At 38.9% G+C, this 72,089-nt stretch overlaps 1 protein-coding gene and 2 long non-coding RNA genes across 3 annotated transcripts; all 3 read left to right on the forward strand.

Moving 5' to 3' along the window:
- The first annotated feature begins 12,918 nt into the window (after positions 1-12,918).
- Positions 12,919-38,297, forward strand: LOC128650248 (toll-like receptor 6). Its single transcript, XM_053704060.1, has 2 exons — positions 12,919-13,125; positions 34,727-38,297. The coding sequence occupies exon 2, from the start codon at positions 34,815-34,817 to the stop codon at positions 37,221-37,223; it is 2,409 nt and encodes an 802-aa protein (XP_053560035.1). The 5' UTR covers positions 12,919-13,125; positions 34,727-34,814; the 3' UTR covers positions 37,224-38,297.
- Positions 38,298-62,008: 23,711 nt separating this feature from the next.
- LOC128648240 (uncharacterized) lies at positions 62,009-62,335 on the forward strand. The gene is made up of 2 exons (XR_008400546.1): positions 62,009-62,145; positions 62,226-62,335. It is a non-coding gene; the product is annotated as an uncharacterized LOC128648240 (long non-coding RNA).
- Positions 62,336-67,152: 4,817 nt separating this feature from the next.
- On the forward strand, positions 67,153-67,479 carry LOC128648241 (uncharacterized). The gene is made up of 2 exons (XR_008400547.1): positions 67,153-67,289; positions 67,370-67,479. It is a non-coding gene; the product is annotated as an uncharacterized LOC128648241 (long non-coding RNA).
- Positions 67,480-72,089: the final 4,610 nt, after the last annotated feature.

The following is a 72,089-nucleotide window of genomic DNA, read 5'->3' on the forward strand; positions in this document are numbered from 1 at the left end:
TAAAATTTTTAACCCCTAATCTGCCGACCGCCACCTACGTTATATTTATGTACCCCTAATCTGCTGCCCCTAACCCCGCCGACCCCTATATTATATTTATTCACCCCTAACCTGCCCCCCACAACGTCGCCGCCAGCTACTTACAATAATTAACCCCTAATCTTCCGACCGCAAATCGCCGCCACCTACGTTATCCCTATGTACCCCTAATCTGCTGCCCCTAACACCGCCGACCCCTATATTATATTTATTAACCCCTAATCTGCCCCCCTCAACGTCGCCGACACCTGCCTACACTTATTAACCCCTAATCTGCCGAGCGGACCTGAGCGCTACTATAATAAAGTTATTAACCCCTAATCCGCCTCACTAACCCTATCATAAATAGTATTAACCCCTAATCTGCCCTCCCTAACATCGCCGACACCTACCTTCAATTATTAACCCCTAAACTTCCGATCGGAGCTCACCGCTATTCTAATAAATGGATTAACCCCTAAAGCTAAGTCTAACCCTAACACTAACACCCCCCTAAGTTAAATATAATTTTTATCTAACAAAATAAATTAACTCTTATTAAATAACTTATTCCTATTTAAAGCTAAATACTTACCTGTAAAATAAATCCTAATATAGCTACAATATAAATTATAATTATATTATAGCTATTTTAGGATTAATATTTATTTTACAGGCAACTTTGTAATTATTTTAACCAGGTACAATAGCTATTAAATAGTTAAGAACTATTTAATAGTTAACTAGTTAAAATAATAACAAATTTACCTGTAAAATAAATCCTAACCTAAGTTATAATTAAACCTAACACTACCCTATCAATAAAATAATTAAATAAACTACCTACAATTACCTACAATTAACCTAACACTACACTATCAATAAATTAATTAAACACAATTGCTACAAATAAATACAATTAAATAAACTAGCTAAAGTACAAAAAATAAAAAAGAACTAAGTTACAGAAAATAAAAAAATATTTACAAACATAAGAAAAATATTACAACAATTTTAAACTAATTACACCTACTCTAAGCCCCCTAATAAAATAACAAAGCCCCCCAAAATAAAAAATTCCCTACCCTATTCTAAATTAAAAAGGTTACAAGCTCTTTTACCTTACCAGCCCTGAACAGGGCCCTTTGCGGGGCATGCCCCAAGAATTTCAGCTCTTTTGCCTGTAAAAGAATAAATACAATACCCCCCCCCCCCCCAACATTACAACCCACCACCCACATACCCCTAATCTAACCCAAACCCCCCTTAAATAAACCTAACACTAAGCCCCTGAAGATCTTCCTACCTTGTCTTCACCATCCAGGTATCACCGATCCGTCCTGGCTCCAAGATCTTCATCCAACCCAAGCGGGGGTTGGCGATCCATAATCCGGTGCTCCAAAGTCTTCCTCCTATCCGGCAAGAAGAGGACATCCGGACCGGCAAACATCTTCTCCAAGCGGCATCTTCGATCTTCTTCCATCCGGTGCGGAGCGGGTCCATCTTGAAGCAGGCGACGCGGATCCATCCTCTTCTTCCGATGTCTCCCGACTAATGACGGTTCCTTTTTAGGGACGTCATCCAAGATGGCGTCCCTCGAATTCCGATTGGCTGATAGGATTCTATCAGCCAATCGGAATTAAGGTAGGAATTTTCTGATTGGCTGATGGAATCAGCCAATCAGAATCAAGTTCAATCCGATTGGCTGATCCAATCAGCCAATCAGATTGAGCTCGCATTCTATTGGCTGTTCCGATCAGCCAATAGAATGCGAGCTCAATCTGATTGGCTGATGGGATCGGCCAATCGGATTGAACTTGATTCTGATTGGCTGATTCCATCAGCCAATCAGAAAATTCCTACCTTAATTCCGATTGGCTGATAGAATCCTATCAGCCAATCGGAATTCGAGGGACGCCATCTTGGATGACGTCCCTTAAAGGAACCGTCATTAGTCGGGAGACATCGGAAGAAGAGGATGGATCCGCGTCGCCTGCTTCAAGATGGACCCGCTCCGCACCGGATGGAAGAAGATCGAAGATGCCGCTTGGAGAAGATGTTTGCCGGTCCGGATGTCCTCTTCTTGCCGGATAGGAGGAAGACTTTGGAGCACCGGATTATGGATCGCCAACCCCCGCTTGGGTTGGATTAAGATCTTGGAGCCAGGACGGATCGGTGATACCTGGATGGTGAAGACAAGGTAGGAAGATCTTCAGGGGCTTAGTGTTAGGTTTATTTAAGGGGGGTTTGGGTTAGATTAGGGGTATGTGGGTGGTGGGTTGTAATGTTGGGGGGGGGGGTATTGTATTTATTGTTTTACAGGCAAAAGAGCTGAAATTCTTGGGGCATGCCCCGCAAAGGGCCCTGTTCAGGGCTGGTAAGGTAAAAGAGCTTGTAACTTTTTTAATTTAGAATAGGGTAGGGAATTTTTTATTTTGGGGGGCTTTGTTATTTTATTAGGGGGCTTAGAGTAGGTGTAATTAGTTTAAAATTGTTGTAATATTTTTCTTATGTTTGTAAATATTTTTTTATTTTCTGTAACTTAGTTCTTTTTTATTTTTTGTACTTTAGCTAGTTTATTTAATTGTATTTATTTGTAGCAATTGTGTTTAATTAATTTATTGATAGTGTAGTGTTAGGTTAATTGTAGGTAATTGTAGGTAGTTTATTTAATTATTTTATTGATAGGGTAGTGTTAGGTTTAATTATAACTTAGGTTAGGATTTATTTTACAGGTAAATTTGTTATTATTTTAACTAGGTAACTATTAAATAGTTCTTAACTATTTAATAGCTATTGTACCTGGTTAAAATAAGTTGCCTGTAAAATAAATATTAATCCTAAAATAGCTATAATATAATTATAATTTATATTGTAGCTATATTAGGATTTATTTTACAGGTAAGTATTTAGCTTTAAATAGGAATAAGTTATTTAATAAGAGTTAATTTATTTCGTTAGATAAAAATTATATTTAACTTAGGGGGGTGTTAGTGTTAGGGTTAGACTTAGCTTTAGGGGTTAATCCATTTATTAGAATAGCGGTGAGCTCCGATCGGAAGTTTAGGGGTTAATAATTGAAGGTAGGTGTCGGCGATGTTAGGGAGGGCAGATTAGGGGTTAATACTATTTATTATAGGGTTAGTGAGGCGGATTAGGGGTTAATAACTTTATTATAGTAGCGCTCAGGTCCGCTCGGCAGATTAGGGGTTAATAAGTGTAGGTAGGTGTCGGCGACGTTGTGGGGGGCAGATTAGGGGTTAATAAATATAACATAGGGGTCGGCGATGTTAGGGCAGCAGATTAGGGGTACATAGGGATAACGTAGGTGGCGGCGTTTTACGGAGCGGCAGATTAGGGGTTAAAAGTGTAATGCAGGGGTCAGCGATAGCGTGGGCGGCAGATTAGGGGTTAATAAGTGTAAGGCTAGGGGTGTTTAGACTCGGGGTACATGTTAGAGTGTTAGGTGCAGACGTAGGAAGTGTTTCCCCATAGGAAACAATGGGGCTGCGTTAGGAGCTGAACGCTGCTTTTTTGCAGGTGTTAGGTTTTTTTTCAGCCCAAACAGCCCCATTGTTTCCTATGGGAGAATCGTGCACGAGCACGTTTTTGATGCCGGCCGCGTCCGTAAGCAGCTCTGGTATCGAGAGTTGCATTTGCGGTAAAAATGCTCTACGCTCCTTTTTTGGAGCCTAACGCAGCATTTGTTTGAACTCTCGATACCAGAGTTAAATTTATGGTGCGGCCAGAAAAAAACCCGCGGAGCGTTAACAGCCCTTTTACCGCCGAACTCTAAATCTAGGCCATAGTAAGTTATGTTACTAAAAGCAAAAACTGCAGAGCCTTTATTTGCTGCTATGCATTTTATGGCACAATGATTACTACGTAAATCTGACCTCCTGACACAGTCAGTGCAAGGTCCAGAGTCGGTAGAGCATATTTTACTTTCTGACAGGCTGTGAAAACATACATAGAAGCAGGATTACCCTTCTCTCCCGCTCACACACCCGTACTATTCCCTCTGCAACAGATGTCACATGATCAAACATAAATCAAGTTGTGCAGCGTAGCAGGGAGAGAAGAATCTCAGCTACAGTTTTAAGTGTAGTGCACTGCAGGAGCCTCTCAGGGACACCTTACCCCCTCAGATTTCTACGTGCACATAGCTATCAGGCTCCCCAGGCAAGAAATAAACTGTTTTTCTTTCACTACGCTCTTTCTGCATTGCAATTGAATTAGGAGGATGCTTGGAGGAATGGTATAGCGTGATGATGCGGTGAGTCACAAATCTGGAGCCGCTGTCATGCTGCTGCCCCCTGCTGTGTCAAGTTGCAAGTACTTCCTCCTCAAGAGGCTACAGAGTGTAGGAGCGGTATGTCTGGATCTTACAGAAGTGTCGCCCCCTGCCGAGTGCCGCCTGGGCCATTGGACCCACTTGGTCCCATGGTTGAGCCGGCCCTGGATATACTGTATGTATGTATCTCAATGTTAAATCCCTTTGCCTGCCTTTTTTTCCTAATACCTGAGACCTCATATGTTTGAGCCCTTATAACGTTTGTGTGCAATATTTTATTTTAATATTTTTTATTAGATAGTGTTATTATGAGTGTAACTATACTTTGTAACGTATTTTTTTTTTTATATATATATATATTTTTATTGTGGTTTTAAGTCAGGCATACAGATTTGAATATCATTATGATTCTAGTTACAAAATAAATTGCAAGAACAAAAGGATATTCAAAGCTAACATCATAACTAAGATAAAAAGAAGAGATATGTATATAAAACTCCTTTACATGACATAAAATAAGAGAAGTAAAAGACAGTGATTGCCAGATATTATGGTATACCTACCCCATAGGCTCATGAGGCCTCTCTTGGACCTCCCAACTTGGTGAAAACTCTAGTGTTATAGTAGGTATATCTGAAACAAGGTAGACCGCTCTTGGGTCTCCCAGGAAACCACATTTTTTGTTGTTGTTTTTTATGCACATTGAATTGTGTAAACAAGGTAACATAATACGTATAGAATATCAATATCAAGGTAGAATAGTATATTATAATATGTTCTAAACTCCCTTAATAATAATTAGAATCCAAACAAGGTAACATAATATATGTAAAATATCAAAATCAAGGTAAAATAGTGTATCATAATATGTTCTGGACTCCCTTAATAGTAAGTAGGATCCACAGTGGAGCCTACCCCCCACTACCTCAAGGCATTCACTGCTGTTGGTCTGGACTCATAAAAGCCCCTAAAATATGTTGTGGGGAGAGAGAGACTTAGTAGGAACTATTTAAGCAGACCTGCTGGTCTGAATGAAATAGATGGGACCCTTGTTGTGATGTTATATAGATATGTTGTGATGTTATGTGGAGAGGGAGAAAATACTAGTGAAGTAGTGGAAGGTGCGATATGGATAAGAAAAACCGCGTATTTAGTTCTCCTAAAACTAGGGGATACATTATAGAGAGTGGGGGGTAGGAGGTGGTATTTTGTAGATGGTAAGCAGATTTGTAGTCAGAACGCCCTGTCTATTTGAAAAGTTCTAAGGGCTCCTGGATGATCTGGAAATATATTGGAACAAGTTCTTGTAATGTATTTTGAATGTGTTTTGTGCAATATTTTTGTTTCGCAAAACATTTAACCACAGCTCTGAAGTAGCTGTAATTATTCTAGGGTAAATCGTGATTGCGTTCAAGCAATCACATTTACTTTCAACTTGTAATACTAGCACTAAGGTCGATAGACACAAACACCCGCAATAAACCCATTATCGCTTGCATGCAAATGTTTGTGCTCCACTTGTAATCTGGCCTAAGTATTGTATCTATATTTTGTTAGCATGGAAAACAAAAATATATAAAATTAAAATAATATCTAGGGTGGCATGTCTGGGCAACTGTTATGGCTGGCAACAAAATTAAAGGCAAAATAATAAATGGATGTAACTCACTTCTAACCATTGCTTCAAAATTTAGCTGCTTAATTTTGTAACCTTGAGTAACAAAGTTACTTCAGTAGTATTGACTGTGCTGAGTTAAAGTGATTGTAATGTCTGGCACTTTAAGACATAGGGGCCGATTTTTCACGGCCCGAATGGGGCCGTATATCCCTGTTTCCACCCGGAAACAGGAGTTAAGAAGCAGCGGTCTTAAGACCGCTGCTCCTTAACTTGTACGCCTCCTCTAAAGGCTGCGGACATCTATCCCCCCGATTGAATACGATCGAGTTGATTGACACCCCCTGCTAGCGGCCAATTGGCCGCAAATTTGCAGGGGGGCATTGCACAATCAGTTCACCAGAACTGCTTGTGCAATGTTAAATGCCTACATCGTATGCTGTCGGCATTCAGCGATGTCGGGCGGACATGATCCGCTACAGCAGATCATGTCCATGTGACAAATGACAAATTGGCCCCATAGTATATAAAAATCTTAAAAACAGGGGCAGTTTCATTCATTAACATTTTAAAAGATCGTTCCTTTGTAAAATAATTATGGTTTAGTTATGGCAAACATCCCACTGTTCCTTTGCCCGCATATCATACTGTATTTAGTTGATTGATGATGAATCCAGCTTCATCCAATCGTTGTGTGCCCCCTTTGGCGTCCAGCTCATGGTAATTATTTTACAAAGAAACGGTCTTTAAAAATTTTAATGTGGAAAATTGCCTTTTTCTAAGATTAATTTTTTATACTATGGGGTAGATTTATCAAGCAGCAGATGCTGCAATTTACCCCCAAAGTTTCCGGCTTGCTGGAAACTTAAGTTAAGAAACAGCGGTTGCCCTTAACTCATCCGTCACCTCTAAGGTGGCGGAAAGCAATCATCCCGATCAGATGCGATCAGGATGATTGACACATCCTGCTAGCGGCCGATTGGCCGCAAATGTGCAGAAGGGGGCATTGCACAAGCATTTCACCAGAAATGCTTCTGCAATGTTAAATGCAGACAGCGTATGCTGTCTGCATTTAGCGATGTCAGGCAGACATGATTCGCCACAGCAAATAATAATCCGTGAAAGAATGAAAAAAAGGAGAAGCGCTAATAAAAGCTAAAGGTGTTAAATTGAGAACAGATTAGAAATAATTGCTATGCAAACGAATTGAGATAAAATAAGATAAATTTACTTGCTTTGCAAATATAATTAAAACAAACAATCATAGAAATACATATCCTGCAAAAAAATGTAAAAAATGAGAAAACATAGAGAATTTAAGAATCGGACGTCTCCGATGTATAAAAAACACAGAATTAAAATAAATACTACTGTTGCCAATATAAACCTTGTCTCAGTATTATGTAGAGGAAGTCGGCATAAAAACTAAAGTCCTCAGATGATTTCAAAAGAGAACCAGAGCCGGGTAAATGCAAACCCGTTTTTACCTTCAGGTGTACCGTCCGTGTATTAAGAATCACCTCCTTCTTAATACACGGACGGTACACCTGAAGGTAAAAAAAATTCTGTGTTTTTTATACATCGGAGACGTCCGATTCTTAAATTCTCTATGTTTTCTCATTTTTTACATTTTTTTGCAGGATATATATTTCTATGATTGTTTGTTTTAATTATATTTGCAAAGCAAGTAAATTTATCTTATTTTATCTCAATTCGTTTGCATAGCAATTATTTCTAATCTGTTCTCAATTTAGCACCTTTAGCTTTTATTAGCGCTTCTCCTTTTTTTCATTCTTTCACATATCTTTTTTCCCTAATTTGAGGGACTTTAGGGTTGGAGTAGCTTGGTGCCTCTTGTGCACACTTTAACACACTTGTACACACAAATAATAATCCGGCCCCTATGTCTTAAAGTGGCAGACATTACAATCACTTTAATATAATTTATTCCAGTGTTTTCATCGTTCATATAACTTTACTGGATCAGTCTGATTGATTTCTGCAAACTAAAATGTTCTTTTTAACAAACAACCTGTTTGTTGGCTCTTGCCATTTTCCATAATGCCACAAGTAACTAAATTCTTTATGTTTTTAACCAACATTAAAAGCTTGTCGGTTTTCCTTTAAATCCCAATATAGCGATTGAGACAAAACACAAATAGCATTCAGATGGTTATGCAGTGGTGAGGATGGAAGCGGATTGCAATAGGTTCCTTTTATATTCCTTTTATATTCATGATTGCAGCAATTCCCATTTGAAAGTCAAGTCATCAAGACACCAGTAACTGTTAGTGACATTCACAATACTGCAAGTGTGACTTTGAATCAAACATTAAGAGAAAGAGATTGCTCCATGCCACTTATAGATGTTGGGATCCCGATGTGACTTTTCCTGCAGATGCTCTTAGCTGCATAGGATTTCACGTACTCATCACATATACATTTGTATATGAATCTATACAAATGTCAATGTGTGCCCTGTGCACTGTATACAACCTATTCAATAGGGATTAATGGAGGTTTAATGAATCAATACCATGTGTGCTAATACACCTCTCCAATGTCTCCTGTAGTCATTTCAGAGTGATTTGCAAATGTGCAAGACAATAGAGGGTTGCTAACTAGTCTAGGAATACTTGCAAATGTCCTAAATGCTATTTTTTATCAAGTACCTTAAAGTGAAAGTAAAGTTTGCTGTATTACTATGCAAATATCAGCAATACAGCACAAATCAATGGCACTTTCATTCATGAAAATTTAAATTTTTACCTTTATTCGTAGTTTTATCAGGTTTTAGTCGCAATCTAACAAGCTTACGATTCAACCCGTGATATATATTTTTTTTTATCCTGCTGGTCACGTTTTCAGAACAGCCAATTGACTTGCTGGCCGTTAGGCGGCCGTCATTTGACGTCACCGCTATCTTCTAAGCTCTGCGCATGCGTAAGATTCCTTCCTCTCCCTGGCGCGGCCCCGTTTAGCGCAAGTTTACTAACAAAACCATCAATACGTAGCAAGCGTGTTTATAACAAGCATTAACGCATGCGCATTGTGCACCGTCGTCGAGGATTGCCGCATGCGCACTGGTTAACTTGTCCGGGCACGAGCATTGTAGGCACGCTCTATACAAACAGACAGGAAATGGATAGTGGGCGGAGCTTTAACGGAACGGTAGGGGAGAATCAAATACATTTACTAACAAAATATGTAAGGTTAAAAAAAAAATAAGTTAGCGACAGTTTATTTTACAAGGTGATAGATTAAATAATCCTTGCAGAAAGTCAAAACTTTACCTTCACTTTAAGGTGTTGAATTTGCAAAGTCAAAACTGACCTCAAAAAAGTGTTGAAAAGTCTCTTAAAAAAAGTTTGTGATCACTGAAAAATTTTAGGGAAAAAAAGGTATTTCAGAGAGAATCTAAAAACAAGATTGTGCAGAAAATGTGCTATTATGATTCCACTGATATGAGTGAGCTTTATAAATATATAGTGCAGATGCTTTTTCCTGGTCATAACATAGATCGTCTTGCAGTGGATGTGCGAAGCATTTTTAAAAGACTATCTGCTACTAGTCCAAGGTAAAAATAAAAATCAATAGCTTTCTTTAATTACCTCCTTCAATGGTGGCTCTAAATAGCAGCACTTAAAATGTATCTTCCATGTATATGAAAGAGCAGGGGCTAAATATTTTTAACCCCTGGTTGTTTAACCCTTAAGAACCAGCAACGTACCCTGTACGGCACTGATGTCCTGGACTGTCGGCATGCCCACGCTATTTCGGCATGCTTCAGGAGCGAGGAGTAATCGCAGGGACAGTATGTGTCTGTGGTCCCATACCTGTGAGTGGGGTTCCTCCATTCATGAGATTCACGCTATGATCAGCATGTAACTTATGCTGCTGCTGAAAGCCTGCATGTGAGGATAGCCAGCAACACTAAGGTAACTGTCAAAATAAGTTACTTTATATACAGTCACTGCGACAGCTAATCAAACTGATTGTATACTTTTTAAATGGAAACAGAACCCGACCTGTAAGAAATCTCAAATACACCCCAACCAAAGTGTAACTTTTAGACTTTCTATCCATACCAATGCAATCCCACCTCATGCAAGAAAAAAAATGTGTTGAATGGAAATGTTTGAAAATAATAAAAAGGCAATTGTACTGAATATTTACTTTTTATGTAAGTAAAGATATTAAGCTTTTTAAGTTTACTTGACTTTCTTTTCTATTTTTACTGAAGTTGGTTTAGGAAAAAGAATATGTAAGATTAGTGTTAGGTATATAATTAGTTAGGGTTGCCACTTTTTTTGGAAAAACAATAACTGGTTGAGCTAATTAGCATAGCTTTGCATATATAATTATACAGTATAACTTAAAAACTAAAGCTGATACAGCTGGTTTTAAATAATCATTTGTATAAAATTAGATACTTCAACACTCCTTAGTCCGACTACAACAAAACCATGAGAGACAGCCTAGAAAGCATTGCACCAACTCACATACGCACTGTCAAAACCCACAACAATGCACCATGGTTTGATAGCTCCATCAGAGAAATGAAAAGAACATGACGAAAACTTGAGAGAAAGTGGCGCAGAACACATGATCCAGAGGATAAAGCCGCTCTTACCAAACATCTAAATAAATATCAAGCCAAAATAACTATGAAAAATCTTCATTTTTATCACGCGAAATTGCACTCTCCTACAATAAACCCAGGCAACTGTTTCGCGCAGTAGAAAGGCTCTGCAAACCAGCATGCATGCTTAGCCCCACCAACTTTTCTCAGGATAAATGTGAAGCATTTGCGAACTTCTTCAGAGACAAGATTTCTTCAATCCGAAACGCTATCACAGCAGGCCAAACAGTTACACACCAGAACCACTACAATGGAATGCCAGATTGCCCCAGTTTATGGTTCACTTTTACAAATGTGGATATAAAAGGAGTTAAAAACACTATACAAAAGTTACACCCTACTACGTGTGACTAAGACCCTGCTCCAGCTCAGCTCATATCTGGTTGCATTGAAACACTCGCCCCAGCCCTCACAAAAATAGTGCAGTGTTCACTAAAAACAGGAGACTTTCCAGATCCTCCTAAAGAAACCTTTATTTAGACCCAGACTGCATGACTAATTACACACCAGTATCCAACCTCCCATTTCTGGGGGAAATAATTGAAAAAGTAGTGGCAACTCAACTGGAAGCCCATCTATCACGCCTGAACATATTCGATCCTTTCCATTTAGGATTCAGATGCCGCCACAGCAATGAAACAGCGCTAGTCCGAGTGCTAAATGATCTTAATGGCAAGAGACAAAGGTGATTACTCCATCCTAATCCTCCTGGATCTCTCAGCTGCATTTGACACCATTGACCATAGGATTCTAATACAGCACTTGCAGCACATCTGTGGTCTAGGAGGCATAGTCCTTAACTGGTTTAAATCTTTCCTTGCTGGTAGATCAAAGAGAGTAATATCAGGATCAAGCTCATCAGCACTGACAGAAATGGCCTGCGGAGTTCAACAAGGATCCATCCTGTCTCCCATGCTATTCACTATTTACTTACTACCACTGAGGGACATGATTAACTGATATGGCCTAAGGTATTATTGTTACGCTGATGACACACAACTCTACTTCTCCTTTGCTCCAGATACTACAGACCCAGCATGCCGCATAAACAGTTGCTTAACATACCTCATAGAATGGATGAATGCTAGCTGTCTCAAAGTGAACCCGGACAAAACAGAGTTACTCTTGGTGAGGGGACCTCAAGCATCATAAATATCCCATGATCATCCAACTGGCCTAGAACTTTGAGGCTCTGAACTCGTTAGTTCAGCAAAGGTACGAAATCTTGGAGTGCTGATTGATGCTGGACTATCTTTTAAACAGCAGATTTCCTTTGTAATAAAATCTGCCTACTTTCATCTGAAAAACATAGCCACCGGATGATATGCCAACATTAATCTATGCATTTATATCCTCTAGGCTAGATTACTACAATGCACTTTACTTGGGCCTTCCAAAGAAAATACTCCATCGCCTTCAGACGGTACAAATCGCAGCAGCCAGACTATTGACCAATCAAACTCCCTCCTGCCACATAACATGTGTTCTCCACTCCCTGCATTGGCTTCCAATTAAATGGCAAACATATTTTAAAATTGGCCTGCTGACCTTCAAAGCCTTAAACAACCAAGGCTCACAGTACCTGAAAGAGCTCCTGACACCCTACATCCCATCCCGCTCACTTAGGTCAGCCAACACACCCCTCCTCTCAGTGCCAAGAATAAGGACAAACTCAGGCTCCAGAGCAACGGCCACGCTGCCCCTACTTTCTGGAACTCTTTACCGTTCCCAATCAGAGAGGCACCGTCCTTACAGACTTTTAAAAAAAGCTAAAGACCCACCTCTTCCATCAGGCATTCAGTCCGCTTATCTGACCTTCAGAAACTCCTAACTTTTATGTCTTTATGTTGGTATGTTTGTAAAGTGCTTTGAGTCTCACAGGGAGAAAAGCGCTCTATAAATAGCAAATTATTATTATAATTATTATAACACATCATTTGTATCTTGTTAGGAAATAGCGATGCCACCTCAGCCTTGTTTTCCTGGACACTTATAAGTTACACATACTGCAGGGTGTGCACGGAGGAATATGAATAGTGCTGTCTAGAAACATAATAAAGGATCCTCCCTGCACACCCCTGCAACATGTGTAACTCATAAGTGTCCAGGAAAACATGGCTGAGGTAAAAACCCTATTAGGAAATTCCAGATTTTACCTAATAATAAAAGCCCCCTTTTCACTGATTTCCTACTCACTGGTAATTTTGTGTTTATTCTGTCTCCTATCAATTAAATCATCAACAAAAAATACAAATGTACTGAGCTGCAAATATGTGTTGTGTGGTTAATGAATAGGCTTCACGTTAACAAAATATACTTCAACTTTTTTTTACAGCTTATTCCTTTGTACACTACAAGCAGGCAGATGCACGAAAGCCACAGAGACTGTAAAAGCTGAAGCATGGAATGTTTTACTTTCGTTCAGACTATTCAAGCATGAAACTGTAGACTGTATGAACCGCTCCTGTTCTTCCTGTTTTTACAAGAGTTTTACAAGAACCTACAAAATATTTGCAGGAAAAAGTTTTGTACCAGAAGGGTTTTTAGCTGTGAAGTGTAAGTATTTATTTAGTTTGTATTTTCTATGTGACAAGTGATTTGCATCTGAATAGCATTAAGTTATTAGTTTCATTTTCAAATGCTGCGTAGTAACAGCTTGTTTTTTTTCACTACGCACTTCTCATTAGAACTCTTTTTCCTTTAGTATCTAGACAAGTGGTTCCTGTTATTCATTAGTTTGTTTTTCTTTTTCCTTTTGCCACTGGGTGTCCTTTTTTTTCCATTCATGTGACACCCCTAATTTATTTTAACTAGTATTTCTAACCGACAGTGGGTACATACATGTAATATACAGTTTACCTCACAGGGCCAGTAATAGGATTTAGCCGCACAACGCCCTCCCCTCCTTGGTGCAATGTCCTATTGCTTTACTTTTGTTTTGTTTGTAATGTGTAGTTTTATCATCCTAATAAATGTACAGACAGACTGGGTGCTGTAACAGAGGAGTAGTACTATTAACAATTTGTCAGTCACGCTCCTCAGACACACTCACAGATCAGAGCTTTACCTTAGGAAGAGAAAACAGTGACTGGCATTAACAGGGTAGGGTTTAAGAATAAATGTGAGCACAAACCTGTACTAAATCTGAAGTGAGGCAGGTAGTTTGATATGGAATAATGTGCCAGAAATTAAATCACCAGCCTATAGTGTTTTCCACAGGTCAATACACTGAGGGCCATGCAAATAGTCAGAGAGCTGGAACACATGCAGCATAATTACTGCCCTACAGTCAGTAAGAATTCTCGGAACCTTCAAGTTAGACACCTCTCCAGTTCCCACAGATTAGTGAGTTGGTAGCAATGACATTGTATTTGCAACGGACACTTTGGCCCTGCTCAATTGTTAATGGGGTTTTATAAATGATATGGGATTATGTGAGGTTAGTACACTCACCTGCTGCCACCACCAGCCCTCCCCTAGATGCCAGCTCCAGAGGACAACATAAGAGGACTGTCTGTCCTGTGAGTTCCCTTGTAGACTCTGCACGTGCATCATATAATCAGTTAGGTTTATGGGCTGCGAGTGCTGATAGCAGAGGCTCACTGTCAAATGACACAAACGCTGATTGGATGTTCACTAGAATTATCATTAAAAAAAAAGAGTTCATCCAAGTGGGCCGGCATAACATTGCAATAGTAGCATTACTATATGCACTAATTTAACCCTTTAACAGTTGGATTAAAAACAGAAAAGGTACAGATATATACTTTTTTAATGGCAAAGTTTAAATATATGGTTAGTTAAGGTTTACCATCACTTTAATTCGCTCAACCTAGCTCATCTAATAGCCTCATCATATGTATAAAACATACATGCCGGATCTTATACCTTAGTGGAGACGAAAAGTTATGTTACGGAAGTGGTCGCCAAGTATTTAATAATAATTTATATTAAATATTAAAGAATTTGCTTGTAAGAAAGTCAGCTCAGTTTAACAACTTTATTAGCCACAGCACCCAAAAGCTTAGATCACACGATACAAATTATATGCTTCTTTATATGGTACCATTACAATGAATTACATGTAAAACATTACATAAAACACAATAACCTAACACCAAACCCACATAAAAGCCTTATAGCTATAAAGTAAATAAGTGCATATTAATAAAGTGTATTCACCTGAGATCTCAGATCTTTTTATCTTTATGCTGTTTGTCTTGTGCTTCTCCCCTCCTAATTCTTTCCTATTCTGGTGGTCTTAGTGACTGGCCACTACTTCCCAAAATCAATAATGGTGGATTCTTGTTACTATTTGAGGGCTAAGATTGTGATTTGTAATTATGATGACTTAGAGATCTGGGATATATATTTGTCCCTAAAGTAATTTTGAAATTCGGCACTTATTCACCATCTATTTCTGACTACTATATGTTTGTGACAGCTGCTAGTTCCAAAGGTTCTAAAATAGTATGCGTTCATTGAAATTTATGGTTTTATTTCTGTACATAGGGAACATTAGCATAAGCAGGTGAATTATTGGGGAGTAGTTAACTTACTCTATATGACTTTATATCTCATACAGACTAATGTATATAAAAAATTAATGATAAGACAAAAAAGAAAAAAAATAAGTCCCTGGTTGAATCTGTTGTCTCTATAAACAGCGTGATGTAGAGGCCTAATTAACGGATTATGCAGCCCCAGAATAATTCACATAGGTGTGTAGCGTATATCCAAAACTGGGAGTAAAATGTTATAGATGTGTACTTTTTCTTCCCCCCTTAAGTAAGTACTTCCGCTTCTGCCTATGTAGTTCAATGGTTTGAGGTAGCGGACATTCCCGGTACCTGTGGAATGAGAGTTCATCGCCGTTCTGCTTTCACTTGATGCTGAGTTGTGAGTGGTAGATGGGATGCCTGGACACATGCAGAACTTCTCTTCCACACGAGCGATAAACCCCTCTGGAGCAGGTCCGGTAAGAACGTCCTGTAGCAGGCCAGCGGTCAGCGTATCTAGTGAATGCTTCCTGGTGCGTCACCAGTGAAACTCGATGGTGATAGGCTATCGGTAGCAGGGAGGGGGAAGTTTCCTTGCGTAAGGAAAAAGAGTCCCAGTAACAAATCAGTAGATAACCAAGCAGTATTTCCAACCGCCGTAGATGCAAATAGGGTTAAAACAAAGGAAAGCACACTGGAACAGCAGAGTCTAGAAGCAAAGGTGATTTATTCGTATAATCGTAAAAGGGTCACAGTCAGAAGAGTCTGACACGTTTTGCACATGTGCTTCACCCTATTTATATAAAAACATACACACACAGATATGTCCATATTGTGGCAGGGTCAGAGATCATATAAATATATGTTTGCAGGAGAATAGAATTCTCTGTGTTTCTAGAATGAGAACAGTTAATTGCACTAGCTGAGAGCACCTGAAATTTAACTAGCTAACAAAAGGCTGCTGTAAGAGCAAAGTTTTGTCTTGTGAGGAGGAATCACCTGACAAGACTGCCTGTAAGCACAGAGACAAAGCAGGTACTGTACTTTAAAACTATTGTTTCTTTTCTAAAAAGCAGTTGTTTACTGGGGACAGTTTAGATGCTCCAGTAAAATAGTTAGGAAGTTTAGTTAGCCTCCTGAGTAGGTGTTTTTGTTTTGTGAATCAAAGACTAATTATGTGAAACCTGCTGTGTAACAAATAGTTTGTTTTGAATCAAATGAACTATTGCTTCTTGTTAAAGCCAAAAGCTTGGCCACCTTGTCACAATATATACATACAATTTGAAGATATTTAGCAGGCAATTACTCATATTGTATCATTCGTCCCTTGTGGCCATGATACATTTTTGGATTGGCCTCATAAAAAACAATTGTTTGCATAATCAGTGGAGTCCCTCCGGGATCAGTACTGGGCCCTGTTCTTTTTAATATTTTTTAATTTTTTAATCTTTCTCATGGTTGGCAGCAACAACTAAACTTCTGTAGCCCTTCTCACAAATCATAAAATGACACTTTGAAAATGGAAATGTTGTCTTTCTTTTCACAAAACTTTCCTGCTTTATTTCTGTAGTGACCCAGGTCACAGAGGCTCTCGGTGATGCAGCAGCTAGATTTGAGACGTCTCTCACCTACAGTTGTTTCTGTGCTTTTCGTCTAAATCTTTTCCCAGCTAATGTGCTTCCCTCTTGGGCAGATGGTGAGAGCATTGGCTTGCAGGTAGCATCGTTTTGTAACACTCTGTTACTTTGGGCTTTGCAGTCATCCTTTTAGCAGGGCCGGATTTACATCTCAGGCGCCTGTAGGCACAAAATCTGAGGATTTTTTTTTAATTATTATTTAGGACAACTAAAAATAAATGTTATATGTAAAACATTAAAGCTTAGGGTAACGAGGTAAGCACAGTATTACTGTTCAATCTGTGCAAAATCACAATAAATAAAATAAATATGTAAGCTTACAAACATAAATTAACAGGTCATTGTAAATGACATAACCACTACAGTGTGCTTTGGTGGGCTAAATAGGTATGAGTACACCTGAGGAAAGTGCTGTAATACTTTGAAATCAGTGCAAAATCAAACTAAATCACATACCTTTAAATACAAATAAAACACAGAACTAAATAAATAAATGCAGTGTCTTGTAAGTTTTAAAACATCTACAATAATATTATGTAAACTTAAAACATAAATTAAAGGGTCATTCTAAGCAGTGTGCTGTAGCAGTTTTGATGCCAGAAGTGTCCAGTTCTCAGCCAATGAATACAGTCTATGGGCTTGATTTAATTCTTTTTTTGATATGCTTTTCAACTGATTAAAAGCTGTTACAAAAATCCCGACAACAGTGGCGTATTTAGGTTTTGTGCTGCCCTAGGCACTCAGAATTCAGCTATATATTTTTTTTTGTCAGGGTGTAACGTGATTTTTATTTTAATTTTATTTTTTCTGTGGCATTTCTAAAGTATTTTTTTGGGGGGAAAATCTACTTTTTAAGCTATTAGTCCAGGGTGCAGCTCACTTAGATATGGTAACACCATCCCTTCCTCCACACACACACATACATACCAGTGACGTGCAGTGATGTCAGAGGCTGGTGAGGCAGTGGCAGGATATGCCTTCATTCTTTAGATATCCTTTGTTGAAGAAATAGCAATGCACATGGGTGAGCCAATCACATGAGGTATCTATGTGCAGCCACCAATCAGCAGCTACTGAGCATATGTAGATATGATTTTTAACAAAGGACATCAAAAGAATGAAGAAAATTAGATATTAGATGTAAATTGGAAAGTTATTTAAATTTGCATATGGGTTTCATATGGGTTTCATGTCCCTTTAAATGGTGTCTTGGAAAACTGGTCAACTTAGTAAACATTTTATTTTAGTCTAAAAGGATTGTAACAGAAACTCTTGCCAGATAACAAAATGCTTGCTCTGATTATGAGATCTAGAAATCCATGCCCATTAAAATATGTTTAAAACATACTTTTTACTTTAATGCTGCAAATTATGCTTATAGATTCCTTCATTACATAAGGGATGAGAGTCAGAGGGGGAGGAAGAGAGACAGAGAGAGAAAGAGACCATGGGGGAGAACAACACATAAGGAGAGAGATGGCTATATATATCGAGAGAGACACACACACAAGGGGGGGACCACTGCATTTTAAGTAATAAAACAGCAGAGCTACAGAGACTATAACTAAGTGAGACTATAATTTAGTGTGAAGTACAGAGGCAAGCTGCTAAGTTAGTGGGTGTAAAGTTTGAGTAAACAAAATACAAAAACGACCTTGCTGTAAAAGAGTAAAGAAACACTAAACCACATTCATTAAATTATCATTTTCACTAACAGAATCCCTTTCTGTAAAATCTTACTTTAATAAGATGTGGGTGAAACACTGCTCTCTGTGCCTCTTTTCCTGCTCTGTAAGGATTCAGGAAGTGACAGTGGCACATTCCACTGCACTTAGAGGGGAAGAACAGAACTCTCTTTTTCACTTTAGCAAAGCTAGCAGGATCACAGGACAGCAACAAAATATATGAAAGTTGTTTTTTTCCTTTTTTGTTTTGTTTTATATGATTTAACATCCAGCCCCAACCCTATGTTCCACTTACTAATGCCTCTCGCTGGATTGGTTCAGCCCAAATAGGACTGCCTCAAATAAGCAGTTAATGGGCCATGCAATGATCTTAACCACTTGCATCCAGTAGATGGCGCAGCATGTTGTGTAATGGTGGGCAGACCTGCTTGTGCCTCTTCATTGCACAACATATAGCTGTGAGAAAAAAAAATGCTGGGGAAAAAAATTACAATTTTTTTTTAAAGCCAATAAAAAAATATATATTTTTGCCCATATGAGAGGTGAAGCACTGCCTCACCTGCCTCTAGTGACTGCACATCACTGATACATACAGACATACACACACACACACACATACATACAGACATACACACACACACATACATACAGACATGCACACACACACATATACGTACAGATACACACACACACACACACACACATATACATACACTGTACAGTTAGACATGCACACACACACATATACGTACAGATATACACACACACACACACACACACACACATATACATACACTGTACAGTTAGACATACACACACGCACATATACATATAGACATACATACAGACACATATACTTACGCACACACATATATATACATACACATGCACACATATATACATACATACATACATACACGCATATATACATAGTTATACACACACATATACTTAAACACACATACTCAGGCAAAATATATGGAAATTAGAGTTTTAGGTATAAAAATGTTTAAAAACTAGGAGAAAACAGCACACACCTTCTGAGCAATGAAAGCCCACAAAAAAAAAAATACTTGCTGCTTATTTGGCTGCAGATCTGCAAGATAGGTCTCTCATTACTTCCATATGCCTCATCGCCTCCTCAAGTTTCCCTTACATCCCCAGCATTTGTAAGGCTCCCAGCAAAGCCGTTTTTAGTTTGAGTGACCGCGCATCCCATCCTCCCCCCAAGCACTGGGCCGTGGGCTGCTGCGATGTACAGGAGAAGCAGGTCTGCTCTAAGCAGTTGGTTTTTCTGACTCGTAGGGGCGGGACGTTTTTTTACACAGTGTGAGTGCGGCAACAGAGAATGCTTTGACTGCCTGTGCGTAGCTGTAGCGTTTCCCACTCACAAAGACTCAGACAGTAAAAAAAAAATTCCCTTAGATAACACCATGTATAAATTCTAAGGGGCATTCTAAGCGGATTTTTTTTTCTGTATGAGTAGAAGCCTGAGCTAGTGGATAATCACTGGGCTTTGCCAGGGAAGCAGCACCAGCGAGACTGCACATACTGAGCCATTGAATAGTGGCAAGCTAATCTATTCCCTCAGCTGCAGCGGTCCACCGGGCACTAATAAAGGGACAGACCATGTAGACACACAAGTAAAGTGAATGCCGCCGTGCCTCCAAGCAACCCCAGCTCATTGTTTTCCCCTACTGTTGTTTAATTCAAGCCCCCTACTCTGTCGCTCTCCACAGAGCCTACAGAAAGTGCCGCCCTCTCCGATCTGCCGCCCTAGGCCTGTGCCTTGTTGGCCTAGGCCATAATACGACCCTGCCCCACATACTTTAAAGGTGACTTTTGTAGATAAATCTTTTGAAAACTTTTTCTAACAGGTTTAAATGAGTTGAAAAGCATATCCAAAAGGAATTCAATTGAGCCCTAAATCTGGTATGAATTGGCATGATCATTTGGAAGTATGAAGTTCCACTTTATCATAGCAACTTAGACGGACTGTGGGTACCAAATACAGCAAGGTATCAAACAATTTGTAAACATTTTAACAAATTACTATAGTTCAGCTCCCAGGGTGGGAGTGGGACAGCTGGTACCAAAATCACTACATCTCATTGTAGTGGTTATGGTGCTTAGATTTTACCTTTAAAGTGCTGCTACCTTTTAAATATCAACCAAAATACTATGTAAACATATAAACCAAAATTAAAGGGATTAAAACCCACAGAGTCTTAAGCTGTGAAGAGAATAGTTCATGGTTACAACACATGCTTTTTTTTCTTGATTTCTGCTCTGCAAAAGTATCAATAATATTTTCACAACCCAGATTTTTCACAAGTTCTCCTTCAATAGCTAAAAGGGAGAGTGCGTTTAACCGTTCTTGAGCCATTGAACCCCGCAGATAATTTGTTTACTCATCTTAAGGTAGAAAACAGCCTTTCCCCAGAACAATTAGTTGCAGGAGATGTCAAGAAAAGTCTTAACGCAATTTGTACGTTCGGATGTAGGTCAATAAAGTCTTCCTCATGAAACAGTCTGCATAGTCTTGACAGTGGGATAGTTTTGCACGCAGGCTCCATTAATCCCTTTAGATGCCCGCTCAGTTGGATGCACTCTTCTGTTATGTCATCTTCTAAGTCATCATTAAAAGATTAGCTGCACTTGTAGAAATTTCTGGCACAGTCAAATTGTGAACCTTTTCAAGAAAACTGAAACAATCAAAAAGTGCTGAGTATTCCTCACTTCTTCGCCCTAACTCAACAAGTATTTCATCCAGAAGAACATTAAAAGTATTTATGCGAAAAAAGTATTTTTTAGTCTCAATTACATAGTTCTCTTTACTTTCATCAAATCTGGGGTTGTGTTTCTTCTTTTGCTTTACGTCATGCTAATACTACTCAATTTCACACATTGGGGCCTATCTATCAAGCTCCGAATGGAGCTTGACGGCCCGTGTTTCTGGCGAGCCTTCAGACTTGCCAGAAACACAAGTTATGGAGCAGCGGTCTGATGAGGCGGGTAGGAATCGCCGGAATTCAACCCGATCGAGTACGATCGGGTTGATAGACACCCCCTGCTGGCGGCCCATTGGCCGCGAGTCTGCAGGGGGCGGTGTTGCACCAGCAGCTCTTGTGAGCTGCTTGTGCAATGCTGAATACGGAGAGCGTATTGCTCTCCGCATTCAGCGATGTCTTGCAGACCTGATCCGCACTGTCGGATCAGGTCCGCAAGACATTTGATAAATAGGCCCCATTGCCTTAGACAGTTGTTCATAATGTTTAAAATTTTCTCTTACGTTTCTTATTCATTCTGCCAGAGAACTGTACATTTGAACGACTGTTCCCAGGTCAATGTGGGCACTCTGCAACTTCATGCTGACTACTTTAAATCTCTTCAGTTTAATTCCCTACACATTCGTCATTATTGCATTCTCCAGACGGTTTAAAAGATTAAAAATACTTTCAGCTTCATTTCTTGTTTGTTTTTTTCCTCATAAGCATTATCTGCGATTTGTTCAAGGGCTATTAAAAAAATCCTTCTCTTAGAGCTTGGCATGCATCTTGTCTTGCTGACCAGCGTGTTTGGGATAAACTCTTAACAGGTGTTCCAGGGCTCAGACAGGACATCAACACACTCCAACGATTAGTGGAAGCTGTAAAAGTTATAAAACAGTTGCAAAGATGGAAAAAAATGTAGATGATTCATGACAGCACTCTGCAGCCACTGATGCCACAAGATTAAGAGAATGAGCTGTTCATGGCACATATTGGCTAATGAATTTATGTTCTTAATCCGGGCTTGAACACCGGAGTATGCACCTGACATGTTGCTTGCATTGTCATAAGATTGACATCAACAATCCTTTATGTCAAGGCCATATTTTTCTAAAGTGCTCAATATGATATCTTCAATTTGTTGTGATTTGTGTCCTACGTTTGCTATAAAACCCATGAACCATTCCACAGCAATACCATCAGTTCTAATGTACCTTAAGATAAAGGTCAGTTGGTCCACGTGAAATATGTCAGGTGTAGAATCAACACTTATCCCATAATATTTAGCTTTTTTTGCTTCACTCACAATTTGTGTGATCAATGCTTCACTTATTAATTGTATTATTTCTTCATAAAATGTTTTAGAGAGGTACGATTATGTCCACTCCCTACTTTTCCATATTCTTTCAGATGTTGCAGTAAAAATGGATCAAACTCTGAAACTAGTTACAATAAACCAAGGTAGTTGCCATTATGTAGACTACTTAACTGTTTATCAGTACCATGAAATGGCAATCCACATATAGCAAGAGTTTTCACTGTGGCACATACACATTTTAAAAAAATCCTTCAATAGTGCCTTTCTTCTTCCATCTGCTCCACCATTAGTCTATCAATTTGTCCTTTGGCACTTCCTCTAACTTTCAGTGCAACAACAGATGATCTGTGGTGCTTTGAAAATTCATGTTTATAAATTCTCCCAGCAGCATGTTTCCAGTCATTTAAACCAGATGAACTTGAAAATGCATTGAGTTGATCACCAAAAAGTAAACATGGTACACAATAGACACTACCATTATTTTCTGAATAAACCAACCAAGATCTCTTTTCCAACTCTCCATTTTTCATCTTTCTTTTAAAAAGGTCTTCTGTACAAAATCTAACATTATCTCCATTCATTCTTTTTGATTTGCTGAAGTCTACACTAGTATTTTGCTGTATTCCATGAAGTGCAATATGGTCTCTAATTTATTCGTTAATAATCCACATGGCTGGATCACCAGAAACTGGAGCTCGTGTACACATATCCACTTTATCCACTGGTTCAGAACTAGACTTTGCTTTGCCAGATTCAGACACAGAAGATGTAGAAAGTGTTTGAATGGAGTCATGCATTTCAACATCTTTATTAACATCACTGTGCATCACATGTTCTTCAACAGTGTCCTCATTGCATTTCTCTTGTTCTGCAATCAAAGATACATTAGAATATTTTGAACGGCTTGGACCCTCAAAATAAGACTGAATTTTCCCAACTTTTGCTAAGAGTTGATTTGTTTTTCTTCTCTCAGTCTTTTAAACTGATATCCACTCTTTTTCTTTTTTGGTTCACTCATGGCTGGCACGTGCAATCTGCCTAAAGCAACAAATACCAAATGGGTATGGTAAATAGAGGCTTTAGGCTTGGTCTCTCAATTTTTTTGTTAAAATATTTTGTAATGGTGTGACTAAAAATGAGGCACCTGCCACCCACAGCCCATCCTCATATAACATGGACACAGCTTTACTTTTGAAATTGCACCCCTAAAAATGTTGTGCCTGTCCTGGAGACCCTCAATGCTGATGATGCCATTAACCCAGTTGCAGCCAGAGCACTTCAACACAAACCCACTTTTATTATTTGTGCCTTTCATGTTGGTAGGCTAATTTAACCCTCATCTTGCAAAAAGGAAAGCAATACATATGATAGGGAATGCCTGACAGACTTTCCAGCAGTTGAAAGGTTAAAACTATAAGGTTAAACATTTTTATAGTATGCTTTATTCTCTTGGTTATTCTTTTTTGAAGGACCAGCAATGCACTACTGGGAACTAGCTGAACACATTTGTAAGCCAATCTCAAGAGGCATATATATGCAGCCACCAATCAGCAGCTAGCTCCCAGCTCCGCCCTGCACCTATCTAGATATGCTTTTCAACAAATGACACCAAGAAAATTAAGTAAATTATATAAAATAAGTAAATTGGAAAGTTGTTTAAAAATGTATTCTCTATCTAAATCATGAATGAAAAATGTTGGGATTCATGCACTCTCAGGTTTAATATAATATATATATATATATATATATATATATATATATATATATTCATTCAAAACAATGTAAAAGCCCTACATGACTGTAAAAAAATAAAAATAATAGTCTCTGAGACCCTTTATACAGAAGTTCAAAATTTCTGTGCATATAGTGAATGCACAGGAGGAATTAGTCACTATCTCATTTTATAAATCTTCCCTCACAGCCCCATGAACCAATCAGGGAGGTTGTAACATAAATAGCAGATTCAAGTACAAATGATATGCAAAATGTTATGGTTTTCAAACTGTTAAAAAAAATAGCAATTCAAATTCCAACGTAACATCTTTTTCATTTCTTGACAATATTTAAAGGGACATTAAACAATAAATAAATGCTATATATAATGATGCATTCAAAGAAAAGATTAGTCTGAGATTAACATGTAGATGTATTTTTTAAAGTTTCATTGGCTGTTTAAATGTTGACAAAATAAGTGTAAAGTTTTAGTGTCTATAAAACAATTGGAGCTGCCATGTTGTAATTTAGGTTACCTTCTCTGCTGAGGCCAATTAGGGTCAGTTATATCAAAAAATACAATTTAGAAATAAAACTGGCAGTGATAACTGGAGATTCATCTTTGGTAAAATAAACTTTCAATACAAAGTTTAATTTATATCAGAATAACTCTATTATACATGATGCACTGCAAATAGCAGTCTGAGTAATATATATATATATATATATATTTTTTTTTTATATATATATATATATATACACACACACATACACATATATATATATATATATATATACACACATATACTATATATACATATACACATATATACAGTATATATATATATATATATATATACATACATACACACGCACACACACACACACATATATATATTTACACACACACACATACATACACAAACACACATTTAGAAGTGTTTGTGTGTGTATGTATGTATGTGTCGCAACTTCCTTTTTTTTTTTTCAAAAATGATTCATGCTACTTTATATAATCAGTTAAAAGCAAAATAACCAATACATTAGATCAGCTTATCTGATTCATCAAGTACTTTAATAAAGCTGACTTCCAATTTTAAAATCAATTTGTACAAAAAAAGGCAGTGAAAGCAGTAAATAAAAAAAAAATTGCAATACAATTTAAACCACATGCCCTTTTATGGAGATACACATACACCTATTGCAATATTTGCTAAAGACCACTGCTCCATAACTGAGCCGCTGCCTCTGAGGCTGCGGTCTTCAATCCGCCCGATCCTATATGATCGGGCTGATTGACATCCTCTGCTAGCGACCGATTGGCCGCAAATCTGCAGGGGGCAGCATTGCAAAAACAGTTCACAAGAACTGCTTGTGCAATGATAAATGGCGACAGTGTATGCAGTCGGCATTTATCGATGTTCGGCGGACGTGAAACGCTACATCGTATCATGTCCGATAACACTTTCATAATTCAGCCCCAGAGACTCAGAGACATAATGTATTCAAACAATTTTCCTTCAGCAAAACAATGTGCAATTTTTTTTTTCTTCTTCCTATAGGAAACTTTGAGACCAGTGTCAGCTTCATATAGCATAGTAATTTACTCTGAGATAGGTAGTGTTGTGAGATGGTTGGATGATCATGTTTGTTCCAGACCCTAATTTTTTTCTTTACCCTCTGGAAGCCAGAGAAAGACTGTTTCGGCTTGCTGCGTCACAGACCAGTCGGCAGTCAGATAACTTTTACTGTTATTTTAAAGTACTGTCTTTTGTGTCAACTGGCTGATGTGGTCCTGTGGATGGAAAAGGAAGGCTAGGGAGCATACAATAAAATATATCAAATAGTATAGGAATGTTACTATACCCAAGCGATATTAGAGGATGTGCTCACTAAATATAATACAATACAGAATTTAATAAAACAATAGTACATAAATCAATGTGCTATGAGCAGAAATTACACAGTCCCAAGGAATAAGGACACCCAGTGAGTTGTCACTCCGATGAAGGGATCCTGAGTCCCGCAAGAGCTAAAACAGAACATTCCATTTCAGTTTGAGTTAGCTTTTTGAGATGCAGTGCATGGTCTGACGCTGAAACCAGAAGCTGACGGAACTGAATACGTGACTGTGACATCACTCGGAACCCCCACGCTACCCGGTTGAGGGAATCCACACTGTGGGGTCGGCTTGGTGTAAGCTGCTGTTCCTCACTTACCGCTGTTTAAGCCTGGGCTTGTCTCGCTGGAGGGACCGGTATGCTCCAGTCTGCCACACGCGCACTACATGTAGTGCCCTTCGAAATGTGAGTTGCCACTTGTCATCGTTTTAAGTGTTTCAGTTCCTCATCTTGATGTACTCACCCTATGAGGCACCTCTTGTTTTCTTCTGTTTTTTAAGGCTAGGGAGCACCCAGGTCCGATTCTAATCCAGAGTTAGCAAAAGTGAATGGTGGATATTAGAAGGATATTAGTGTGATCTAACAGGAGTAATGCAATGATCAGACATTCTGTCTACAGCACAGAACTAACTGTAATGTTACAGAGAGAGTCAGACTTTTTTTTTCTTGTCTGACTCGTCACTACTCACTTAGCAGCTGCAGGAGGCACTATCTGTCAGACGAGGGCACTCAGGGCAACCTACATTACGGTTATTAACCCCTAATCTGCTGACACCATTGTCGCCGCGACTATACTAAAGTTATTAACCCCTAAACCTAAGTCTAACCCTAACACCCTATAACTTAAATATAATTAATAGAAATCTAAATTAAACCTACTATTAATAACTAAATAATTCCTATTTAAAACTAAATATTTACCTGTAAAATAAACCCTAAGCTAGCTACAATATAACTAATAGTTACATTGTAGCTAGCTTATGGTTTATTTTTATTTTACAGGCAAGTTTGTATTTATTTTAACTAGGTACAATAGTTACTAAATAGTTAACTATTTACTAACTACCTAGTTAAAATAAATACAAATTTACCTGTAAAATAAAACCTAACCTGTCTTACACTAACACCTAACCTTACACTACAATTAAATACAATCATTGTTCCAATCAGCCAATAGGATTGAAGCTCAATCCTATTGGCTGATTGCATCAGCCAATAGGATTTTTTCACCTTTAATTCCGATTGGCTGATAAAATTCTATCAGCCAATCGGAATTAAAGGGACGCCATCTTGGATGACGTCATTTAAAGGAACCTTCCTTCGTCTTTAGTGTAAACATAAATTTAGTTTCCCCAGAGGAATCAATGGAGCTGCGTTACGGAGCTTTACGCTGCTTTATTGCAGGTGTTAGGCTTTTTTTCAGCCGGCTCTCCCCATTGATGTCTATGGGGAAATCGTGCACGAGCACGTAAAACCAGCTCACCGCTGACTTAAAGGGACATGAAACCCACATTTTTTCTTTCATGATTTAGAAAGAGAATGCAATTTTAAACAACTTTCGAATTTACTTCTATTATCTCATTTGTTTTATTCTCTTGATATTCTTTGCTGAAAAGCATATCTAGATATGCTCTGTAGCTGCTGATTGGTTGCTGCACATAGAAGCCTTGTGTGATTGGCTCACCCATGTGCATTGCTTTTTCTTCAACTAAGGATATCTAAAAAATGAAGCAAAATAAATAATAGAAGTAAATTGTAATGTTGTTTAAATTTGTATTCTCTATCTGAATCATGTGAATTTAGTGGCCCTTTAAGCAGCGCTGGTATTGGAGTGCGGTATGGAGCTCAATTTTGCTCTACACTCACTTCTTGCCTGTTAACGCCGGAAAGTGAGCAGTGATAATAACGTGCAAGTTAGCACCGCACCCATCATACCGCAAAACTCGTAATCTAGCCGCATATTCAGCAGTTACTGAGAAATGCAGAGTAAATAGCATAATATAACATTTAACGGGACTATAGCATTGATGATTTAGAAGGATATTCTTGAATTAAATTAGCAAGAAATAACTACCATTTTTTGAGACTATATATTTAATGAGTTTATCTTAAGACCTAGGCCTAGAAAGTTTAAAGATAAAATAATAATCTGCAAATTTAGACTATTAACTATGGGTCATATCATTCTGCTTAGTTAACCTGATTCCTGTTAAAATCTATTGTGGTTTTACATGTAATTATATGATGAACAATGTAAACCGTTGATTTACTAATTATCATAATAATTGGTTAGATACATTTATATGGATATTTTATTATTGCAAATTACATTTTCTTATAGCACTCAGCATTAATTTTGTTATTTTAAGACGTGGTAGTTTTTTTTAATTCTTTTGATTAAGGAAACACAGATACACATCGGAATACAAATTACGCTAGCATGTACCGCAAAACACAAGTTCATTAGAGTATATAAGCCCACAGCATTAACATCTTGAACTAAATGGACAGTCTAGTCAAAATGAAATGTTCATGATTCCAATAGGGCATGCAATTTTAGACAATTTTCCAAGTTACTTTTATCATCAAATTGACTTTGCTCTCTTGGTATTCTTTGTGGAAAGCTAAACCTAGGAAGTCTCATGCTAATTTCTAAGCCGTTGGACTGCATCATATCTTAGTGCATTTTGAAAATTTTTGACAGTTAGACGCTGCTCGTTCGTGTGTGTCATATAGATAACATTGTGCTCACTCCTGTGGAGTTATTAAGAGTCAGCACTAAGATAAGGGGGCAGTCTGCAGAAGCTTAGAAACAAGGTAATCACAAAGGTTAAAAGTGTATTAAGTGATGTTAAGCAAAACTGGGGAATGGGTAATAAAGGGATTATCTATCTTTTTAAACAATACAAAACCTGGAGTAGATTGTCCCTTTAAGCAGCGACACACATATGTAGCACTAGAGCTTTTTCAAAATAAACTGCGTACTATCAAATGTTGCATTTCTTATGGGATATTTCAGTGTTTTCAGTTTTTTTTTATTTTTTAGTAAAACTCTAAAACAAAAAAAATAGAACCTAATCAAAGAATGTAATAATACATAGAAGATCATCTGATATCTACGAGTTCAGTCATTCTCTAGAAATACTAAAGTATAACGTTATATCTGGTTAACATTTAAAAAACAGCGGTAGAAATATTACGACTGACATTTTATCAAACTATATGCACGAGATCTATAAGACTAGTATGCAGAATTATTTTGGAAGATTGCTACCATAGTTAGGTAGGTAAACCGGTTGCATCTGAACCCATACATTCCAGTGTTATTCTTACTTCAACATACTGTATATATGAGGATCTAATTTCAATTTAAAAAAATACAAACAACATTATAACAACTTATCACAATGAATGATCACAACAGCAGCTGAGAGACTGAGAATTTTGCATTGCAGAAGGGGTCTTAATAAATATACAAATATATTAAAGTAGGTCAATATCCCATACCACAGATCTAAATTAACTCAGTTTTTTAAATTAATTCTACTTAATAAATGAAGTTATTTTGGAGGTGTTGCACACTACTACACAATACTGTCTCTGCAAAAAGAGACCAGGAGGCGAGCTGTCGATTTTTATCACTACAGAGATACAAAATCGACAGCTCGTCTCCTGGTCTCTTTTTCCAGAGGGTAGTGGCGATCTAATGGGTTGCCTAGTTTCCATTATGGTGGTAAAGTATGGAAACCGGTGGTAGAAACATTTTATTCCATCAAAGTCTATGGAGAATTTTGATGTTACTACCACCAGTTTCCAAACTGTGCCACCTCAATGGAAACAAGGCCTGTATTGCTGTACACAAATCTTTCTCAAAGTGGGTAAGATACCTAGGTAATAAATTCCCCAGTTCCATAATTATCTGCTGATCCATGGTTACTATGGCTTTTGATTAAGTAAGCTCAAGACTGAGTAAATAGCAGCCTACATATGATTGTCCTACCTAGGTCACCTTGGGGGGCGGTGTCGAGGTCTTGTGAAAGGCTTCCGCCCAAGGCCTTGATGGCCCAGATCAAAGCTATGGATTCATGCAAACAGCAGATGATGACAATATTCAGCTCAACAGGTTATATACTGTACAATACAAAAAGAGAAAGAGCTCTTTTTGCTCAACATTTGCCTTTCTCGGAGAAGAACTTTCATGTATATCAGTCTGATCCTGACTTAACAGCGCAGTCCAGTCCTGAAATACCAGGCAATCCCTCTCTGAACAAGAGAAATTACAAAACCCCAGATGTATGTTTCGGTCTCGTCTGTGAGGTGCAGCCATATCCCTCTAGGCACACTGAGCAACAGGTCCATGTCTGGTTTTCCACATTACCCTTAGGGAGTCTACCTTTAGGGTCATAATTTGCATATACAATGTAGTAAGAGTTATGTTGTCAAAGGATGCTGTTAATTGTCAAGGATAATCGTCAGATTATTTAGATCAGTCCAAGAGCTTCTAATTGTGCTACCTTCCTGGTTGTTAACCAGATGCCCCTTTAAATATTTATTTTATGGTAATTCTTTATTAATGTAATTGTAAAGAATTCAGACGTGATACAACTAGATTTGATGACATACACAATCAATAGGATGACAATAATTCTTAAGAAAATTATTCTAATAAAAAAAATATAAATCACATACATTTATTAAACTGATACCAATACACAAATGGCTAGATTACAAGTGAAGCACTATTTAACGTGCGCCTGTAAAGGGGCAAACTTGCCCGTTTACGGGCGTACGTTAAATAACCAGCAATTACAAGTGGCTGGGTAATGCCCCACAAACTCGAGGTTTCACTCTGCGCTAAGCGCAATTAACCAGAGGTCAGACCTCTGGTTAATGATAAAAAGGCGCCCCAATTGCCCCCCAAATAAAGTGGACAGTTCTTTAAAATATATATTTTTTTAAATTAAATGTATTTTTTTAATAAAAAACTGCACAAAGCAGTTATAAGGGGTGAAAGTGAGCTGATGTGGGGTGTTAGGGGAAAAAAAACGGCACTGAAAGTGTTTTTAGATAGAGGTGAATGGGGCCTGTGTTTAACTAAATATATATTTATATGCTTTTATACATATAGATTTGTGTTAATATGTGTATATACACATATAAACACCTAGATATATATTTATATATTCATATACATATATATTTTTATTTTGCTGTGCAACGCTGCGCAAATTGCCCCCTGGACTGAGCTAGGTGGTTTGCCGTGTTTCACGGCATGAAAATGAGGCTCCCATTGGAGCTTATAGAAACACGCCTGACTTGTAATACCAGCGCACATTAACTTGCACTGGTATTACTGAGTGGAGAGCAAATATCGCACTCGTGAAAGTGCAATATTGCGCTCCACTCATATTATAGGCCAAAATTGGCAATTAGGTGGTTGTCATTTTGAAAACAATTTCAGTTTTTCTACAGAGGTTATTAGTTTTTTTTTTGTTTTGTTTTTTTTTAAACTTTAAAGGGACATTATATTTATTTATGAAAAACAAAATACCAGCGCACATTAACTTGCACTGGTATTACTGAGTGGAGAGCAAATATCGCACTCGCGAAAGTGCATTATTGCGCTCCACTCATATTATAGGCCAAAATTGGCAATTAGGTGGTTGTCATTTTGAAAACAATATCAGTTTTTCTAGAGAGGTTATTAGTTTTTTTGTTTTAAACCTTAAAGGGACATTATATTTATTTATGAAAAACAAATCATTTGAAAGATTAGTCTTTTATTAATACATTTCCAAGTCAACCAATTTTTTTTTTTTAGTATTTTTTTTTTTTTTTTTATATTTACCCTTTAATTTATGTGCTTTCCTCTTGCACCTTTAGTTCAGGCCAAAGCTTAACACCAGTGGGGTATTTATGTTTTGTGCTGCCCTAGGCACACAAAATTCTGCTTCCCCCCCCCCCCCGCAAAGGTTTTAGGCCTGTTTTTCCACTAAATATTTTGTTTGTTTGTTTTTCCATAACAATTCAAAAGAAAATGGGCTAGCAAAACACTTGCATACAGGTGGGTTAAATTGCATTCATCTCATACCATTTTCTCCCTGAGAGAAGGGAGAGAAAAGAAGGGGAGGGGAAAATGGGAGGGAAAGGAAAGCAGGGAGGGAGAGAGAGAAGAGAAAAGTGGTGAGGGAAAGAAATGAGTGAAAGAAGGGAGCAAGGGAGGGAGTTGAGAGAAAGAAGGGAGGGAAAGAATGGAGGGAGTTGAGGGAGGAAGGGAAGGAGGGATAAAGTGAAAGAAGAGAGAGAGGAAGGGAGGGAAAGATGAATACACTTTGAAACAATCACTGCCCTTTACATGCAACAACGTACAGTAATTACCATTAATCAAGTAATGAAACTTTTTAAGTGTCCATTTACTATTACTCCATGGGTTCATGAATGCAGCGAAAGCTAGCATTTAGTAGCTAACATACATTAGCACTAAAAGTTTATGATTAGACATCACAAGCTGATCTAAGCAGTGCACAGACGCATCCAGTCTTTTAGCTGCTAAGACCTGCAATAATCACTGTGCTCGCAGACCCACCACAGCTGATAAGGGGAGGCAGCATATCGGCACAAGGTCTCCTCCAGCATATCCCCGGTCAAGTTTCTCACCAAGAACGCTTCTACTGCAAAAATGCCGGGGGCTCTAAATGAAGCAACGGTTTAAAGGAGCACTGCCTGTAAAGACGACCTTAATCAGCACAGTGCCTTGTCTTCTCTGTAAAAGCCTGCACTTTATTGCTCACTGTACTGTGTGCTGGCTTTTAGAGAGAGGATAGGACAGATGTGCTACCCCTCCCAAATCTGCTGCCCTAGGCACCGGCCTTGTTGGCCCTAGGCTATAATACGCCCCTGCTTAACACTCTTTCTTTGTGCACAGCATTTTATGCAGAGTACACACCATGGGGCATATGTATCAAGCTCCGAATGGAGCTTGATGCCCTGTGTTTCTGGCGAGCCTGCAGGCCCGCCAGAAACAGCAGTTATGAAGCAGCGGTCACAAAGACCGCTGCTCCATAACCTGTCCGCCTGCTCTGAGCAGACGGACAGACATCGCCGGAAATCAACCCGATCGAGTGACACCTCCCTGCTGGCGGCCCATTGGCCGCAAGTCTGCAGGGGGCGGCGTTGCACCAGCAGCTCTTGTGAGCTGCTGGTGCAATGCTGAATACGGTGAGCGTAGTGCTCGCTGTAGTCAGCGATGTCTGTCGGACCTGATCCGCAGTGTCGGATCAGGTCCGACAGACATTGATAACTAGAGACCTTTGTGTAAAAGTACATAAAAACAAACTCACAGATAAATATTCACGCTCACACACTTTTTATGTCACACTCACACTTTAACATACACCAAAGACACGCTCTCACACACACACACACACACAGACTCAAGCACACCGAAAAAAAGCCGACAAACACAAAAACAGACTCACACAGAAAGACACCGACAAACATAAAGACAGACTCATACACGGACACACTTCCAAACAAAGGCCCAGACACAAGAGAGACATAGTTGTTGGAAGGTGCAGTTTGTTGCAAATGCGCAATGTCATCTTTTTTGGCTGTGGATGTTTCCCACCAAACTTGGACATTTGCATATTCGGGCCTGACTCGGCTTCAAACCCGGACACACAAATGAAAACCTGAACCGTCCAGGTCATTTCCAGACAGATCGCTTCCTACTGCCAGGGCCACTGAACATGCATTAGATAAGCTGACATTTGACTACATCTGAAGCTTCTAGAGCTAAGCAGTGTAGAACAATATATCTTATGCAACAAGTAAGCCTTCTTTGCCAATTTAGGAGATAAAAACCAATGCCTGTAGCTTGTAATCTTTACATAATTGCCTGTACTTGTCTGTCTCATATGTTTTTCATTTTACAGAACTACTTTGAAACAGGCACTGTGCACAGTACATATGATCATTCACACATGACTACATAAGGGATTGTTTGTTATTTGTGACAGCACTTTTATAGACCCATTTAATTCACTTTGCTGCTTGCGAAGGGTCCTCAGTTTCCAACATGGGAAGCGAAACCCCCAGGAAGATGTCATATTGTCACCCTCTGCAATGAAGGGGATAACTAGCTCAAAAACATTTTCCAGTATTTGTTAAGTTACGTACTAAATACAAGTTCTAAAAAGAATAAAGCTCACATTGATTCATGATAAATTACAAACCTGAAATCTTACCATCTAATGAAGAAATATAGTAGCATCCCTAAGTGCAACCCTCTATGGTAAAGGAGAACTCTTCTGCTTTCCAGGCCTGCTGATTTTTTTTTTTTTTTTGCTCCAGACAAATTTTGATAATCTTTGAGGTCTCTTCTGTTCATTCAAAAGTCAACTGACTCAATATAGAAAGACAATTTTTAAACTCCTGTCAGGGTAATCAGTACAAACAAACAGCCTAAACTTCAGTAAGACACAACAGCAGTTAAATAAAACATAGCCTTCTTTATATACAGTCATTTATTTTTCTTATTAGCTGCAAAGTCTATTTTAAATGTAAAGATTTTCGATGTTATTTTAGGCCTATTTCTCCAAAACAATATTAATTTTTCTCTTTTGTTTTTCCAGGGGTGTGTCAATTGAATATAGTTGCTAAGCATCCAATGAATGAATCGGAATCTTCAAAACTGTAGTAAAGTACACACTGCTTGATAAAATGGCAGCTATAGTTTTATTCATCTTTTGTTTTTTCCCCAAGATTGAGCATATGTTGTGCAATATGCATCAGTTGCATGAAACCAGCAATTCAGTTGCAAACTTTTCACATAAATCTTTGAAAAGTGTTCCAGATAATATACCACTGTCTACAACTGTGTTGGATTTGTCGTATAATTCTATAGATAACGTTTTACTTTCAGATTTTAAAAATATGGCCAATCTGCAATCTCTGAATCTTTCTAACAATCAAATAAAACACTTTGACAACAATGTTTTTGAATTCAATAAGTATTTAAGTTACTTAGATTTATCTCACAATTTACTGGAGAATATACTGGGAAACTTTCCAAAAAAATTGAATCATTTGGATATTTCTTACAATGATTTTGAAACTATGTCTGTGTGCCAAGGTTTGGGTCATCTTCTGTATCTCAAATACCTTGGACTTGGAGCTAGTCGAATTCAGAAGTCTGATTTTGAAGCTATTGTAGGTTTACATCTGCAATCTGTTTTCATTGAACTGCAAAGGATTTCAAATTATGAAAATGGCAGTCTCCTAATCCTGAACACAAGGAAACTTCATCTTTTCTTGCCAAATATTTACAAAGACCTTCTGGACAATGTGTTTTTTGATGCTGTCAAAACATCCCGGATTTTAGAATTGTCAAATATCAGAAAATGGAATCTACAAAAAGATCTAAACAAATATATTTCAGATATTGCTAGAAGTTCACAAGTAACTCATTTAATCTTAAATCAAGTTGATATGGCCTGGGGTATATTTGCTACAACTTTGCAGAATATTTGGCACTCTTCTGTTGAGATTTTGTACTTGCATAATTTAGTTGTACGTGAAAGTATTTTTAAAATAGACTTTGATTATTCAAATACATCAATGAAAGTAGTTTTTATAGACAAAGTTGAATTAACAGATTTGCTGTTTGATCAAGGTGATCTGTACATACTGTTTTCTGAAATGAATATTGAGAACTTGACAATAAATTCTGCAGAAATGCTTTATATGCTTTGCCCTTCTAGCCCTAGCACTTTACAGAGTATTACATTTTTTAACAATGCATTGACAGATGATCTTTTTCAAAACTGTGTAAATCTAACAAAGCTGAAAACATTGCAATTAGGGCAGAATAAGTTAGAAAAGTTATCTAAAGTGAGTTCCATGACAACAAATATGAGGTCTTTGACATATATAGATGTCAGCCGAAACCACATAAGTTATAATGAGGAGGAGTGCAACTGGTCTGAAAGTATTATTAGCTTGAATTTGGCATCTAATAGTTTAACTGAATCTGTTTTTAAATGTTTACCTGTAAATATTAAATCCTTGATACTAAAGAATAATGAAATATCGTCTATTCCCCAGAAAGTCTTACATGTGAGCCATTTAGAGGAGCTTAGTCTTTCAGCCAATCGTCTTATTGATCTTCCTGTGTGCACACACTTCAGCAGCCTCACACTGGTCAATGTAGAGCATAATCAAATTTTTTACCCATCCGCAGAGTCCATCCAAAGCTGCCAGGGTTTAAAAAGTATAAAAGCTGGACACAATCCATTTCAATGTAATTGTGACTTAAGGAGCTTTATCAATCTACAAAAAAAGTCACCAGAAAAAATTATTGGATGGCCAGATTCTTATGTGTGTGAAAGTCCAGAGGAGCTCAAAGGTATAAAGTTAAATACTTTGTATGTGCCAGAAATACAGTGCAATGTTTTGTTATTAATACCTATTATTGTTGTCCCAACTGTAATTTTGATTGCTGTTATTTTTGGCCTTTGTAAGTATTTTGATGTACCGTGGTTTTTAAAAATGCTTTGGCAATGGACTCGTACAAAGCACAGAATTAAAAGTTCAAATAAGTCTGATCAATTGCTCCATAAGGATTTTTTCTTTCACGCCTTTATTTCTTATAGTGAACATGATTCCTCTTGGGTTAAAAATATTTTTTTACCAACTATAGACAATGGCTCTTTACGGATTTGTCAACATGAGAGAAATTTTGTCCCCGGCAAAAGCATAATTGAAAACATTATAAACTGTATTGAAAAAAGCTATAAATCTATTTTTATTCTATCACCAAATTTTGTTCAGAGTGAGTGGTGTCATTATGAACTCTACTTCGCACATCATAAACTATACAATGAACACAATGATAACCTAATCCTTATTTTGCTTGAACCCATCCCTCAGTATCTTATCCCCTCAAGATACTATAAATTAAAAGCTCTAATGACTCAAAGAACATATCTGGAATGGCCCAAGGAGAGAAGCAAACATAGTTTGTTTTGGGCTAACCTAAAGGCAGCTATAGACGTTAAGTTACCAGATCATAATCTGGAAAGCAGCGGTTCAGAATTAAGTATTTCACAGTCATCAATTATTACAGCATAGATATATTTGAAACATAACACATATTAGTGTGAATACCTTGGGTCAGAATAATGTTTATATTGTTATTAGCAACTAGTTTTATCCATTGAAATTGAGATTAATATATTAGCTTGTTTTTTTTAGAGAGATGTAGCATGAAAATGACATGCTCTAATTCATGCGACTGCAGTTGCTGACTGGTTTAATGGCTACTACTGCGCCTACTTGGGACATGCCGTCAATGACCTTTGAAATAATGTTAGCTTAGCATATAAAGCAGGGGTAAGCAAACCTTTTCTGTAAAGTAAAACGCAAAACTTAAATTAAGAAATTCTGCTGTGATCCCATTTCATTTTTTTCAAGTTCAATAACGGTTGCTTTCCTTCAAGCTAAGCATATTATATTGACCTATATATTGTAGTGCATCAAGCATCAGTGCAAACTGTCCTCACGCCACATTCAGTCTCTGTTGCAACCATGTTGTTTTAGTTTCAAAGAGGTCATAGATAACTGATCATTGTAGCTGTATTTCCAATGAAACTTTATTTAAGAACAATGAAATTTGAATTTAATGTAATTTTCATGTAATTTTTTTTTTTTTTTTTTTTTAAATGTTAGCTTGCGGGTCCATACAAAAACAGGATTCAGGCCTTCTTTGGAGTCTGGGATATACTTTAACTACCCCTGTCCTAAATATCATATAAATAACATGCTGTCAATTCTACTTTTATTTTGTCTGTAAATTCTGTAAATGTACATATATAATGCTGCTTTTAATATATTGTCAAATTTAATTATGTAATGTCAAATGAACTATATTTTTATTAGTAGCTGTCACATAGATATCAACTTTAGTAGTACATGAGTTTTATGGACAATTTTTTGTTTATTACTCACTGGATTATTAGCTATAGTATTATTATTTTTTATTAGCTTTATTTGTATTTGAAATAATTGTCCAGTGTGTGCTTACATAACCTTGTATATTATCTAAGTTTTGCATTTTTTTATTGAATTGTAAAATCATTTTTTAATTGAATTTTGTTAACTTAATTTTCATTTGTGATTTAAAACAATAAAATAAGTTATATTACAGTGCCTGTTTCTTTTATAACTACAAGGGTGAACAGTAATTTCTTATTAAAACAAAAAAGTCATGAAAACAAATTTTTCCCATAGTGCCCAAATTGCAACATGGGTATCCAAAACACCTAGACCCTGATGATCGTAAGTGCTACAAGACAGCAAAATATTCAAAGGGATCCGCTGCTATGTTGAGTGAGGTTGTCAAAATATTCCAAGCTACCGACATAGCCGCATCACCTATAGGCGTTTACTATACATGCCATTGGTCGGCGATGCTGGCTTAGGACACACAGCATCGCTGTCCATATTGGCGATGTATAGTAAAAGAATCCCTAGAATAAAACTGCCGTCTGCCTAACCGTTAATACTAATACCCCTAAACTGAAGTACCCCACAATCGCAAACTAACACTAAACTAATAAATCTCTAACCTCCCACATATCCACTGCAAGTCGCTAAGTATAAACCTCTAAACCGCCACATACCCACCACAAGTATCTATTAACCCCCTATGCCACCATATACCCACAGCAAGTATTTAACTATTAACCCCTATGTCTCTAATTTTTACCCACTATGCTGTCACATACCCACCACAATCATCTATTAACCCCTATGCCGCCATAAACCCAAAACACAAACTAACCTAACACCTAATCCCCCCTCTAAACTAAACCCCCAAGTTAAAAATATATTTTTTAAAAATGTAAATTTAAAAAAAATCCTGAACCAAAAAACCCAAACGAAATCTAACACCTGATCCCCCTCTAAACTAACCCCCCACTCTAAACTAACCTCACTGTTACAAAAAAAAAGCTGTTAAAAAAAATAAATTCCATTATCCAAAATAAAAAAATAATTACACCCAACACTAAACTACATGCTCCATAAAATAAATCCACCCAAAATAAAAAAACTACCACAAAAATAAATTACAGTAGCCTTTAAAAGGGCCTTTTGTAGAACATTGCCCTAGAAGTGATCTTTTTTTTTTTTTAAACAGCTTTTGTTTTTTAAAATTTTGTAATTTAGATGTCTTTTATTTTTTTGTAACTTAGGGGGTTAGTTTAGAGGGGGGCTTAGTTTAAAGGGGGACTAGGAGTTAGTGTAGTTCAAGTTTGCTTTGGGAGGTGGCGGTTTAGGCCTAACCACCCCCATACCTGCATGGCGGTTGAATAGGTAAATATTGTTAGTTAGTATTTTGTAGGCCTTAATCAACTAACCACCCCCCATACATGTATGGGGTTGATTAGATGATTATTGATGGTAAGCTTTTATTAGGCCTTAAAGGACCATTATGCACTCATATTAATAGATACTGTATGAATACATTGCATGTTGTTAATGCAGTGTGTCCCAATCCAGTTTATAAACGCAACTTCAATCTTTTGTAAATTTTCCATTCTTACTCACATTTACCAAGTTTCTCCGTCGCCATAACGCTCCGCCCTCATGGAATAAAGAGCTAAATAGGAGGTTTTTTAACTACGACGCATCAGCCACAAACCAATCAGTACCTATATTTAAATTTTCATTGAGGCTTCCTCCTACAATTGCGCATGCGTTCTATTTGACGTGCACAGCTCGATCGTGCACAGCATCATTCCGCGCATGCGCATTTGTAACTACCAGCTGACACGCGCGCTCTAGGCAAAGTTGTTATTAGATTGACTGACATGCTGTGACGTGTAATACATGTGGATGAAGTGCAGCATTGTCATATGTACACGTACTTTTTAGATATACGGTATGAAAAGTAGGTGTATATATGAAAATGATGCAGTTCATTCACATGCATTACGCCCATAGATTCTGTCACAGCGTGTCAGTCAATCTGCAATTCTGCAAACAGATGAAAATGAAAGAAATGAAAGCAGAATAAAAAGATGCTGTGTGTGTCCTCCATATCACACCCCCTTGTGCAGTAACTCACCATATCCACAGGATGGGTCCTCTTAATCCACAGTGCAACCAGCTAGCCCAGGAATGGACACAGGGTGTAAATCCAAATATCCGCTTATGGAGTGATACTGCTGCATAGCTATTGACATTTTAGCCTTGTTGTAAATGCTATTACAATTCAAGTGATTTTTCATTCTTTGCATCAAAACTAGCCATCTGCTTATAAGAGAGTACAGATCATTTCACTTTTCAAGCCGAATGAAATGCTTGATGCAAGACATGCAGTTATTTCTGTCTATTGTCTCTACTATTGAACTTGAGAACATGGCCACAGCACATCTTCCCCCAGCTAGGAACTGAAGGCATTCTGCATGTCAGATCACCTTTTAGATGCAAAGTTGGGCATGATGGTTTTTCAGACTAAGAAATGGTTGAAATAATTGGTTTGACTAGAGTCTATCTGATAGAATTCTATAATAAAGTTTCTTCTGTACTGGATAGTGATACTCATGATGAAAACCATATAAGCAGTTTAAATAAATAAATAAAAATCAGTAGAGGTTAATGCCATGTCTTGTCTTCTGTTACTCAACATATCAGCTGCCAAACAATAATACTGAGTCCACTAATGGCACATGGCCCTAAAATAAATTATTTATTTTAGGGTCATTTGCCAATAGTGGACTCATAAGGGATAAACCTCCTATTACGTCTTACCTGTACCCAACTTAAATAAACTTAAATACCATATATAACGATAGATTAGAAGAAATAAGACACTTGACACATGTTAAATGGGCAAAAGACCGGCCACGGTCACATTTATTATAACATAAGCCTTTAAAACTAGGCCTATGTAAATATGCCAACTAGGCAACAAAATCCTTAAATAGGAGAACTGTAACAGTTCTTTGCTGGTGGCGGCAATAAACTAGCTAAATTAACCCCTACTAACAGACGGCCAGGGCCCTACATGGTGTGTGCAGCGTGGCACGATTGCCACGCCCAATTGGCAGAGAGAGAGAGCTGTAAGCTGAAAGAGGTATTTGCCTAAGATTCGTAGGGGGGAGTAACCCCTAGGTCAGCACCTAGTGGGTGTCACCTCCCCCATCCCATGACATCACTCATCTCTCTCCCTGCCCGCTCTCTGGGCCCTGACCGACCGCCAGCTAGGGCACATACGACCAGCTCAGTAAGGCGACCCCCCTCGGAACGAGTCGTAAAAACACGCTCCAAGCGGGTGGAAGACTAAATTACCCCCTGGACTTAATGGGCTAGTTCAATTAAACCTACCCAAGCCAGGGTGAGCCCTAGCCATTACCCTAAGCCGCCACATCTTCATCCAGGGTCGGGTGGGCGGGAAAAATTCTTCCTTGAAGTCTGGAACAGGAACAAAAGAGGGCTGGATTCCCTGCAGTCAGGACCTATAAAGGTAAGCAGAAACACCCGCCCCTCCACTTGCAACAATGTAACATCTAGTACCTTCCAGACTTCAACTCAGTTATCCCTTAATTTTGTTACATGCCCAGTAGAGGGCCCTCCACTTCCATAAGGGATAAACCTCCTATTACGTCTTACCTGTACCCAACTTAAATAAACTTAAATACCATATATAACGATAGATTAGAAGAAATAAGACACTTGACACATGTTAAATGGGCAAAAGACCGGCCACGGTCACATTTATTATAACATAAGCCTTTAAAACTAGGCCTATGTAAATATGCCAACTAGGCAACAAAATCCTTAAATAGGAGAACTGTAACAGTTCTTTGCTGGTGGCGGCAATAAACTAGCTAAATTAACCCCTACTAACAGACGGCCAGGGCCCTACACGGTGTGAACAGCGTGGCATGATTGCCACGCCCAATTGGCAGAGAGAGAGAGCTGTAAGCTGAAAGAGGTATTTGCCTAAGATTCGTAGGGGGGAGTAACCCCTAGGTCGGCACCTAGTGGGTGTCACCTCCCCCATCCCATGACATCACTCATCTCTCTCCCTGCCCGCTCTCTGGGCCCTGACCGACCGCCACAAGAGCCAACCGCCTCTTGCCGCCACAACTGACAAGCTCTACCACATATATTAAAACAATAACAATAAACTTTAACTGCTAAACAATAATTCAAACAAACCCTAACAATGCTTTTCTAATATCCCCTAGAAAAATGTCCAGACCCACCTCTGTAAGGTGAACGCCATCAGGGCGATAGAGAGCCTTGTTGTCAGCCGTCAACTCGTCATGCCTAATGGCAAAACCACCTAACGCCGTGACCGTCCGCCCCATCTCCCTATTAAGCTTCTTTCTCATTATAAGCTGCCCTCTGATTTACAATATGCCGCCAACGCAGTCGTGCAACTACGTTGGACCAACCAATCTGGACATCAGGAAGCCAAGCAGACAGCCAGCGTATGTCAGAAGCCATCCTCCGAATCAAATCCAAAACAGGAACGGACCCCATGTCGTTCCCTCCCAAGTGCAGCACAATAATGTGAGGTTTCCCCCACCTCCTGTGAGCGTCCTGAAGCAAGGTGGGTAACTCTTCCCAAGTTAACCCCCTGCGCCCTAGCCACCGTACATTAGCTCTGGATGCTGCAAAACCCAAATGCTGCCCGTCCGGCCTCTGCAACGCCCTGATGGACGCCCAGTGCACAAAGGAATGCCCCACTATCCACACCCGTTTCGTGGGAGCATTCATGCCTGAAAACATAGTATACAAAACTGAGCCAAGCATGACCTACAGTTACATATTTCCATACACCACAAATCCCCCAACAGTTTGGCCCCCTTCCTAATTCAATGAGCGGAACCCGGCCTAATGGGGTTCGTCCCCCAAAGGACGAATATATGATTTAAAACGACCTGACTTCCAGCGCCCTAATTTCTTGATACCGGACTCCGAAACACCGCTATACGCCGCGCTCGTGGCCGCCCCTATCCTAAAGGAATGGGACGCGATTTTCACAGGATCCAGCCCGGGGGCAGCCGCCGCCTTTGCTAAGACCTTTTTAAATTGAAACAACGACAACGCCGATCCGTCTTCATGAATAAATAACTGACGCAATCCCTGCGGCCTAAGCTGGCAATAATCGTGGAAACTCCTAACTGGGCAACATTCCGGGAATTCATGCCTTCCCAGCAGAAGCCAAGCTCCCTTGCCTTCGGGGTCCATCTTGGACCTAGGCACAAGCAGCAGCAGCCCATCGTCCGATGGCCGCACGTGCTCCCATTGGATCCCACCCATTTTATCCATCTTAGATGAAGCCACAATTTCACCGACCCTCAGAGCCCCAGCCAAGGCAAACGAGAAGGCCGCCCTAAACAGTGCTGCCTCAAACAATGACGAGCACACTGACTGCAGTGTGCCCACCATGTCACGCAGTCTAAGAGGTGTAATAGGTTCCCTTTGGTCTTTTTCGCGCGGGGACATCCGCCCCCAAGCCTTCATTACTTGCTTCACAAGAAATGCCCGGGAATAATCCGCAATGCCGAACGTCTTATTGAAAAACGCGACGGCCGAAAGCCTGCTCTGAGCAGACAGTCTGGATACGCCCTGACTATGTAACCACGCAAGCCAGTCAAGCACCTGTACCTGTGTCGCTGTAGGTACGGCAAACCCCTGTTGCCCGGCGAAGCAAACCCACGATCTCCAGTGTTTCTCATAAGCACACCAAGTCTTGGGAGCCAAGGACGCCCTTACTAGGGGGATGACGCTCTCCCAGCCTCCGCCATCTGCCAAAGAAAAGGAGGGCAATTTAGACCGTTTCTCGCGGCCCCTGACGCCACCCTCCTAAACTGATCCCATTGAAATCTGGACAGAGCATCTGCTATGACATTCCTAACCCCCGGCACGTGCCGAGCCGTGAAACGCACGTTCCACTGTAAGCAACGCAACACTAGGTGGCGCAGGTACGTAACCACCCTGGGTGACGACGCGGAAAGCCGGTTGATGGCATAGACAACACACATGTTGTCGCACCAAAAAACCACCGCCCGATTGGCCAGTCTCAATCCCCAGAGCTCGACCGCCACAATGATTGGGAAAAGTTCCAGCAACGTTAGGTTCCTGGTTAAACCAGCCAGAACCCAATCCCTTGGCCACGGAGCAGCGCTCCACTCGCCATCGAAGTAAGCCCCATAACCAAAGCCACCCGCTGCATCCGTGAATAGATGAAGCGAATGACTGGTCATGGGGCCCTCTCGCCAAATGCATACTCCGTTGAATTTCTTTAGAAATTCCTCCCATACCCAGAGATCCTCCCTCATCTCCGCTGACACTTCCACCCTGGAAGCCTTCCCCTTCGGGCCCTGCAATTGACCCTCCAGCCTCCTGTTGAATACCCTTCCCATAGGAATAGCCCTTCCTGCGAAGTTCAGGAGTCCCAGCAAGGACTGAAGTTCCTTAACGCAAATCGTCTTAGCACTACGCACGGACAAAACCACCTGCAACAGGCGGTCGACTTTGTCCCATGGCAGCCTACAGACCGCCGCCTCGGTATCTATCTCTATACCAAGAAAAGTAAGGCAAGAACAGGGACCCTGTGTCTTATCCTCTGCCAACGGCACGCCGAATTTACCCATCATGTCTTGCATGATAACCATCATGCGTGAGCATTCATCCGAACCTGCCCTACCTACCAACAGGAAGTCGTCCAGGTAGTGGGCCATGGCTCCACCCCCAGAGGCCCTCTGCACCACCCAATGCAGAAAGGAACTAAAGCATTCGAACAGTGCACATGATAGCGAGCACCCCATGGGAAGACATTTGTCCACATAGAAGGCCCCATCCGCCTTCATGCCCATTAGCCGAAATGCAGACGGGTGCAGGGGCAGCAAACGAAACGCTGACTCTATGTCCAGTTTTGCCATTAGCGCCCCTGCTCCTTTGCCCCGGACGATACCTAGAGCATCGTCAAAGGACTGGTAGTGTACCGTGCTCATGTCCGGGTCGATGGCATCATTCACCGACCCCCCTTTCGGAAATGACAAGTGATGTATAAGCCGAAACTTGCCAGTGTCCTTTTTGGGTACCACCCCTAATGGGGATACCACTAAATCAGGCAGCGGCCTGGCCCTGAAGGGGCCGGCCACCCTGCCCAAAGCCAGCTCCTTACTCAGTTTTTCCCGCACTACCTCAGGGAATTCATATGCTGACTTAAGGTTCCTGTGTACCACGGAACCCACCACGTCTCCCCCCACCGGAATCCTAAACCCATCCCGTAACCCGGACCTAAGCAGTTGAGCCGCCTCCTGGTCTGGGTAACTCGCCAGCCATGGCTCCATGGCTGGCAACCTAAGTGGGGTTGGGGCCCTTGTACCCAGGACCGCCCCTGGATGCCGACTTGTCTGCGCCGGCATCCTTCCTTTTGACGCAATCCACCCCTGAATGTGGTCCACTGCAGAATTTGCAGATGTGACGAAAGGAACAACTAGCTCCTCTGTCACACTGTTTATCCTGGAATTTCCAGCATTCCCTGCCCCAGCGCTTTGGCCTCTGCGCCACTTTGCTGATGCCTAGCCGCGGCCCAGGGGTGCTGCCTGCACCCCCTTCAAGCCCCAGTTTGGACCATAGGTCGATATCCTTGGTTCCAAAATGCAGGAGAGGGTTACCCACCATCTTCCTGCGGAAGGCCATGTCGTACTCCCGCCACGCACCTTCCTTAAACCTCGCGCGGATATCGTCAATGGTATCCTCGTATTTAAATAGATTATGGCCCTGAGTGGGCCATTTATCTACATAACACGTGGCTAACACCCTAAAGCATTTGTGCCACTCCTCGAATGTCTCCGGCCGCTGGACCTTTTTTGGCCCCGTGCCGTCAGCCGCGCGTTCCCTAGCCCTACACGCCTCCGGTGAAAGTTCAAAGATGTTGACGTAGCGTCCATCCTGAATCTTTTTGACCACCTTAGATTTCAGGTGTCCATATAGGGAGTGCACCAAGCACGGGTAAGTGTCGCCGTGAGACGCCACATGCCGTGACATCGGGGTTGCTCCCATGTCCAGGAAACCCATGCTAGAGTCCTGAGCTAATGGAACTACATGACTACTCTCCGCTCTAGGGACCTTCCCTTTTACCTGCGCCGCTACCAGCTTCTTTATCATCTTAAACATCTCCTTCTGCCCTTTTCCAACTAAGCCTAAGTCACCCTCACTCTCAGATCCAGACCCACTAGAGGATGAACCCAGCCCTATGTGTGTAAGAGAAACTCACCGCTGGGGGCCAAAGGCGGCACAGCTCCTGCCTGCGACTGCTGGTATCTGTCCTCTGCAGCAGCTGGAGATGAAGTTGCAACCGGTATTGCTCCTTGCCTGGATGTAGAAGCCATAGCTGGAACAGACGTATCCATGGACACACCCTGAGGAAACAAAACATTTTGGGGAGTACTCCTTGCGGATGAATGGACCCCTGGGGGGTTCCCCACCTGCTCCCCAGACAGACATACCCCCAGTGCAGCCGAAACAGCCCTCCTTATCATCTCCTCAGTCCCACCGGAAATCTGTCCCTGTGAAACATTCACACTCTCATTGCCATCCCCACGAATCATACCAGGCGTTACCTGCCTACTAATGTCCCTGGCAAATATTCCCCCTGAGGCAGTCCCTGCCACATCAAGGTATTCGGTATCCCCATGTAAAGCCCCCTGCCTAGCCACAGTTATCCCCCTGTGGACCCCAGTGCCCGATCTAGCCTGAGCAGCACGACCAGGGATTACCCCTCTACCCCTCTGCCTCAACAAAGTAGCTCTCCTGCCACCAGGCGTTTTACCCAGTGCCTTGCCAGCCACACCAACAGACCGCACATTCGCACGCGCTCCCGCCACCCCAGGTGCCCTCCCCAACTCACTAGGGCTCCCTCCGTGCGGTGACCTGCTCCTGTGTGGCACGCTGCGCACTCTGCTTCTACCGCGCTCCTCCCTGTCTGAAACATCACTCAGGGAGGATGCGCGTGACGCGGCGCCGGCCCGACGCAAGCCCAGGGACATTGAGAGCCCAGACCACGTGGGCACCCTACCGCTCGGCCTGCTCCCCAGGGCCAATGACCGGACCACCAGGGGGAAAGTTCCCCACCAGGGCCTGCGCCATAGATAGAACCGAGGCCAAGGCCTCGGGTGAAAGAGCCTGGAGCTGCTGCCAGGACGCTTGCCCGGCTGCAGCATGGCCCGCTTGCCCCATGTCCCCAAGAGGGGGATCAGTATGAGACTCGCTAAGGTTAGGGTAAAGGGGAGGGGGGGAATTCGGTTGAATTAAGGGAACCCCGGGCAGTGACCCCACCCTAAGAAATGAAGGCCCAGGCCTAACTGAGTCAGAGGCCGGAACCCCCGCAGCACTGATAGCATCAGGGTGCGGGGGTTGAGTGCTTGAGGAGGGACCCTGGGACCCAGAGCGCACAGCAGTGGCTCCAGTTCCCAGCCCCCCCCCCCCTCGTTGTAGGCCTTTTCTGGACCCTGGGGGCCGACTTGGTTTTTGAAACTGGGGAAGGGGGTACCACATCCTCAGAAGCTGATCCACTTTCTCTTGCAGCTCCCCTCATGCCAGGAACCACCTTCACCACTTCACTGTACCGCTTTGGGGGCACAGACTTTCTCTTGGCCCGCTCCATCTCCACAGAAAAATTCTTCCTTGAAGTCTGGAACAGGAACAAAAGAGGGCTGGATTCCCTGCAGTCAGGACCTATAAAGGTAAGCAGAAACACCCGCCCCTCCACTTGCAACAATGTAACATCTAGTACCTTCCAGACTTCAACTCAGTTATCCCTTAATTTTGTTACATGCCCAGTAGAGGGCCCTCCACTTCCAGTATTGTGTTTGGCAGCTGATATGTTGAGTAACAGAAGACAAGACATGGCATTACCCTTTACTAATTTGTATTTAATTATTTATTTATTTATACTGCTTATATGGTTTTCATCATGAGTATCACTATCCAGTGCATAGAAGATGCATATAAAAGCCTATAGCTTCCTATCAGGGCTTACTCCTGTTCTTAGCCTTCATTGAAAATTTAAATCCCCCTTTTTATATAGTTGCCTGTTCAAATCTTTTTTTTTTTCTTCTCTTTGGTTCATTGCGCTGAGCTGCCTGTGTCCCTGGTGCTGCCCTGATATGTCATATCATCCACCAGAGTGGGTTTAGCAGTATGAGTTTTTATGTACATGTATGAGTGTGTTTGTGTATGTATGTATGTGTGTTTTTTTAAGTGTTCATGAGTGCGTTTGTGTGTATGTATGTGTGTGTGTGTGTGTGTGTGTTTTTATGTGTCACTGGCATTAGAAGGGTATCACAGAGAACACAACAAACATAAAAATGATCACTAAATATTTTTTTAGGTTTTGGTCTGAATGTGTGTGTGTGTGTGTATGAATTTGTGTATATATGTGTGTGGGTGTATGTGTTGGCGTCAATGTAATTTAAAAGTGATTACTGAGATCCCCCAAAAAAGGTTGTTCTTATAAAGTCAATTATCTATTCCTAAATAAATATGCACCTGTCAGTCAATACAGCTGTGCTAGATGTTATTGTTAGGCAGTGAGCATCAGGAATTTAATTCTCAGTTGTCCCTTGATTTTTGACCAAATCATATTTTTTCATTTATTAAAAATATTACAATTAAATGAAAGATATTGTCTCGCATTTTATTACATGTATGAGTGTGTATGTAAGTGTGTTTCTGTATGTATGTGTGCTTTTTTTAAGTGTTCATGTGTGTGTTTTTTTCATTGTTCATGAGTGTGTGTTTGTGTATGTATGAGTGTGTTTGTGTGTATTTATGTGTGTGCGTGTGTGTGTTTTTATGTGTCACTGGCATTAGAAGGGTATCACAGAATGTGTGTGTGTGTATGAATTTGTGTATATATGTATACAATTATTAGCAATAATGATGTATTTATTATAAACAGGAACACAAATAATAATGATTTATTTATTATAAATAGGTTAATTTTTTTTTTCAAAGTGGTGCAAAAAACATTATCGTTATTTAAACATATAAAAAAATACATATATAACAATCACAATAAATAAAGTACAATGAGCAATATTACTATACATATAAACGTATAGAATAACGATTTTTTAAAATATATCTATATATATATCGAATGAGAAAAAAATGAAATAAAAAAGTGCTCACAAATTTTTTAGTGCATTCAAAATAACGTGCAAATTTTCATAAATAGAAACAAAAGTTAGTGCAATACCGTGTGATACATAAATAACAAATACAAATCAAAAAAATAAAATAGAATAACTTTCATTTGTTATTCATAGAACATTTCCGACGCCGGACCATCATTGTCCCCATAGTGGAATCCAGTGTACATATGATCAGGTGCAGGGTATGCAGATCGTATAGACTTTACTACACAATTTTTTCGGCCCCAAAATACTGTGTACCACCATAGTAAATGCACGGTATGCTATGCGACGGTAGTCTCTGTAAATTACAATACATAAGTGTTACAAATCGTTTAAACAAATAAATATAACATTTGGTATATATTGGAATATGTATTGATAAATACATACATACCTCTCAATTAAATCTTCCACATTCTTTAGGTGTAGCAGTTTGTAACCATAGCTATATAAATGTAAGTATTGAAGGTTTTCGACGATTGGGAATATCATTTTTTATGTAATCTCCGTCGCAAGTACACTCGTGTATGCCTTCACACAGTGGTGAAATTTGATTAATTTCATGGCAGCATATCGATTCGGCATGCGTTGGCATGATAATGCACCTATTACATTTACACCAGTCAAGTTTTCCTGCTCGGTTTGATGACTCATCTTCATCAAGTCTGTTTTCGCTACTGCTATTTTCATTTATAATTGGATCAAACAAGTTGCTTCTGCCAGGTGGAAAGGGCAACGGCCTGTTATGCCTTTGTTCATCCAATTGTTTTCTCTAGTAAATAAAATAGAGATTTATATTCTAAAGCTCAATCACAATTGAAAAGTACATTCAAACAATTTATATATATTTAGATAACTATCTATACTATTTTTTACTGTGACAATTGAACATATTAGTATTTAAAAATGTATTGATATGTATTTTAAAAAAAAAAAAAAAAAATATGGGCTATATCAACCAAAAAGCAACAATATTTTTTAAATAAAAAAAATGAATAAACATTTTACCATCACTTCGACCTGCTTCTTCAATTTTTTATCCACCATCTTCTGTCTACGAGGGGCCATTTTTACTTTATTCGTTGTCTAAAAAATACTACAATTAATTCATGTCTTTTTAAAAATAATCCAAAGAAATTGATATATATTACGATATTTAGAGATACAAAATATTGCAATATGTGTCATGGAACAATTTGATTTGCAATATGTAATATTTGAATTAGAATTGTATAGTGCCTATTTGGATGTTTGTCAACATAACACTAATGGAAGTTATGTTGTCCCATTTTCTAAACCATGTTCGTGGGTGATGTAATGACAATTGTACATATTCATGTTAGTGAAAATTCTGACGAGGAACGGTATACGTCGATGACCACATTACTTTTGAATTGCAGTTTATGGACGTTGATTTCAATTGATAAAGTATCAATATGATAAAATCAATACAATGAATATGCTAATAGTGTATTGAGTTATTAATTACAAATGACAGTGTTATAAGCAAGATCGAAATACCAACCAACAACAAGTAAAGTGTTAGCAATAAAAGTGTCTTATTTTCTTATTTGGAAGCCGATTGCAATAAATGAGTCAGCATAAATTGTAACAAAAGTATGACACATAAAAGGTATTTAAAACATTTATTAGAAAAAATAATTTCAAACTTTAGCAAATAACAATATTAACAATACATCTAGTGTTGCCTCCAAATTCGAATGTTTATTTTTTGTACTTGAATATTTTTTACAAATCAAATTCTAGAAGGCTTCATTCTTGATCGATGCCCATCAACTAGTGAAGAAGTCGAAGGTCGTTCGATTTTAGATATGTTATTTGGCATTGTTGTATTACGTGAATGCCATTCATGCTTTATTTCACCAGCAATTAGCTTGAGAATGACATCCACCATGTCAAAGACATGTTTATGGCACATGTTTTCAAATATTGCTTTCATCTGCCATTTTTTTTGCATTTTTGAAAAAAAAGGCTTGTGACACAGTTCTCCCTTTGGTCCACTTCTTCTTGTTTGCCTTCGAATCACTGCTTGTACTCTTTGTTCATTAGCATTATGTGCAAGTATGGCCAATTTGGTCCGTGCATCCATGGCATCCATTTTGAAGTGTACTCTTTTGGGTCGGTATTTTAAGGCCATGCTATGGAACACTTCTAGTATTCCGGTATGACAAAATTGCTTCAAGTGAAATAAGTCTTTTAGGAGGGTTTTGTCCAGTACAAAATCAGAGAACTGCATCATTGTCTCTGAAGTTTTTTGAATCCATGGATAAGTCTTTGACTTCTCTTCTGTGATTGCATCATGTTGACAGGCAGAAATACGAACACCATTGTCCCATGAGTGTTGGTTTGTAATATGAAACAATATGGATTTCCATTGTTCTGTCAACAGTTCTACTTCACCTTTGCAAAAGGCACTGGAGTACCACAGATGGTTTATGATCGAGTTAATCCAGTGATTCAGTTTTTTGTTGCACTTATAATTTGATAGAACCAGAAGTTTCTTACGCAAGCTCTTTGCATAATGCCATAAATCAAACTGATGGGTTATAAGTGAGTAGTCTTCTCTTAATATTTTCCGTATTGAAACATGTCGATCTGTAGCAACATACATCACTTGCAAACCATCTTTAATAACATTTTCCAAAGTTCTGCGAAATGCCATATCTTCCATAGCCACAGAGGAAGTTGTCTCTGAAACCTGGACTGTAGTAAAATCCAAAATTCTCCGTAAACCATGAGTTGGCAACCGAGAATTTTTTTCTCTATTTGTAATACTCGGTCTTGGCAGCCTCCATGGTGATTGCAGGTAAACTTTAGAAGCAGATCATTTAGGCAAGATTCAAAAACAATGAATTTTCTTTGATGCACCAGATCTTGACTGCCATCTGTAGATTCAAAGGTGACATCAGCTGTGGACGAAGATGACTCTAGAGGAACATAAGTATTATCCGGTGTTTCATCAACCATTGTTTCCGTAGTTTTATCTTGAATCATCGAAATTCCAGAAACAGTATGATTACAATCGAAATCAAAATCATGGTCACTTTGTCTTGAAATGAGGCTAGGCAACGTTGAAATCAGAGCTATACTATTTTGAGGTGTACTAGTTAACGTTGGATGACTGCCTTTGTCTTTAATGGGAGTATTGGTAATAATTTCCAAAGTTGTCTGTGTTCTTGGAAGATTCGAGTAACTTGATTTTTGGAATTCCAGTGATAGATCTTCATAAAGTTCCGAAATTGGACCGGTCCATGTTCCTATAGACCTCGATGTAATCAGTCCATGTGTAGTAGTGTGTCTACTTTTGAGTACATATATTCTTTTTTTTTTTTGGGTGGAGAAGCAGAATTTGATGTGCTTTGTGATCCGTTGAGATTTGAAGAGTCTGGATTGGTACAACGATTGAGAAACATTGTAGGTATGGAGTCCTTTTTCAGGTATTTTCTTACTCCAATTGTTTCATAATCTGTTTCTTTGAAATGCCTAGAACACATCCGGAATAAAGAGTTTCTTTTTGTTGTAATTACTCTTTCAACAAGGTGATCCATATCCTCCACAGCTTGTCCTGTACTCTCTACCCATGCCCTTATTCTGTCTGGCACTATAGGGAAGCAATGCAGAGAGATATCTCCTGGTTTTTTTCCCTTCCTTTGTTTTGTCGGGCAGCCAATTACAAAGCAATGTGGCATCTTTAAACAAATAAAATATATAATTTAATAAAAAAGCAGTTTTACAAATACCAGTAATATTTTAAAAAAATTACAGCATGAAACCAAATTACATTAACTGTGTCTAGATAATGATTCAGAAGGAATTAGAAAATAATTATAAGATTATACTTTTATTTGTGTATTCGGGAGACTTGGACACCTATTGAAAGCAGAAAATACAGACCTTGAACTCCCTCTGCATACGAAAATACACTTTACACAAACAGGAGCAACCTTTATTATGTATACATAAGTGTCCTACAAACTATCGCTGCTAAATAAGAAATTTAAAAGGGACAGTCAACACAAGATTTTTTATTTGGAAAGTGACAGAGTGATATAGGTTGAGAGAGAGAGTGAGTGAGAGATAGTAAGAGTGAGAAAGACTGTGAGTGAGAGAATATGAAAGTCATAGAGACTGTGCGAGAGAGGGAGAGTCTGAGAGACAGAGTGTGTGATTGAGTATACATGGGTATAGCCATAAGTTGGTTATTTATAGGATCATTTGTATCTGCATCAGTATAATAACACCAAGCACAATAAAAAAACACAGTAGTGACACTGGCTCATGTGTATAGCCAGAGTAGGGCTGGTTATAGGATCAGTGTTAATCTGCATTGGTATAATAACACCAAGCACTATAAAATAATGTTTTTAAATTCAAATGTCTCTGTACTTTGGAAAATATAGAGAGCAGCCTTTGCCTGTGTCTAACCCTGCATATACAATATTTTTGTCAAGAACCCTGAAACACATAATCAAATCTTTCCTAAGGCCTATCCAGGGTTTGAGGCATTTGTGTCTCATACCCATCAGGAGTGGTTTAGGGGTAGCATTTTGATTATGTGTTTATGCAGTGAGGTAAAAAACATAATCAAACCGGTATATATATATATATATATATATATATATATATATATATAGCTTCACAGTGTTCATAAGATAGTAAAAGTAAGAGCTAGTATACACTTACTGTATACTGATGACTTGTTGTTGTTCTGAATCTTGTTCGCAGTCTAAAATTTTTTTTTAGATATTAGTATAATAATAATTATCAATTATTAAAGTAAATGTATATATGCACTTGTTGTCAATATTAGACATGTCTGACAAAATTAGGAACAAATAGATTTTGTAGCTTTCTTTGGATGAATAGACTATCTTTTGTTACTTACATCACCTACTTATTCAAAGAAACAATGAAGAAAAATAGCCTTTGAGTTACCTATTGTGGCTTTGTGTAGCTAATACCTGTCTGGATGTGAATAGAGAAATCAGGTGTCGGAAACAACCAACGAAATCCTATGACTCAAACGGTTCTTTCAAAAAATATGTTCTAAACAGACAGTCTGTCTGCCATGTGTAAACTTGAACCATTCTGAAATATCTCACATATCAAATGTATTACTAATTAATTACTGAGATTCTAATTTCAAAAACTTCAACAAGTTAACTAGCTTCTAATAAATTACTTTTAGGGGATGCATTTTTTAAAGAATCAATATGTGTTATCAAATAAAGTACAACTTATTTATTTTAAATTGATCAAATTAAAAACAGTGAATAAAGAAGAGTGTCTAAAGGAAAGCTTGCATAAATTTATACATTGTTTACTTTACATTGTTTTATAAATCTTTCCTAAGGCCTATCCAGGGTTTGAGGCATTTGTGTCTCATACCCATCAGGAGTGTTTTAGGGGTGGCATTTTGATTATGTGTTTAAACTATCTGCAGGGTTTTGTCAAGAACCCTGAAGTGAGTGTAAACACATAATCAAATCTTTCCTAAGCCCTATTCAGGGTTTGAGGTATTTATGTCTCATTTGTGTCTCATACCCATCAGGAGTAATTAGGTACTTACCCTTTTTGAAGAACACCCTTTTGTCAGATTCAAGCTGGACTTCAATGTAACAATCCTCTTGCTGCCCGTATCCATAAAAAGTTGTGCTGACAGTTGTACAGTGAGGAGAATTTGATTACACTCCTCACAATACAACTGACGTCACCACCAATGAGAAGCATGGGATCGCGGTAGCGTGCACAACAGAGCGCGATCCCATGGTGAAGACTATGTGACGTCAGAGAAAATGGCACGCATGTGCTGTACAGTTATTCCTCACAGGAGCGCGCAGACCTGAAGCGGCTGAACGTATTCAGAGAATCCATCTGGGCTTGGTAAGTATTAGCAAATGTACTGTGTTTACTTGCTAATAACTACTTTTTCCTCTAGATTTAAAACAGTCAACAGGGCTACAGTAACTGAACGTAACATGCGTTAGACAATGACACAGAGAAAATATGAGTGCATAATGTCCCTTTAATTGCCCAAACACCCCTCATACTTGCATGGGGATTGACTAGGTTGCTTATTGATGATTAACATTTCTTAGGCCTTAATTGCTTAACCACACCTCATACCTGTATTGGGGTGGATTAGGTAATTATTGAAGGTTACCATTTATTAAGCCTTAATCAACTTACCACCCCTCATACCTTTATGGGGGTTGATTAGTTGAATAGGTTAGGGCAGCTTAGGGGTTAATAGATATTTATCTTTAAGTATTAAAAAAGTATGCATTGTTATGTATGATGCATATTCTTTTAACTATTGTATATGAATTATATAATTAATATGTATTTATTATTTTCTTTTGTTTTTTTATTTTAAATATAAATATATATTTTATAATTTTCGTTACAAAAGGCATTAGTGTTACAATTGTTTTATTGCACAACAGGCATGCAGTTATGTTATACTATAATTGTAATGCAACAGATATTTGTTATAAAATACATTTTTAAAAATATTTACAATAATAAATGCATCAAAGATTGTAGACATAATATAGTCAAGCCTTGCATTGATATTCAACATTTAAACAGTTATGCATGTATATTGCATAGTAGTTTAAGTATTGCATATACATTAATATGTATTTATGTTAGCTTGTTGTGTTTATATGTGATGGCATAGCTATATATATATATGTTAATATATATTTATGTTATAGTAGTCAGTAGGTTTAAATTATATTTTTAGATAACAGGCATGCAGTTATGTAGAACTATAGTATTAATTATACTATCTTTAATTAGAAATAATAAACACAACAAGCAACATTACATTTTAATGTATATGCAAATATTCAAACATTATGCATTCTACATACCAATGCATCATTTAAATATTGAATATGTATGTGTAGGGCCTTAGCTTCTACAGTTAGTTTTAGTTTTTTTTTAGTGTTTGTAATGCGGGAGGGCCTCGGTTTAGGGGTTAATAGGTAGTTTATGGGTGTTAGTGTACTTTGTAACACTTTAGTTCTGAGTTTTATGCTACAGCTTTGTAGCGCGAAACCCATAACTACTGACTTTAGATGGCGGTACGAATCTTGTCGGTATAGGCTGTACCGCTCACTTTTTGGCCTCCCCGGCAAAACTCGTAATACCGGCGCTATGGAAGTCCCATTGAAAAATGACTTTTTGAAAGGTGCAGTAGTTAAGTTGCGTTACGGCCAAAAAAAGTGTGCGGTACAGCTATACCTGCAAGACTTGAAATAGCAGTGTTAATGAAAAAGCAGCGTTATGAACCATAACGCAAAACTCATAATCTAGACGTAAATTAATAAATACAAAAAAATGCTATTTAATAAAAATTATATGTATATTACACACACATTTGTAAAAATGATTTACATGTCTTAATTATGCAAAACTTGTTATAGAATATTTATTCTTTATTTGTTTTGTTTTTTATTCTTTTTGTTGAAAACTTGCAAAACAGACAAATAGTAACAAACAGGTATGCCACATAGATACAGAGAGCTTTATCAGGGATAAACCAGTTACACATAGTAATTATACTAAGTATGGTATTAATACAATGATATACAGAAGATTTGCATGCCACAGCCTATGATGGACCTCATTTTGAATATTTATTTAAAAGTAGATAATTCTCTAAAAACAGTTAGTGTTAATGGCCACTATTGGACCACTCCATAAAAGTATGCATAATAAGGAGGAGGCAAAGGGGAATAAAACATACATGGTCACATTTGGGTCACAATGACTATGAAAATGCTGTCAATCAACATCAAGGATATGAATAAAAAAGGAAAATATCACATAACAAGGGACCTTGGGCAATAACTAAGTAAAGTATAATGGGTTATAGAATCAGTATGCTTAGCAATTAATTATGTTGCATATGGTAATGAGGAGCAAGGGTCTCTCCAAAGGGAGACAAAAAAACATAATTTATGCTTACCTGATAAATTAATTTATTTTATGGTGGTGAGAGTCCAAGATTCATTACTTTTGGTAATTACTTTTCTCTACCACTAGGAGGGGCAAATATTCCATACCCCAAGAGCACTATACAAACCCTCCCATCTCACACATACCTCAGTCTAACGTATAGCCAAGCAAAGCAAGGTAAGACAAAGGAATAGGAGCCATAAAAGGAGCAGGGGAAACAAATGTGCTAAAGAAAAAAATTAACCCTAAAAAACACAAGGGTGGGGTCTTGTGGACTTTCACCACCATGAAAGAAAGGAATTTATCAGGTAAGCATAAATTCTTTTTTTTTTTATATTTATTTATGCAAACCGACAGTGTAATTCCACATTCCAAATAATACAGAAACATGAATACAAAACACACACCTCGCAGGGCGTTGAGCTTAATAACTTGTAGCATACCGTAACAAATAATGCCATAATCCTAAAAAACAAGTAAGCGATACTGTTCACTTTTAAAGGACTAAATAGCAGCACATAGCTTCACAAAAAGAAATGAAATATTCTCAATTTTTACACTGTGGGAGAGTTTTAACCTATTAACTAAATGAAAACAAAACAACATAGAACAAAACAAATCAGACAAAAAAAGATGGGAATAGCGTTCTCTTCTCCTGGCTCCCCTCCCCCCCGCGCTCAAGACCATCCCCCTCCCCTCCGGACGTCCGCCCCCGGGCTAGCTATGGGAAAACTGGATAGATAAAGTTCTCAGCACACTCGGTTATACCTCTCTATGCCCAGCTATCCAATCTGCTGGGAAGTCACCCGTTAACACAAGATCCATAAAACACTCAGAACTTAAAAAAGGACATAAAATCTTTTGTTCCGGTTCTGAGTATGTCTTAATAATGGGCAGCCACCCTAAAAAAAACGTCCTAATTTCTGTTTCGCTAGCTTCTCCCAATTGGCAGGATTCAAAGATTATTTGCATTTGGATTTTCTTTAATGAATACTGAGAACCCGGGAGCTCTTTTTGATTTCCAATCTTTCACAGTTAACTGTCTAATGAGTAGGACAATTGTGTTCAGAATCTTTTTTTGGGAAAAAGTTTCCGAATTGGGATTTTCCAAAAGGAAGATAATCCCTGGGTCGAAACTAATGTATACTTTGTATAATACCTTAATCAAGAAAGCAACCTTTTTCCAGAGCTGCCCAATTTTGGGACAAGCCCAAAACATATGTATTATATCAGCCTTCGCCGATCTACATCGAGGGCAAAGAAAGCTTTGCCTAGGATACATTTTAGACATTTTCAAGGGAGTACAATAAAAATTATTCATCAATTTCATGTGTCCTTCTTTCCATGATATTGGAATTCTACAATTACTTACAGCTCTACAACTAGACTTGATTTTTTCCTGATCAACACTTGGGAGTAGCGGTCTCCATTTTTCCATGATTTTTTGTAAGAAAGAGTCACTTTGTTTCGCCAACATGATACTGTATAATAATGAGATTGAAGGAGCTTTCACTCTAGCAATCGCGATATGGGCTCTAATATCCGACCATGCAGCCATCCCAACAGCACTCCATTCTTTGGACTTTATAAAATGCTGCACTTGAAGGAAGGCGTAAAAGTTATTACTAAGCAGGTCAAACTGAAGTCTTAAATCTTCGAATGGGGCTAAATGGCCAGCTTCCATAAAGAATTGAGATATATTTTTTAGGCCTTTACGTTCCCAAGACCTAAAAACTTCCTGATTATAACCTGGAGAAAATTCTGGATTGCCTATTATTGGTAAATATTCCGAAAGAGTATAATCTATTCCGATCAAAATACATAGTCTCTGCCAAGAGAAGATTATATTCTTAAATGATATTAAATTTTGAATATTACTCGGCAAATCTTTAGGCCTGATATGAAGCAGGGCTTTAAGAGAAAAAGGAGAAACACAATACCTCTCCAGCTCCTGGGTGGAAAACCAACTCGTCTCTGTCAGCCAATCTAGCGCGATTTTCCCTAAGGCTGCTAAGTTATAAAACTTAATATTAGGTAAAGCTAATCCAGCACACTCACGAGGTTGCATTAACTTTTCTAGTGCAATACGCGTTTTTTTCATCCCAGACCAAATAAAATGAGAAAAACTAGAATTTAGACTCCTCAAATCTGCGTTGTTTAGAATTACTGGTAAATTCTGGAGGACAAAAAGTAACCATGGAAATATAATCATTTTAATTAAATTGACCTTTGCCGAAATTGACAGAGGGAGTGCTATCCAAAGTTTTAAATCTGAATGAATTTTCTGCAGCAAAACATGAAAATTCAATTCATACCACTTAGATGGATTCTTATGTAGGTAAATCCCTAAATATCTAAGAGACTCTACTTCGTTAAAACCAAAATTAACTTTATTACCCAGTGTTTTATATAGCCATAATAACTTGCTTTTATTTTGGTTCACCTTATAACCGGCAAACGAGTTAAAAAAGGCCAGACAATCCATCAGCGCTGGAATAGCTTTAGTGGTGTTATATAGACAGACTAAAAGGTCGTCTGCATATAATAACGTTTTAAAAAACGACTTGGCCCAACGTAATCCCCTCAAGTACGTCTCTCAGCCGGATTGCAAGAGGTTCCAAGGCTAGATTAAAGAGAAGCGGAGACAAGGGACATCCTTGACGGGTGCCTTTTTTTAATCTTATCCCAGGTGATAATGTGTTATTAATCAACAGGAATGAAACAGGACTGTGGTATAAATTACATACAAAATCCAAAAACTGGTTTTTAAATCCAAATTTCTGTAAGGTTTGAATAAGATATTCCCATTTGATCAAATCAAAGGCCTTAACTGCATCAAGTGTTAACAGAGCGATATCATGTTCAAATTGTTTGCTGATATTTCTATTTAAGCTCCAAATGTAGTCTATAAGAGTGGTAATTTTCCGCATTTTTTTGGAAACATTTCTAGATATCATGAAGCCTGATTTGTCAGAATGGATGATTTTATCAAGACATAACATACACCTGGATGCGATAATAGTGGTTAACAACTTATAATCTACGTTGAGGACTGAAATAGGTCTATATGAAGCCGGATCTTCTCTATCTTTATCTTTTTTAAGGATCAATGAGACGTTGGCCGCCGAGAAATATTCTGAAAAGGGGTTACTATCCGAGAAGTAGTGATTAAATAAATTTACCAGGGTAGGTTTAATTTCCTCTATCAGTATTTTATAAAATTCTGCCGGGAGGCCATCTGAACCAGCAGCTTTATTTAATTTAGATTTTTCAATTGCCTTTTCTATCTCCTCTTGATATCGGGGCATTAAGTTTATCAAGTAAATCTTCAGAGACCGTAGGGAGTTCAATTTGGGTCCAGAATTTCTCTTGATTTTGTACATTATTACAGGAGTTAGTATAAAGATTTTGATAGTATGTATAGAAAGTATTACTAAGTAAAACCGGAATCTTTGTAAATATATTCACTTAGCATCTGGGTCGTTACTATGCTCCCTTATGTTTTCTCCATCCATACCTAAAGTTATACTACAAATATAAGGCTCCTTATTTTTCCTCAAACTTGTGAACTTGCACATGTTTCCCTTTTTCATTTTTTTTATGTGACATGTCATATTTTTACTGTGTGCTAAACACTAACTGTTAATTCAGCAGGTTACTGTGTGAGACGCTCTGCTGCATTATATTCAGTGTATAAATTACACATGTGGCAGCTATAGAGCACTCTTCACCTATATAACCTTAGATCAAATCCAGCTACCTGAATTAATTGTGTTTAGCAGTATCCAGGTGGATATACATGTTAAACCACATTAACTCTTTGCTACATACCAAATTTTATTAGAATATATATATATATATAATCTCAGCAGCTGTGGTCTCACTCTCACACTATGTTCTCTTATTTGAAAAGCTCAGAGCATTTGACTGAACCTGACAGAATACCAAGCCCAACTACTATGGACCCAGCTGAGATGACAACTCACATACAGACACTTAACCAGAGGGTTGATTTCCTTACAGAGGGGTTAACTTCACTTAAAGCTGAGAATGATTCCCTTAAGGCTTATATTAAGGATTATATTGATCCTAAGATACATACATCAGAACCACATGTGAGTTTACCAGAGAAGTTTTCTGGCGATAGGTCTCAGTTTAGAGATTTCAAAAATGCTTGCCTTTTGCTCTTTACATTGAGGCCCCAGTCATACCCTAATGATAGGATCCGTGTTCTCACAGTAATATCCTATTTAAGAGGGGAGCCCCGCTCATGGGCCAATAGTTTTTTTGAGACAAACGAAGCAATACTAAATTCTTTGGAGGATTTTTTACTGCTATGGGTCAATTATATGAAGACCCCTTTAAGCAATTGACTGCCGAGACAGCACTTAGAGCTTTAAAACAAAAGAAGAGAATTGTTGAAGAGTACATCACTGATTTCAAAAGGTGGGCTAAAGATTCCCAATGGAATGATGTATCTCTTAAAAATCAGTTCAGAATTGGCCTCTCTGAATCTATTAAAGATGAGTTATCCCGCATAGACTTACCCCCCACATTAGAAGGGCTCATCAACCTTAGCATTACCATTGATAGACGCCTCAGAGAACGCATGCATGAAAAATCATATCAGGACACCCACCTTAAAAAACACACCACCACTACTTCTCCTCATGTCTCTAGTAAAACATGCGCAGAACCCATGGAGATAGGTTTCTTGAAAGGGCCTCTTACACACCAAGAGAAAAACAGAAGAAGAGAAAATAATTTATGCTTATACTGTGCTTCCCAGGACCATACGGTCAGAGACTGTCCCTCTCTTCAAAGACAAAAAAAGGGTAAGGAAGTTTCTATAACATCTTGTTGTAATACCTATGATTCCACCACTACATACTGTAAACTTACTCTTTTATTACAGTGGGATCTCCTACGCGTCAACGTTCCAGCAATAATTGACTCTGGTGCTACAGCATGTTATATAGATAAGAATTTCACAGAATTAAATAAAATACCACTTATGCAGAAAAAGTCTCCTGTTCTTTTACGTGGTATTGATGGGAATGTTATTACCTCAGGGCCAGTCTTATACCAAACTATACCACTACTAGTTTCTACTAATAACCATCATAGGGAATATATATCGTTTGATGTAATAACCTCGCCAGTCTCTCCTATAATTCTAGGTTTAACTTGGTTAAGCTTACACAATCCACTTATATCTTGGACTGATCTTTCTCTTACCTTCAATTCAAAATACTGCTCTACAACATGTTTTCCCATAAATATTCTACTCACATCCCCAACTACACCTGAATTTCAAATTCCTGCGGAGTATAGCGATTTTTCAGATTTATTCAACAAAACTGAATCTGAGAGCTTGCCCCCGCACAGGAAGTATGACTGCCCTATAGACATACTTCCTGGTGCTAATATTCCTTGTGGGCACATTTTTCCCCTTTCTACAACTGAGCTTAATCATTTGAAAACTTACTTAGAGGAAAACCTCAGGAAAGGGTTTATACGCCCCTCTACCTCACCGGCAGGAGCCGGAATTTTCTTTGTGAAAAACAAAGACGGCTCCCTAAGGCCTATCATTGATTATAGACAACTGAATAAAATCACGGTAAAGAATAGGTATCCGTTGCCCCTAATTCCGGAACTTATTGAAAGACTGGAGGGGGCTAAATACTTTACCAAGTTGGACCTTAGGGGGGCGTATAACTTGATTAGAGTAAGAAGTGGGGATGAGTGGCTGACGGCGTTCCGGACCCGATACGGTCACTATGAATATACGGTCATGCCGTTCGGGCTCTGTAACGCCCCGGCCACTTTCCAGCATCTGATTAATGATCTATTCAGAGATATTCTGGACGTCTTCATAGTTATTTATCTAGACGATATTTTAATATACTCCAAGAATATTACAGAACACATACTTCACGTCAGACAAGTTCTTTCCAGATTAAGAGATAATCACCTTTATCTCAAACCTGAAAAGTGTATCTTTAACACACAAAGTATAGCTTTCCTAGGTTATGTAATTACCTCCTCAGGTATATCCATGGAGGAAACAAAAATACAAGCGGTAAAGGATTGGCCTAACCCTAAATCTAGAAAAGAGATCCAACGGTTTTTGGGTTTTGCGAATTTTTATCGCAAGTTTATAAAAGACTTTTCTAAACTCACCAAACCTCTTACTATTCTAACAAAAACCACATTACCATTCAAATGGAGTCAAGAAGCACAAACAGCATTTGATTTTCTGAAAATTAAATTCACCACTGCACCTATCCTCAGATTCCCTAACCCAGATCGCCAATATGTCCTGGAGGTTGATGCCTCAGATGTTGCTGTCGGTGCTGTTCTCTCACAACGTGAAGATCTTAAACAACCTTTACACCCAGTTGCTTTTTTTTCCCGTACGCTAAATTCAGCAGAACAGAACTACCCCATCGGGGATAAAGAATTATTGGCCATTAAACTTTCCCTTGAACACTGGAGGCACCTCCTGGAAGGCACTACTGTTCCTATATTGATCTATACAGATCATAGGAATTTACAATACCTCAAGTGTACAAGAACTCTTTCCGCAAGACAAGTCAGGTGGAATTTGTTTCTTTCTAGATTCGATTATCAAATAGTTTACCGCCCAGCGAATAAAAACCATAAAGCTGACGCTCTTTCCAGATTACCTATGTATACACGATTCCAGACACCAGACCAAAGCTTAATACCAAAAGAAAGATTTATATCCTTCGTTTGTGATTCTAAACCACAGCTTTTACTGGAACAAGCAAAAGATCACAGTATACCAATAGCCCTTTTGAATAAGAAAAATGATGGGCTCTACTACTATCAAGATAAGTTGTATATCCCACCTGATCGCCGACAAAAGTTGCTTCAAACCGCACATGAATCATTGTTAGCCGGACACCCAGGGGTTAAAAAGACCCAAGAACTCATCAGCAGATCTTATTGGTGGCCTACGTTGAAGGAAGATGTCAGGTCTCATGTCATCTCGTGTCATAATTGCACGGTTTCCAAATCCACAAAACAAGCACCTTATGGCCTTCTACTACCACTCAATACACCTTCTAAGCCATGGTCCCAAATCGCAATCGACTTTATTGTAGATCTACCACAATCTAATAACAAGAACACTATATTAGTTGTAGTAGACTTATTCAGCAAAATGTCTCACTTTATCGCTTATCACAAACTACCCACAGCTATGGAAACCATTCAATTACTTATCACTCATGTTTTCAGATTGCATGGTCTTCCAAACTCCATTCTTAGTGACAGAGGAACTCAATTCTCCAGCAGATTATGGACAGAATTTTGTAAAATATTCAATATTGACAAAAAACTCACTACCGCATATCATCCACAAAGTAACGGGCAGACGGAGAGATGTAATCAGTGGATCGAACAATATCTGAGACTTTACTGCTCTGCTCAACAACATCACTGGTCCACGTATCTTCTGTACGCTGAATTCTCTTTTAATAACTCTGTACACTCTACCACCAAGACCACACCGTTCTTTTCTAATTATGGTTTTCATCCCAAATTTCATCTACTACCTGATGACCATAGTCAGTTCCCCAATGTTTCAGATCTCTCCGACACCATTTCTTCTAACTTTGCTATCACCCAAGCAGCCATTGAAGACTCCAAGAGAACACAGAAGAAATATTATGACAGGAAACGGAGGACACCTCCTTCTTACACCACTGGGGACCTTGTTTGGTTGTCCACCAAGAATCTTAGACTTAACACCCCCACCAAAAAGTTTTCTCCTTTATACATAGGACCTTATCCTATTACTCAAGTCATCAACGTCAATGCTGTTAGACTTAAATTACCGGACTATATGAAAATTCATCCCACATTTCATGTGTCGCTCCTCAAGCCATATAAAGCATTGAGGAACTCTTCATCTACTAGTACTACTCCTCAAGTTTCCATAGACCCAGAGACTGAATACGAAGTTCGTGCCATTTTGGACTCCCGATATTTCCGTGGTACCGTCCAGTATCTGGTTGCTTGGAAAGGCTACTCTTCGGATCATGATTCTTGGGAACCTGCTAGTAATATCTCTGCTCCTAGGTTGCTATCCATATTCCATCGCAGGAATCCCGAACGTCCTCGTCCCTGAGCACCGGTGTTGCTCTTTGTTGGGGGGATCCTGTCAGGGTTGTTGACATAACTCCTGCTGTACCTTTAAATCCGGATCTATTATTTCCTGTCTCACTATTTAAGTCAGTCTGTACCTCCTCTCATTGCTTGGTATACGTTTGTGTTTGCTCCTGGTAGCTGAACAAAGATTTCCTAAGCCTGTTCCTTACTGCTGTCACGCAGTTTTCCCTCTACAACATACAGATTCCTGAAAGGGATTCAGGATCTATCACCATATCACTCCGCGGTGACGTCACACGCCAACCACGGAGTAACCGGAGTTCCACAATTCTTACTTGCTTTACCGGATTCTACTAAACTTCCAGGACTATCAACATACCGGATCATCCTGCTTCTGAATTAGAACTCAGCACTTCTCAGGTATACGTTTCCTCTTTAATCAAGTAAAACCGGAATCTTTGTAAATATATTCACTTAGCATCTGGGTCGTTACTATGCTCCCTTATGTTTTCTCCATCCATACCTAAAGTTATACTACAAATATAAGGCTCCTTATTTTTCCTCAAACTTGTGAACTTGCACATGTTTCCCTTTTTCATTTTTTTTATGTGACATGTCATATTTTTTCTGTGTGCTAAACACTAACTGTTAATTCAGCAGGTTACTGTGTGAGACGCTCTGCTGCATTATATTCAGTGTATAAATTACACATGTGGCAGCTATAGAGCACTCTTCACCTATATAACCTTAGATCAAATCCAGCTACCTGAATTAATTGTGTTTAGCAGTATCCAGGTGGATATACATGTTAAACCACATTAACTCTTTGCTACATACCAAATTTTATTAGAATATATATATATATAATCTCAGCAGCTGTGGTCTCACTCTCACACTATGTTCTCTTATTTGAAAAGCTCAGAGCATTTGACTGAACCTGACAGAATACCAAGCCCAACTACTATGGACCCAGCTGAGATGACAACTCACATACAGACACTTAACCAGAGGGTTGATTTCCTTACAGAGGGGTTAACTTCACTTAAAGCTGAGAATGATTCCCTTAAGGCTTATATTAAGGATTATATTGATCCTAAGATACATACATCAGAACCACATGTGAGTTTACCAGAGAAGTTTTCTGGCGATAGGTCTCAGTTTAGAGATTTCAAAAATGCTTGCCTTTTGCTCTTTACATTGAGGCCCCAGTCATACCCTAATGATAGGATCCGTGTTCTCACAGTAATATCCTATTTAAGAGGGGAGCCCCGCTCATGGGCCAATAGTTTTTTTGAGACAAACAAAGCAATACTAAATTCTTTGGATGGATTTTTTACTGCTATGGGTCAATTATATGAAGACCCCTTTAAGCAATTGACTGCCGAGACAGCACTTAGAGCTTTAAAACAAAAGAAGAGAATTGTTGAAGAGTACATCACTGATTTCAAAAGGTGGGCTAAAGATTCCCAATGGAATGATGTATCTCTTAAAAATCAGTTCAGAATTGGCCTCTCTGAATCTATTAAAGATGAGTTATCCCGCATAGACTTACCCCCCACATTAGAAGGGCTCATCAACCTTAGCATTACCATTGATAGACGCCTCAGAGAACGCATGCATGAAAAATCATATCAGGACACCCACCTTAAAAAACACACCACCACTACTTCTCCTCATGTCTCTAGTAAAACATACGCAGTACCCATGGAGATAGGTTTCTTGAAAGGGCCTCTTACACACCAAGAGAAAAACAGAAGAAGAGAAAATAATTTATGCTTATACTGTGCTTCCCAGGACCATACGGTCAGAGACTGTCCCTCTCTTCAAAGACAAAAAAAGGGTAAGGAAGTTTCTATAACATCTTGTTGTAATACCTATGATTCCACCACTACATACTGTAAACTTACTCTTTTATTACAGTGGGATCTCCTACGCGTCAACGTTCCAGCAATAATTGACTCTGGTGCTACAGCATGTTATATAGATAAGAATTTCACAGAATTAAATAAAATACCACTTATGCAGAAAAAGTCTCCTGTTCTTTTACGTGGTATTGATGGGAATGTTATTACCTCAGGGCCAGTCTTATACCAAACTATACCACTACTAGTTTCTACTAATAACCATCATAGGGAATATATATCGTTTGATGTAATAACCTCGCCAGTCTCTCCTATAATTCTAGGTTTAACTTGGTTAAGCTTACACAATCCACTTATATCTTGGACTGATCTTTGTCTTACCTTCAATTCAAAATACTGCTCTACAACATGTTTTCCCATAAATATTCTACTCACATCCCCAACTACACCTGAATTTCAAATTCCTGCGGAGTATAGCGATTTTTCAGATTTATTCAACAAAACTGAATCTGAGAGCTTGCCCCCGCACAGGAAGTATGACTGCCCTATAGACATACTTCCTGGTGCTAATATTCCTTGTGGGCACATTTTTCCCCTTTCTACAACTGAGCTTAATCATTTGAAAACTTACTTAGAGGAAAACCTCAGGAAAGGGTTTATACGCCCCTCTACCTCACCGGCAGGAGCCGGAATTTTCTTTGTGAAAAACAAAGACGGCTCCCTAAGGCCTATCATTGATTATAGACAACTGAATAAAATCACGGTAAAGAATAGGTATCCGTTGCCCCTAATTCCGGAACTTATTGAAAGACTGGAGGGGGCTAAATACTTTACCAAGTTGGACCTTAGGGGGGCGTATAACTTGATTAGAGTAAGAAGTGGGGATGAGTGGCTGACGGCGTTCCGGACCCGATACGGTCACTATGAATATACGGTCATGCCGTTCGGGCTCTGTAACGCCCCGGCCACTTTCCAGCATCTGATTAATGATCTATTCAGAGATATTCTGGACGTCTTCATAGTTATTTATCTAGACGATATTTTAATATACTCCAAGAATATTACAGAACACATACTTCACGTCAGACAAGTTCTTTCCAGATTAAGAGATAATCACCTTTATCTCAAACCTGAAAAGTGTATCTTTAACACACAAAGTATAGCTTTCCTAGGTTATGTAATTACCTCCTCAGGTATATCCATGGAGGAAACAAAAATACAAGCGGTAAAGGATTGGCCTAACCCTAAATCTAGAAAAGAGATCCAACGGTTTTTGGGTTTTGCGAATTTTTATCGCAAGTTTATAAAAGACTTTTCTAAACTCACCAAACCTCTTACTATTCTAACAAAAACCACATTACCATTCAAATGGAGTCAAGAAGCACAAACAGCATTTGATTTTCTGAAAATTAAATTCACCACTGCACCTATCCTCAGATTCCCTAACCCAGATCGCCAATATGTCCTGGAGGTTGATGCCTCAGATGTTGCTGTCGGTGCTGTTCTCTCACAACGTGAAGATCTTAAACAACCTTTACACCCAGTTGCTTTTTTTTCCCGTACGCTAAATTCAGCAGAACAGAACTACCCCATCGGGGATAAAGAATTATTGGCCATTAAACTTTCCCTTGAACACTGGAGGCACCTCCTGGAAGGCACTACTGTTCCTATATTGATCTATACAGATCATAGGAATTTACAATACCTCAAGTGTACAAGAACTCTTTCCGCAAGACAAGTCAGGTGGAATCTGTTTCTTTCTAGATTCGATTATCAAATAGTTTACCGCCCAGCGAATAAAAACCATAAAGCTGACGCTCTTTCCAGATTACCTATGTATACACGATTCCAGACACCAGACCAAAGCTTAATACCAAAAGAAAGATTTATATCCTTCGTTTGTGATTCTAAACCACAGCTTTTACTGGAACAAGCAAAAGATCACAGTATACCAATAGCCCTTTTGAATAAGAAAAATGATGGGCTCTACTACTATCAAGATAAGTTGTATATCCCACCTGATCGCCGACAAAAGTTGCTTCAAACCGCACATGAATCATTGTTAGCCGGACACCCAGGGGTTAAAAAGACCCAAGAACTCATCAGCAGATCTTATTGGTGGCCTACGTTGAAGGAAGATGTCAGGTCTCATGTCATCTCGTGTCATAATTGCACGGTTTCCAAATCCACAAAACAAGCACCTTATGGCCTTCTACTACCACTCAATACACCTTCTAAGCCATGGTCCCAAATCGCAATCGACTTTATTGTAGATCTACCACAATCTAATAACAAGAACACTATATTAGTTGTAGTAGACTTATTCAGCAAAATGTCTCACTTTATCGCTTATCACAAACTACCCACAGCTATGGAAACCATTCAATTACTTATCACTCATGTTTTCAGATTGCATGGTCTTCCAAACTCCATTCTTAGTGACAGAGGAACTCAATTCTCCAGCAGATTATGGACAGAATTTTGTAAAATATTCAATATTGACAAAAAACTCACTACCGCATATCATCCACAAAGTAACGGGCAGACGGAGAGATGTAATCAGTGGATCGAACAATATCTGAGACTTTACTGCTCTGCTCAACAACATCACTGGTCCACGTATCTTCCGTACACTGAATTCTCTTTTAATAACTCTGTACACTCTACCACCAAGACCACACCGTTCTTTTCTAATTATGGTTTTCATCTCAAATTTCATCTACTACCTGATGACCATAGTCAGTTCCCCAATGTTTCAGATCTCTCCGACACCATTTCTTCTAACTTTGCTATCACCCAAGCAGCCATTGAAGACTCCAAGAGAACACAGAAGAAATATTATGACAGGAAACGGAGGACACCTCCTTCTTACACCACTGGGGACCTTGTTTGGTTGTCCACCAAGAATCTTAGACTTAACACCCCCACCAAAAAGTTTTCTCCTTTATACATAGGACCTTATCCTATTACTCAAGTCATCAACGTCAATGCTGTTAGACTTAAATTACCGGACTATATGAAAATTCATCCCACATTTCATGTGTCGCTCCTCAAGCCATATAAAGCATTGAGGAACTCTTCATCTACTAGTACTACTCCTCAAGTTTCCATAGACCCAGAGACTGAATACGAAGTTCGTGCCATTTTGGACTCCCGATATTTCCGTGGTACCGTCCAGTATCTGGTTGCTTGGAAAGGCTACTCTTCGGATCATGATTCTTGGGAACCTGCTAGTAATATCTCTGCTCCTAGGTTGCTATCCATATTCCATCGCAGGAATCCCGAACGTCCTCGTCCCTGAGCACCGGTGTTGCTCTTTGTTGGGGGGATCCTGTCAGGGTTGTTGACATAACTCCTGCTGTACCTTTAAATCCGGATCTATTATTTCCTGTCTCACTATTTAAGTCAGTCTGTACCTCCTCTCATTGCTTGGTATACGTTTGTGTTTGCTCCTGGTAGCTGAACAAAGATTTCCTAAGCCTGTTCCTTACTGCTGTCACGCAGTTTTCCCTCTACGACATACAGATTCCTGAAAGGGATTCAGGATCTATCACCATATCACTCCGCGGTGACGTCACACGCCAACCACGGAGTAACCGGAGTTCCACAATTCTTACTTGCTTTACCGGATTCTACTAAACTTCCAGGACTATCAACATACCGGATCATCCTGCTTCTGAATTAGAACTCAGCACTTCTCAGGTATACGTTTCCTCTTTAATCAAGTAAAACCGGAATCTTTGTAAATATATTCACTTAGCATCTGGGTCGTTACTATGCTCCCTTATGTTTTCTCCATCCATACCTAAAGTTATACTACAAATATAAGGCTCCTTATTTTTCCTCAAACTTGTGAACTTGCACATGTTTCCCTTTTTCATTTTTTTTATGTGACATGTCATATTTTTTCTGTGTGCTAAACACTAACTGTTAATTCAGCAGGTTACTGTGTGAGACGCTCTGCTGCATTATATTCAGTGTATAAATTACACATGTGGCAGCTATAGAGCACTCTTCACCTATATAACCTTAGATCAAATCCAGCTACCTGAATTAATTGTGTTTAGCAGTATCCAGGTGGATATACATGTTAAACCACATTAACTCTTTGCTACATACCAAATTTTATTAGAATATATATATATATAATCTCAGCAGCTGTGGTCTCACTCTCACACTATGTTCTCTTATTTGAAAAGCTCAGAGCATTTGACTGAACCTGACAGAATACCAAGCCCAACTACTATGGACCCAGCTGAGATGACAACTCACATACAGACACTTAACCAGAGGGTTGATTTCCTTACAGAGGGGTTAACTTCACTTAAAGCTGAGAATGATTCCCTTAAGGCTTATATTAAGGATTATATTGATCCTAAGATACATACATCAGAACCACATGTGAGTTTACCAGAGAAGTTTTCTGGCGATAGGTCTCAGTTTAGAGATTTCAAAAATGCTTGCCTTTTGCTCTTTACATTGAGGCCCCAGTCATACCCTAATGATAGGATCCGTGTTCTCACAGTAATATCCTATTTAAGAGGGGAGCCCCGCTCATGGGCCAATAGTTTTTTTGAGACAAACAAAGCAATACTAAATTCTTTGGATGGATTTTTTACTGCTATGGGTCAATTATATGAAGACCCCTTTAAGCAATTGACTGCCGAGACAGCACTTAGAGCTTTAAAACAAAAGAAGAGAATTGTTGAAGAGTACATCACTGATTTCAAAAGGTGGGCTAAAGATTCCCAATGGAATGATGTATCTCTTAAAAATCA

Source organism: Bombina bombina, chromosome 2 (assembly GCF_027579735.1).
Source record: "Bombina bombina isolate aBomBom1 chromosome 2, aBomBom1.pri, whole genome shotgun sequence".
Lineage (NCBI taxonomy): Eukaryota > Metazoa > Chordata > Amphibia > Anura > Bombinatoridae > Bombina > Bombina bombina.

Excerpts from the sequence above, each read along its gene's own strand:
- LOC128650248 (XM_053704060.1), top strand. The coding sequence starts at position 34,815 with ATGGCAGCTATAGTTTTATTCATCTTTTGTTTTTTCCCCAAGATTGAG.